This window comes from Lactuca serriola, chromosome 6 (genome assembly GCF_051521515.1).
Source record: "Lactuca serriola cultivar US96UC23 chromosome 6, Lser_US96UC23_V15, whole genome shotgun sequence".
Classification (NCBI taxonomy): domain Eukaryota; kingdom Viridiplantae; phylum Streptophyta; class Magnoliopsida; order Asterales; family Asteraceae; genus Lactuca; species Lactuca serriola.
This window is the reverse complement of record NC_136413.1, coordinates 147,007,955-147,080,043: the sequence shown is the minus strand read 5'-3', so window position 1 is coordinate 147,080,043 and position 72,089 is coordinate 147,007,955. Positions and strand designations below refer to the sequence as shown.

Sequence of the window (72,089 nt, the reverse complement as noted above, 5' to 3'; positions counted from 1 at the left end):
ACAAATAACATGTATGGGTATTTTAGGAAAATACTTACTTGAGCTCGGAAGATTGCATGCATTGCACCCCTTTTTTTATTTATAAATATATATTCGAAAATTCATTTCCTTTCAAAAAAGAATACCAATTCCTCAGTTGGAGTTCAGACACACACGAAAGTGTGCCAGAATCTCTCAAACCAAGGCTTTGATACCGACTTGTAACGTCCCAATATATACTAAGTAAAACCTTTTGTTTTAAGTGTACAAAAATCATCATTCATTCATTCATTCAAAGCCCATTAAAGTTTGAAAATGTATAAAATAGTTATTAAAGCACAATCATAACATAAATGCAAAACGCTGATGGATGTTTTGCGATCATGCCAGGCCTTTCCCCTCCGAACCAGAGGTACCTAAAACCATAAACATAAACTATAATCACAAAGCTTAGTGATTTCCCCAAAATACCACATACCAAACATACATCGGGCCCCGCTCGGTAATAGGCCTATAACATGTAATGGGACCTACCAACACATATAGTAGACCCCGCAAAAACATACATACAAATACTTGTAAGAGTCACAAAAACAAATAGCATAGTACATACAAAATCCAATGGGTCGACATTGGTGCCTTCGACTCGCAAATACTGTTAGGAGACCCAGCTCAATCGATAACAAATAAATCTCACACTTGAGCTGATGGTACGTGAACCTATTTACACTATACATATCCAAAACAACTCTAATTAATAATTAAGGTGATAATCCATAATCAAATTTCCATTACATACTCTCTCTCTCTCTCTCTCTAGGGTAAAAGACCATTTTACCCTTCCAAGACTAGACCCCACCCTAACTTGACCTAATGCTAAAAAATAATCCAAAATACCCTTTGATCATATGTCATGCATACTATAGCTCTATTCCATGCGTAGAGCCTCCCCACAAAAAAAGGGATGGTTACGCTATGCATTGCGTACTCCAAGGCTACGCCCTGCGTAACACAACTGTTGCCAAAGTCCATTTTTAAGTCCTTAATACCTTAATACCAAACCTAATGCATGTGTAGAATGATAAAGTTCCTAACTTTATGCCTTTTCATGGCTAAATAGAGCCCAAACCCAAACCCTAGTTCCAAAACACCATTTAATGACCTCAAACTCTTGCATGAGTTAAAGATAACAATAAATAGACAAAATTGCATGAATGGTCCCTGTGGTTAGGTGGAAAATGCTACTTTGGGCCAAAAAGATTTGGGCTAGCAGTCATGGTCCAAAGGCTTACATTTTCTTGCCACTTTGGTCCAAAACCTTAACTGTCGTCACTTTTCCCCTGTTACCATCCATTTGACTTGTCAAAGGGAGCATATTTTCGTCTTTCCTTGTTTTACTCACTTTATTTAATTAATAAAACCCTCCTATAAGATCGATGATACTATGGTGTTCAAGCTTTTATCCCCTCGTTCCCATCTTCTTCACAAGCCCTAACACAGTCACTATTCATGCTTTCATCTGAAGATATTGACAATGGTGTTGTGTTTTTGTGGTAATATGGCTAGTGTTCGCACTTCATGGACCAACAAAAACCCAGGTCGACATTTCTGGGGATGCCCTATTGAGGTAAGCAAATGGATTTTGTATTTTCATCATTATCCTCCTATTACATGTTAAAATCTGTGTTAGTTTTTTTTGAAGGGATCCAAGTGTCGCTTTATTGGGTGTATGATGGTCCAATGTGTGAACGTTCAAAAGCCATCATACCTGGATTGTTGAGGACAATCAACAAATTGAAGGCTCAAACCACAAGACTCAAAATTTACCTGTTATGCAGTTGGATTTTCTTTGTGTTTGTTCTAGTTTACAAGTAGTTTGGAATGTAATAGTTTGGGTAGGGTAGTATTTTGTTGAAGATGTAAGCAGTAAGCAATGTAATCTTTTGGTAAGTTGCATGAATGTGGAATTTGTTTAAGATGTAAGCAATGTAAGACATGTTTTGCAACAAAATGTCAATGGAAATTATATTTGGTATTTATATGTTGACCATTATATTTTGTGTATGATTTAAACATTGTAAAATATGCAATTAACATCAAGTTAAACATACCATAAACCATAACATCAAATTCCTGGTAAGATGTTCCCACAAATAAAAATACATACTAGACATGTCTACATACTATCAAGTACCAAAAAGGACATCAATGTATCTTCCACATCAAAATACATCAACTACGTAACATATAATAAACATAAGAAATTGACATTTAAACCCCAAAATACATCAAAGTAGCTTCAAACCCCATTAGTTTCCTACTTGGCCCTTGCAAGTTCTAGCATTACCCCCTTTATTTTTGCACTTGCTGCAAGTTACACCGATAAACTTCCTTTTCAACTTCTCACTCCCACTAGCAGCATGAGTTTAACTCCCACTAGCCCCATGAGTTTGACTCCACCTAGCACCATTACCGTTCTCTCCTTTCTCCTGGCTTCTTTCCCCCTCAGATTGCCTTCTCTTTTTCTTGGGCCTCCTAGCTGATTATGGTGCAGAGGAGGGGTGATTTTAATTGGACATTCACTTATAGGCCACATTGCTATCCCTTTAATAGGCTCTACCTTATGGATATAAGCTGCTTTCCAAGTTTCTAGCCAGTGCACCCTGTGGACATAAGTGTGTAACTCTCCAATCTTCTCACCATTATATGCTTTTTCATTTAGGACTACTATGACATGCTTACAAGGGAGGCCAGTTAATTCCTGCTTCTTGTAGGCTGTACACCCTTTCAGCCATGTCAATAACCTGTTGATCCTCCATGGCCCTTTCACTTGGTACTTGTCTTACCCATTCCACCTAGTTGTGTACTAAGATGCCAAAATGAGATTTTTGTCCATAATCTTTGTTGTAGAAGGGGTTAGTGGCCCTACACACTTATTTTGCACCTTGATTACATTGCCGATTATTTTCATCATGTATTCCCTGATGTACTCCAAGCAAGTTATTAGTGGCTTGTCCCTTCCTTCAATCAATTTGATGTTGAAAACTTCACAAAGATTATCCAAAAGCATATCTGATATTGCTCTCCCTGAAATGTTGTCAAAAGAAAAGAAAATAGTAAGCAAACCAGTGTACTAACAAAGTAATACACCACAGGGGAAATCTGGAAATTACCTGTGAAGTGGCTTATTGCCCAATGTTGTGGGGGGATCTGCTTCAACCACTCAATGTGTCTCATTGGGACCCTCCGGTCCCAAAACTTGGGTGGACCCTCCGGTCCTAACTCGGTAAGCTCAGAATAATACACAACATATATCAAAAAGACATAATGCGGGATATCACAATACTCAATATAAGCACATAAGACCCTTCGGTCACACAAAGGTTACCACTCTAGGTAAAGTATAATGAGAAGACTCACCTCGGATGATGAACATCTCTTATAGATGTTGTTGTTGTACACTGGCCTCTAACAATGGAACAAGATCCACAATTACCTAATTAAGATCTATGCCTAAACCCTCACTCTTTAGGTGTCTAAAGGTAGTCAACTAACTAGCCCGTCAATAACCTAAAACTCATTGGGCCCACCAAATCTCAATAATGAATGGACTCTCTCGAGACCCAACTCTCAAGTCCAAGTGACAAACCTAATTCAAGGGACCAAGGCACACACACACACACACACATATATATATATATATATATATATATATATATATATATATATATATATATTCCTCTGGTCCAAAACTCTAGTGCAACAAGCCCAAACTCCAGGCCTAACACACAAGCCCCAAAATGAGACTTAGCCCAAAAGTCCACAGTGAGGTTACGTAGTGCATACCTCCCTTGATACTCTCAGCGTACTCACGAATCCAGATTGGCCATCGGGGACACTTGGTCAGTATGCGGGGCGTACTGGAATTACGCTCAACGTACGTCCCCGATTCACTCTTTCTACTAATTTGCTCTTAATCAGTTAAGACCTTGACTCATATCACAAATTTGGACTCCCTAATAGCTCTTACTCCATAAAGTCAGTGACTTAAAGACTTTGCATGGCTGATAAGGTCACAAACACACAATACTCTCACTTTTCTTAGCTCAAAATGCTCATATATCATGCATGGTTTGATTCCAATGTCTAAGTCTTGATGTTTATGACACTACACCACTAAATACACTCTAAGGGGTTGATTATATTTTTTGGAGCTCAATATCTCATAAAGTCTCCAACTGTTGGGACAAAAACCCTAAAATACTCTACTATGATGCAATAATCAAAAGAGTGAGAAATCTTGAAGCTTTATACCTCTATATGAAGCTCCCAACACATATATGCTTAGATCCAAGGGCATGGACTCTCACTCCTTCTTCTCCAAAGCTTCTTCTTCACTCCAAGAACACACAAAACCACCCTAAGGCTCTCAAATGCACTCACAAGCTCTATGAACGAAGGTTTACGGTTTAAGAGGGTTGTTGACTGATAATGGTGACGAGGAATGAGGTTATCATATCCTTTATATAATGACACACCCAAAACTAAGGTTTTAACTCTGGGCCTAGTACGGCCAGCGTACTAGGTGGCTCCTCTTAAAAATCACGCACATGAGTACGCTAAGCGTACACACACGTACGCCCAACGTACTTAGCTGCCACCTTTCTCAAATGAGGGACTTATCCTTCCAAAACTTTAAACATCCAAATCTTCCTCGATGTAACTCCGTTTCCAATTGACCTCATATCCATAGAAAGGTGACGAGATACCCTTCACTTCTAAGAACTCGTCGCAACCCCAAGGCTTCCTCATGCCCGGGTTGCAGCCCACGAACCCTAATCACGGACGATCCGAAACAGGATGTTACAGGATCTCCATGTTCTCTTCATATTATCATATATGCCTCAGACCATACCTGTGATCAGCACATGGGAACAACTGAGTAATGGCAGCCTGTAAACCCTGTAAAGGAAATAAAACATAGTTAGTATATTACATCCAAGTATAGCACATTTAAACTACCAATTACATACCTTTTTTCTGCCACTTATAAATGTGAAGTTTTAGTTTGCGTATAGGTCCATGTCATCTCCTAAAGACTCAAGAAACCATTTCCATCTTTGAGTGTTCTCAGACTTAACAATGTCAGAAGCTATGGGGTATATTCCATTATTGGAGTCTACCCCAATTGTAGTTAAAATCTATCCTGGGAAAGGGCCCTTCATAAATGCCCCCATCGAAACCAATAAAATCCCTCAAGGAAGCTCTAAACCCCTTCTTCATGATAGGTTTTGAGCATTCTAACACTCCTATGGTGTACATGCAATCCTATAAACCTTAGATCTATGTTTTCTCTATTATACATGCAAATATTCAATATTCCAAGGTTTTATCCTAACTAGCATAATATTAAGCAACTATACTACAAAAGCTAGTTAGATGACATACCTTTTGATTGAGCTTGAAGTCTTGAATTTTAAGAGCTTAGCCCCAATAGCGTGGAAGCTTCAAGTGGAATCACGAATCACCAAAAACACCTTGGAAAACTTGAGAGAATAGTTAGCACGCTAGAAATTGGCCCACTCTTGTTTACACACACACACTAGTGCCACTTCCTGTGTCAAAGACCTCTTTATATAGTATGGAGGGTTAGGGTTTCATCCATGTAAAGCCTAATACCCATGACCTTTTATTTCCATAGGATCCATGAGTTAAAACTCCATGGACATGCAAGCTTAGCCCAACCTAAATGAACTTGGCCCATACTATATATAAGAGTCCATATTTAATTAGTTCCTTTTGATCACTAAATTAATTCTTGATCAATACTAATTAAATAATATGATTCTATATTAATATATTAGAACTTATAATATATTAATATAAATTATAAACATACTATTCTCAAAAGACTATCCATATAAATTGTTCTGGTGAAGTGCAACCCAAATGGACCATGCCAAATCGGGTCAAGTACATACCAATTATAGTTATGAACTTAGACACTAATCCAATAGTCTCCCAGTTGGATAAGTCTAAAACTATTATTGTGTATGACTCCAAAACCCAATTAGCAATCGTAGCTCTTAAAGCTGTTGTCGAACTCTGACCTCAGTCAATGACTTGTCCATTAGATAAGGGATTATATATTCCTCCATTATGGATATCATATGGAATGAGACATGGATTATAATCATTCTCTCTGTCCACTTGTTGTTTCCCAATTTCCGATTTATTACGACCAACTAATTGAACAAATCAAAACAGTCCAGGCTTGGCCAAGCACTTCGGGATGTCATCGCTAAATCATCGAAGGGCCCACATATATCACTTTTATCCCTACAAGGGTAAAAGGAATGGATAAACTTCGACTCATATGCTTTTTCTACTACTTGTTGAATCATACACAAAGGCACATTTTATAGCACCGAGTTACCAATGCATTTTCATACAATCAATGTATAACCAACTCATAGGCAACAACTCATATCTCTAGGTTTGAAGAATATAAAATATTATCGTCTCATGATCACTCGTGATAAATCCATGAAGTGAGTCAAATGAGCGTGGGTTTAATCCAATACTCAGAACTTATGAGCACTCATGAATGTTGTATCAACTCTTTAATGTCCAATACCTTGGATATCTACAAACCAACTTCATTACAGTCTTGCCTTAATACCTACTTCCAACGTATTATCGAATGTGTATGGTTTGAATAACTTAGTCATTCAGGAAGAACGACCTAATTATTCTGGAAGTCAAAACATGCAAAGTGAAACAAAAGAATAATCGAATCCAATATGGTCTCAGAACTTATGAATATAAATAGAACACCTTTTATTTATCACCATATTGATTACACATTATTCATTGTATAATGTTTCAAATTTATCAACTTAATACTTGAATTAAAACTATAGTTGTCCCATGCTCCAAGCATGTACACTATGTTTTGCTAAACACTAGTCATGCCATACACCAAGTACGCACACTATGTTTGTCTATGATCTTTACTTTGTGGGATAGATCGATTGAACATAATTACCATGATTCTCATTTCACAATCCAAAATCCTTACCACAATTGCAAGAATTCCAAATTCCCGCCATTTAAAAAAATTTGTTAGATTCTAAACTTATATGCATTAATCCTCTCGTAATGACTATGCACAAAGTCACAAAGACTTGTCAACAGACATTACAGAATATTCCAATGGAGATCATTCCATGGAAACGAAGTCTCAAATTCAAAGTACAATGCTTTGAACATCCTTATTGCATTAAATTTCCTAATCTTACACATATCTAATGAATAACTTCCACCTATAGGAACATTTCCACATTCCCATTTTGACTATCACTTCTGAACAAGAATTACCTATTTTCAGAATATGTCAATATGGTCCTCTCCAAAAATTTACCCCATACTTCCAACTGTCCCTAAGCAACCAATCTTTGGTAAACCTTAGATTGTCCTCGACAATTGCTTAATCACTTTAGTCATATCCAGTTCTAGTACTTTTTCCCTCTTAACGCCATAGGCATTTGGAAGAATTTAGAAAAGATGAATATTATAGCACATGCAATCGATCCTATATCCGAAGCATATAGGACGCGATTCATGATGTCTTACATAAAGACATGATACTAGACCAGTCTTTTGCTATAACATTTCTATTTCTATTTACCATGTTCTCATAATTCAGATTATGAAAAGGGATGTTGTAATCATAATTGAATTTTAGAACGCAAGTAATGTCCCCATATATAGAATTTCATTATGTTGAACCATTCCAACATAACATTCATATATATACTTGACTAAATTTGATTAAAATCTCACGATCTAAGCTTTTAGATTTGAAATGAAGTATAATTTCCTCTTACTTAATTATAGCAAAACAACTTTTCCCAATTGAAACTTTGTTTTCTATAATTAACATTGCTAACTTGCAACACTTATTATAATTATCATGCTCCCACTAACATGATGATTTATTAGCATAACACTTATGCTCCCACTAGCTTTGACATGTACTCAGAAATCAGTTGGACTTCTAGAAATCAATACTTTATTGACTTTCTTACCAAAGTTCAGATTTCTGATACGAAATTCTTTGATAAAATTTTATCAAAATCGTACACCTTTCCTTAGCTATCACACATGTGTGTCTAAACAATTTCAGAACTATGAAAAGGGATGTCGTAATCATAGTCTTAATTGTTTAGTCCTTTGCCATTCCTCACAAGTCCATGTTAGTGTGTCGGTTAACCACACACGCTCCACTAATGACTTTGAGAATGCAAATATCACAATTGCTATCTACCTAAAATCTACTTAGTTAAAGCGTTTCCTCACCATCATTTTCATGAATCGGAGAGAAACCTTATGAAACTTAGATTTTATGGTGTATATGTTCCTATCCATGTGAATCTGTCAAAACCATAATCACAAGACAAGGTTAGTGCCAAATCCAAACTCATATGGATTGAACTTATGGAGTCTTAACTTCTTGCCATCTAGCAGCACAAGGGCCTGCCATTGCTTCCAAGTTGTTATGCAACCAACTAAGAACAATCAGAACTCATATGCGAAGCCAAATTTAACTGGAATGGGCACAAAAATAGGAATATGTCACCACGATAGGTTATAAACCTCAAGCCGTGTGCTAGTGATAAACTATAGGTTTTATTCTTGATTAGATCTTTGAACCTTTTTCAAGATCTTTAAGACTCCCACTGTCCTCTTGACGTATAAGACTCTTTTGCCAAATATTCAAGAGATCGTGCAGATTATTTATCATGACAAACACTTCACACAATTGGCCTAAGTTGGTCTTTGTTTTATCCAAAACATCACAACTTACCAATTTCAAATGAACAAGAGCAGGACACATTTTACTCTTACATTTGACAAGTGTTAATAAAACTTCTTTAAGATGTATCACTCAAATTACAATCTTGGAGTATGACTCTAAGACTTGTGTTGGTACGAAGTATGACTCATCTTCTTGATTTAACCATTTTAACAATTCATAACTCCCCTTCTTAGCCATAAGAACGCACTAAGATGTCCTTAGAGGATGAATTGTGATATGGTCTCACAATCATTAAGATGATCTCAAAACCATGATACTAAAGTACTCTCCCATCTGTTCAAATTTGAGAAACTTTTATCTTTCTGCCTAATTTGATTCTTCTCGTTCGTTCTGCCATACATTAAAACTTTTCCAATGTTTTAGAATTATAATTAAACTTGTAAGTATAACTATATTTACTAAACTTTAGTAAATCATGACGAATGGTCTTATCGATCTTTTGTGGTGGACTTGACCAGTGCACAAGAATGTGTACTCGATCCCTTAGACCTTCACTTGACTCACATATACATGTGAACGAGGAATTTGTCTTAATTTTCCAAAGCTGAAAGTTCTCATTCATCATACTATACAGCTTGCATGATTCCAAGTTTTGGTCCAATTGAAAGCTTCGGTGATGAGAATCTTTCCATATTTGGTAAATTTAGACACTACCACAAATGAAAGAATCAATTTCATATTTCCATTATTGCTAGAAACATGTAAACATCAATTTTCTATGAATGTCATTGCCAGGAGATAAAATAAAACAAATTTTTTTATTTATTTATAAGATGCGGAAAAATCTTTTTCCTTACAATGAAACTTTAAATGGAAATATGCTATTACATATTTCCTAGCAATCTATCATAACTCTCTAAGTAGTAGCTCAAGAATACGATCTTCGAACCATGCGATTGAAATCCATCTTCGCGATCAGATTCGGCATACTCTTTCTTTAAGTTCCCTTCCATTTGCTTGATCCTGCCATACATCAAAATCTATTAAGAATTTTCAAATAGGAACTTAATTGAGTTAGATAATAGACTTACCTGAAGCAGAGTCAAACTTTTTGATTCTTCCTTCTCTCAGATCTTTCAGGTAGTTAAGGCAGCTTCGCAACCAATGCCCCTTCCTTTGGCAACAGAAACATATGGACCCTTTGGGAATGGCAAATAGGACTATCTCAGACATAGCCTTTGTCTTTACCATTTGGTCAATCGAGTTGACTATGGCCGATCCCTTTCCATTGGGAAGAAAAAACTTATCTAGATATCCAATGTTACCAATTGTCAATGTCCATGGTAGTTTGGGAAGTTGATCTTTTAATCAAATTTGCTTTACCAGTGTTCCAAATCATTGTTGATTTAGCAGCACCAAGCAAATAGATAAGATCATTAAGGGTCATGTCATAGCCTGTTTCATAGTAGTCCAAAGGAAACTCACTATATGACTGAGAAAGTGATTGAACAACCAACTTTCTCAACACTTTAACACCCAACTCTCCCGGCTTGTCAATATGTGACTTCATCTCCAAGATGTCAGCACACATAGACCTTGCTTGCCAATAGGGCTTGAGTGACCTTAAACTATTCAAGAACTTGTGGGATAGGGAGAATAATTGGAGGAGGTGGAGGAAGAGAAGTATGATTTCCATTATCCAACCACGAAACATCATATTCATTAGGAAAGCTTGTTCCAAGAGATTTGGGAAGATCATAGTTGTCTGAACCAGAAACCTATAATGAAATAACACCCAAAATGAAATATTAAGGCTAGGACCCAACACAATATTTTATAACTAGGAAGAGGGATGTCGTAATCCAAGCTATAGAATATTTGAAGGTAGGCGAATGACGATTCACCAATTTCCACCATGAAAAATGAAATAATATATTAGGTTTTAATTGGATTTGAAACTCCTAGATCTTTTGAGATTCATTGAACTTTTCAATGACATGTTTCAATCTCGATTGTGCCCTCTCAAGTTTTGTGACTGGGATGTCGAGGATTAAAAAAAGTGTGAATAACCATGCAAATATATTTGGTACCCTTAATATTTATCACCTAATCGATGTGTCGGTTAACCACATGCGCTCCACCGATCCTATGATAAACATTAAGTTACCCTTTTCCTACCTTGTTAAATCAAAGTTAGCGTGCCGGTTAACCACAAGCGCTCCACTAACGACTTAAGCAAAGTGCAAAGTGTAATCTCATGGGTTAGTACCAAATTCACATTTTCCTAAAGTAACTATGATTGGGAATTTATAAAAGGTTTAGTTACTTTATATTTATCATTATACTTATAATGTAGGGATAATTATAGTCTTTGTCCTACTCGTTCGGCTAACGACCCTCCACCAGTCAAGAAAGCAGTAGGTGAGAGTGGACACCCATTAAATTGTCATTTTATAGGTAGTAACCTTATACCCCCTTATAGACTGGCTTCGTCAATGAGGTCGACTAACAGTAAGACTGACTTGATCTTATACATATATATATATATATATATATATATATATATATATATATATATACATACATACATATATATATATATATATATATATATATATATATATATATATATATAAAACTTATAATACTATAAAGTATAAGGGTTGAATTTTAACTTTTAAAACTCTAGGGTTTGGAATTAAAGTGTGTGTGAAACTTTACAAATTCCAAAACTTGAGGGCAAGTTTTGAACTATTCAAAAGCTTTTCAATTCCATAACTTAAGTGTTTAAAGTATTTTTAATGAAAAACTCTTCAAGTTCCATAACTTGAGGACAAGTTATGGAAGACTTTAAAACATTTAAAAATGAGACTCTCCATTTTTCATAACTTATGGAGATCTTATGAGTTTTAATACTCATAAATGTGACTTTTCATATAACTTGAGGACAAGTTACAAAAATACATATTATGAACAAGTTTTAGATTAATTTGGATTGAAAACATATTATCATATAAGTTTTCTATTAATCTAAATCAACTCATAAAAACAAGATAATTCAAATCAAATACTTTTCATGTAATTAGCCTAACCATTAAACTAATACAAAGCATGAATCTACTGACAATTATCTATGAAATTGGATTATCATGAACATTACCACATCAAAAACAAGTTTACAAGTTCAAAAACAGCTTAGGGTAATGTTCCTAGTCCAATTCCAGCCAAAAACCTCGAAAATATGTTGTGTGGGGGTCCAAATGATTTTATGCATGGACTCGGTGAGTCCATCAGTGGACTCGGCGAGTCCACTGTCAAGAACAACATAAAATCTAATTTTTTAGCATTTTCAGTAATTTACATCAAGTATAATTAAAAACAAGCCTAGGCTCTGATACCATTGATGGGTTTTGAGCATTCTAACACTCCTATGGTGTACATACGGCCCTATAAACCTTGGATCTATGTTTTCTCTATTATACATGTAAATATTCAATATTCCAAGGTTTTATCCTAACTAGCATAATATGAAGCAACTATACTACAAAAGCCTAGTTAGATGACATACCTTTTAATTGAGCTTGAAGTCTTGAATATTAAGAGCCTAGCCCTAATAGTGTGGAAGCCTCAAGTGGAATAACTAATCATCAAAAACACATTGGAAAACTTGAGAGAATAGTAAGCACACTAGAAATTGGCCCACTCTTGTTTACACACACACTAGTGCCATTTCTTGTGCCAAAGACCTCTTTATATAGTATGGAGGATTAGGGTTTCATCCATGTAAAGCCTAATACCCATGACCTTTCATTTCCATAGGATCCATGAGTTAAAACTCCATGGACTATCCATGCAAGCTTAGCCCAACCTAAATGAACTTGGCCCATACTATATATAAGAGTCCAAATTTAATTAGTTCCTTTTTATCACTAAATTAATTCTTGATCAGTACTAATTAAATAATATGATTCCATATTAATATATTAGAACTTATTATATATTAATATAAATCATAAACATACTATTCTTAGAAGACTATCCATATAAATTGTTCCGGTGAAGTGAAACCCAAATAGACCATGCCAAATCGGGTCAAGTACATACCCATTATAGTTATGGACTTACACACTATTCCAACACTTCATTCCACCCAGACACACATAAATTATTTTAAACCTTCTTAACATAGCATTGGAGTTGGGTTCACACACAAATTCTAACTTCACAGTTGTATATGGATTGGTAGACTGTAACTCCAAGATGTAATCTCTGAGAACCTCATACTGTTTTTTGTAATCTCCCTGCACTTTTTTTGCATTAGATTAGCCCAGAAAATATGATGTATAGAGAAACCCACTAAATACTCCTTTTGCAGTTTCTCTTTTAAAGCTTTCACTGGGATTGTTAGGTTTGACTCAACTTGATCCTTTACTTGCTTACCAATGATTTTTTCAGTTGCAGATCTAACTTTTCTTTAGTGCAAGCATCTGTGTTCATGGTTGTATGTTTTAATCATCCAACTACCATCTTTAGTTGACCAAGAACCTTGTATCACCCAAGGACATGGGGTAAGTTCACCAAAATCACCCTCATTAAAGGCTACAGTCCCTTTCCATAAAGTCCTTCACCTTGTTTTGTCGTTTTTTTTTGAAGAATATATTCCTCCTGGTTTCCAATCCATGCAATTGTATATTTTCCTTTAACTACTTTTTACTTTTATATTTTTGTCCTATCCTAAAAGTTATTTATGTATCTCTCCTTAAGAGAACCTTGTCTCCTTTCCCAATTCTTTTAATAAACCTCTCCTTTTCATTACCATATCAGAACCCTTTTTCCATTGAATCCCATTAGTCATTATCAATTACATCAAAACTCACGTAAAAATCCTTCATATCCACCTCTACATCAGGAATTATGTTCTCTTCATCTACCCAAAAGTCATTGTCACAAACTATCCTCCTCCCCATCACTTCTTTCATCACTTTCCTTTTCACTCTCATCAGTCTCCTCTAACATACATCTCATAACCCTCATATCTACATCATATTCAACTCTAGCATCCATCTCACAATCCCTCATATCTATATTATCACTAACTTCTTTAAATGTCTCCTCCCCTTCCTTTTCTTCATTGACTCCCTTATCAAATTCAGAATTAGACTGGGTTCTTGATCCTCAATTAATGACAATCGAAATGGAATCGACTAACTATGTAATTAGGACTATAAATGTGAGTATGATCGACACTTTTATCTATATGGTGGTAATTGGGAAATATGTAAAAGGGTTTTATTAATTAAATAAAGGGAGTAAAATAGGGAATGATGAAAATACCCTCCCTTTGGAAAGCCAAATGGATGGTAACGGGGGAAAAGTGATGACAGCTAAGGTTTGGGACCAAAGTGGCAACAAAATGTAAACCTTTGGACAATGAGTGCTAGCCCAAACCTTTTTGGCCCAAAGTGGCAATTTCCACCTAACCACATGGACCATTCTTGCAATTTTTTCCAATAAATATTTCAGTTTTATGACTCATGATCCTTAGAAACAACATAAAGTGACAATATTAAGCTTTGGAGTACCTTTACTCACAAGAACCAAACCATATGACCAAAAGCTTGAAAACCAATAGTCTAACCTAGATCTAAACCATAAAACCATAAAGGTGAGAACTTTATACGTCCATAAGTTTGCAAAAGAGATGAAAGCTCTGGTTGAGCCATACTAATCCTCAATGATAGACTTATACTTCTTTAATCACCAAGAGCACATAAAAGAGGCTCACACAAGGTAACCAAGGATTAGGGTTTTGAAATACTGTTTGGGGAGAGTGGAAGTTGGGCATGAAGCAACCTCAAGGGAATTAAGGTGTTTAAATAAGGTCTCAACCCTAAAAATTTGGTTTTGGAAATAGCGCATCTATGCATTGCATATATGGTGTTACGCAGCACGTAGAGCATGAAACTCTCGCATGTGTTTAATGAGATACGCCCCGCGTACTCCTTACTTATGCCCAACGTAAGGACCAATTTTGCAAGAATTTAATACTTTACGCTAAAAATGAAAATACCTGAAAAATGGATGTTACATTTTTGGGATGTGCTTTTATGCTCAAGTATGGGTAATTATCCTTGGAGTTTTGAATACTCAAGGACTTAAGATTGCTTCTTGTAGCTTTGGATTGTAATGTCGTACTTCCTTGAACCCGGATTAGAAGACTGTTGAAGATTTAATGATCACTTCTACATTTTTGTCACGCTTGAGGTATTGTTTGTGAAGTTTCTCTTTCGGAAGTAGAAGTTGGGTCATTCATTCCAATATTTGAGGGGAAAATTTTGGGGTGCAAAGCTCTCTATCGGATGTTGACTTTGAACGCTTTCCCTTATTCGATATGGAAGCCTTATTATATAGAAGGCCTTGTGGGTTGAGCTTGCCTATAAATACTTGTTTAGTATTCATTATAGGTTGAGAGATCTCCCATTGTATAGATGAGTAGTTTAGTCTAGAGAGAGAGAGAGAGAGAGAGAGTATTGTAGTCAAGCATGTACATGCTTCTACAAAATTTTTACTGCCCCATTATCTATACAACTTGTGCTTAAACGTTAAGTTGTATCTATAACACCCCAAAATCAACGTAATTTTCTTTCAGAACCAAACCACAACCATAGATGTTTACAAAACTTAGTTTCCAAAAGTCAAAATCGCAAATCAGAGCATCCCAAAATCAAATCTCATAAAAACTGAAGGATGTGCATGATCAAGCCTTTGCCTTGCCTCGATCATCTGAAGTACCTAAAACATAAAACGTAAACTATAAGCCAAATGTTAGTGAGTTCCAAAAAATACAACACACAACCAACAAAGATACAAAATGCATACTGGGTCCACAGTCTCCTCACTAGATTACTGTGGCCCACAACCTCCCAGTTGGATTGCCACTTTGACCCACAATCTCCCGACTGGATTGCCACTCTATCCCACAATCTCCCAATTGGATTACCACTAGCCAACAATATGCCTATTGGATTGCTCGGGTTTGTTGGCTGATATCACAAAATAGTACATCCTCAATCCACCTATACTATGTCAACATATGTAATAGATAAACATATAACCAACAAAAAGATAATCATGCAGATCTAATAGATCACTACAACATAGCAACATCCTATATACCAAGATACATAACCGAATGGGTCGAAATTGGTGCCTTCGCCCTATAAGTATAGTGAGGAAACTCACTTCACATTTTGAAAAGATAGCAGAAAAGAACGTTGCTCCAAATGTCGACTCTACAGGTCACCTAAACAACAAATAGCGACCTGAACTCAAACTATGGCTTAAAATACCCAAAATTCCCCCAGGCCAAACTTGGTTAAACCCCAGGTCAAATGTCAAAGTTAGAAAGTCAAAAAGTCAAGGAAATTCAAACTGATTTAGTATGCCCCACGTACTCAGTTACTACACTGGGCGTAGTCGTCGCACATCCAAACCACGAGACTCTAACCCAGTACTCGCAGCGTACCCCTTGGTACAACCAACGTACTTTGTTTGAACCTAATCCTTCTTATTAAGTGCTTATTCCTTAAGGACTTTTCATCCAAATTCAGATCTAGACCCAAAATATCATTGTAAGTCATAAAGTTTCCACCTTTATGACTTTCCATGGCTAGAAAAGGTCCAAAAGCAAGAAACCCTAACTTATTATTCCATTAAGACATCATAACTCTTGCATGGAAGGGGTAGAAGGATCAATATCACATTTTTTTATGGTTCTTAGCACCTCAAAATGTCTGAAAGGGTAACCTTTCTGGTTATAGTCGACCATACTCATGAACACCAAGATTATGGGACCAAATATGAACACAAAATCAAGGCTAGCAAGATCTAAGCAAATAACTCACCAAGTTTCAGACTTTATACCTTCAAAGGATACTTAAGGGTGAAACACTTCTGGATCCAAGATGCCTTGAGCCTCCAAGATGATTCCACTTCCTTTTTCTTCCTTCAATAACACCAAAAATGCACTCTCAAAGCTCAAAAAGGCTCACACAAAAGATTAGGGTTTTCTAGGGACGAATTGGGGGATGGAGGCTGATGAGGGAAAATGTTTTGAGAAGATAATGATGCTTAAATTGTAACGAACCGAAACTCAGAACCATCAATAAAAAATGTTTTTCAAACCATAAAATATTAAGAGTAAACCAGATAACATCCCAAAAGTACATCAAAGTCAATAAGCAGACAAATCATGGTGTGTGCTATGCGATCATCCCAAGCCCGTCCCCTTCGATCCGGAGGAACTTGAAACATAAATTGAAACCATAAGCACAAAACTTAATGAGTAACCAAAAATACCACATACCATATATATCAAACATACATCGGGCCCTGCCCGAAATTCATCAGGACCTCGCCCGGTATTCATCGGGCCCCGACCGATATAGATTAAGTTAGTATCATGTGAAAGGGGCCCACCAAAAACACTTATCAGGCCCCACTTGGCATCGGGCCTCGCCTAATGTACATACAAACACATACAACATATGCAAGAGCCAGAGAGCTAGCATACAAATAACAATAACCCATGGGCCGACATTGGTGCCTTCGACCCACCAAACACTGGGAGGAGACTCACCTCAAACTGCTGAAAAATCAAAAAAATGCCCGAACTACTGATCCGGGAAATCTCAGTATTAAATATTTTCAAATAATACCCTAATTAATAATTAGGTCATAAACCATAACCAAGACTTTAATTCATAATTCTCGACTGCAAGGATTAAAGACATTTTACCCTTCCTTAAATGGCCCAAACTAAGTAGAGCTGAAAGCTCTAAAATGGACCAAGTCCATAAGATATTCAATGCCCAAAATCCTATAGCCCCAAAGTGACCCAAAATCAAAGGAGGCACAACGCTTGGCGTATGCCTCGCGTACCCAACACATACGCCCCACGTACGTACGTTGACCCGAAAGCAGGATGCTGACCCAATATGCGCAGCGTACTGAGGAGTACGCCCGTCGTACTGGCCGGAGTCCCTAAAGCTAGCCTAGGGTCTTAATCCCTTAAGACCTTAACGTCAAAACCTCGTATCTACTACTAAATAAGGTCTTGAACCATCAAGTTGACAACTTTACTAACTTGTATGGCTAAAAAAGACCCAATACTAAACCCTTGGTGCAAAACTACATAAAAAGGCCAACAACTCAAGCATGGGTGAACCTCAAGCCCAAAGATGATTTTTATCATCTCATACACTCCTAAATGCCCAAATGGACAACTCAAATGGTGTAGAGTAGTCCATACTCCATAAGACCAAGGTTTTGGGACAAAAAGTGCAGAAACATGGACATAACGAGATCGAGAACAAAGAACTCCAAGGTGTGAACTTGATACCTCCTAAAGATGCACAAGAAGGTGTAGAATCCGGATCCAAGGACTGTAATGCACCACTCTATCTTCAAGGAACTTCCTTCACCACTAAAACCCATCCAAAAGCACCAAAAATCACTATAATGCTCAAGAACACTCAAAAGAGGGCTAGGGTTTCGTAGGATATCTTCTAGGGTACGGAGGCTGATGAAGGGAAAGGTCTTTGGTCCATAATGATGTTTAAATATGGTCCAAACCCTAAAAAATTAGTGTTTGCACTCTAGCCACTTACGCCCAACGTCCGTGCCCAACTCCCAAAAATTACGAAAATGTCATTTGGGTCCAAGTTATAAATTAATTTAAATCCAAGGTCTAAAATGAAATAAATTCTCATACAAAGGGTTTAAAATGAAAATACCTCAATATCGGGATGTACATACATAGGGTCCAAACCATAAAAATTAGGATTTGCTCATTTGTTACGTACGCCCAACGTACTCACATGAGGCGCGACATTCATTAATGAGCCATGAGGACCAATTTGCAAGAAATTTTCACTTTGATTCAAAAATAAAAATTTACCTGAACAATGGGTGTTACAGTATCTTTTCGATTATGCATGTTCTTAATTCCACAATTGTCATCTCCATGAGATCTAACACTAACATTCAACCGATTTGGATTTGGACTTCTGTGTCGCACATTGTGATATTGAAACTTCGAAAAATCATTACTCCCTTATATGAAGTTAGATTTGGACGTTTTCTATATGCATGCTCTCGGCTTTAAAAGTCAAAGATGATCACTAGATTTGAGTTTTCTTCCATGATCATCCGATAAACTTCAATTGAATGTTTTTTTTATTTCAAAATTCAACTAACAATAAGTTAAAACTTTAATTTTAATATTATGCTTCTAACTAAATTTGAAAAAATAAATCAATTATTTTTATTCAAATTAAGTTTAAAAAGTAATTTATTTATGAGGAATTTAACTTAAACATTATAATTTCTAGCCTCGAATTGAGGATATTACAATGTTGAGGATAAATGATTTTATGGGTTAAGTGGAATATTTGTTTGGGTTGTGGTCAAGCTTCTATATTGAAGTGGAAATCAGACTTTTAATTGATTCTAATGGGTTTTGCTCGCCCATTAATAAGGTTATTCACGACCTTTTGACTGGTTTTTGGGACAATTGTGCCAATATTATATGTGTTTTGAGTAAGATTGTTGGTTCCATTGAATTCTTGAGATAAATGCAAAATGGTTTTTCTACTAGAGTTAGGTATGCCATTTGTATTGATGATTCTTGTTTTCAAAATAGATCTATGAGGGTTTATACCCTTGAAGTTGATAAAGATTATTTGGTTAGTGATAGGATTGATCATGGTTATTAATGTTCAAATTGACGACGTTATCCTAGAGGAGGGGTAGATGAATTTTAATTTATTGGTTTTCTTCAATGCATTCTCATGTTTAACCAAACCGATAAGAGGAAAGTTGGGTTTAAGAGCTTGATGATGAAGGAGTTTATTCGGTTGGAAGTGCTCAAAATTTTATTGATACATGCATGTTGAATCAGATGGAACACCGACTCGTTGGAACAAGTTGATGCCAATAAAGATTAACGTTTAGAGTTGGCGAAATATTGTTGATAGCTTACCAATGAATGTTAATCTTTATGATAAAGGTATTGAATTAACTATCGACGGAAAGAGACATATTTCATATTTCTGTCAATTTCTAATACCATTAGACAATAAACTTTTCAATATTATAAAATGTGAATTGTTATTTGTTAATTATGAAATATACAATAAAATAATTAACACTTTCGAATAAATATACAAGTAGTCCACGTGGAGAATATAGGTACGAAACTATATTTTGCTCTTGAGATTCCATGGCATATGAAATATTACAATTATTCTAAAACAAAAAAGAAATCTTTCTAAAATTGAAAAAGGAATGTTTTTAATAAATCAATCATTGAAGTAGCTTATAAAAACCATCTTTTATCCTTTTCAATATTGTTTTGGTCAAAAGTGTATGTTTGGAATCATTGTATGTTAAGGGTGCTAAACTGATAAATTAAAATAAGTATACTTTTAGCAATCTTTCATAACCAATAATTCATCACTAAAGAAAATCGAATACCAATACCCAGTCTAACGTGTTACATCAAAAGTATAATAGCATATTTATACAGTAAATTTATATATTTTTATTAATTTATAATTTTAACATGTGTTTCATTATCGATTTGTATGATAAAATAGTTCTTTTACGAGTATATGCATCAATATATTGGTAAATTTTAGTAACAAATTAAAAATGACAATATTAATTGATGAAAGAAGTTTATAGACTATTAAGGTTAGTGAATGTAAAATCTTACACCATCCATTTCAATCGAAAATAATGGTGTATATGGTTTATCAAAGATCATAAATTCAGTCATTGCTAATATCTTTTTGATGAACATGGTCCTTGTTGTTAGAAAAACGGGATATAGATAAACTTGGATCAATGAGAGTTGTGAAACACTTTCAGATTAAAACATTTCAAAGGTACACTCAAAAAATCTCTAATCGGATGAAACTCGCTGTTTTCTAAATTGAGAATAAAGAAGATGTTATGAAATCTGTACTTAAAATGAATTGGAAATTTGATCATATAACGAAAACTAACTTTTTGTCTTAAAATTGTCATATGGTAGTTACAGGAAAACAACTTCCTGTCCAAAAACGGTCATATTACCTGTCACAAACTAACATAAAACTAAGCTATAAATGGATCACAAAACCGAGTGTTTTTACAAAAAATACAAATTTCTGAGACATTTTTTATATAGCAGCTCGACCCCGGTCAGGGGATCTGCCCCTTGGACCCCGCTCCCAGGGCGTTGCCCCCGGACCCCCGTCAGTTCAGGGGCTTCGCCCGTAAATAGCAATATACTTTCAAGAATGACAAAATCAAACAAAGTTGTACTATTAATGATATTAATCAAATAATATTAATGATATAAAATCACCAACACTTGTGGTTAATGATATTAACCCCATTACACTTAAATAATATTAATGATATAAAATAACCAACACTTGTGGTTTCTAAAATTTGTATAAATTGTCATTTTTGCTAACACCGTTAGTTTTTGCTCGTTAGTATGATGATAATTTGGTATTTTCAGATAGTAAAGAGTAGAGACTAAGTTTGTAATTATGAGTAAACCACATTGACCATTTACGTAATTTTGTCTATATTTTATGAATATGAGTATGTGGCTTTTTCATCATTTTACTTTTTAAAATTTAACTTTGAATCCTTTACTTTCAACTTTGTACAATATTATTTTCACATTTTCATCTTCTAAAACTTTGTGTTTATCATCCACAATATATATAATTTAATTTCCCTAATAATTTTCGTTCGTTAACTTAAAAAACTAATTTTCGTGTGCTTATTTTTATATACGTGTCGGTATAGATTGAAGGCGGTTAACGTTTCCACGCAAATTTAGAACTTCCGTTTGTTATTTTTTTTTTAAACTTACCTGTTTTTTATGCTCGTTTCGATTTAAATTTGAGTTTGTTTCTATTTCGACGTAATTTTTTTTTATGTTCGTGTTCTTAAAAAAACTCCGACACGAGCATAAAAAAACATTTATTTAAAAAAAAAAATAACGAACAGAAATTCTAAATTTACGTGAAAAAGTTGACCGCCTTCAGTTTATACCGACATATATAAAAAAAATAAGCACGTAAAAAATTAATTTTTTTTCTTTAAGTTAACGAACGAAAGTTATTAGAGACAATTAAATTATATATACTACAGAGAATAAACACGAAAGTTTAGAAGATTGAGTGGTGAAAATAATATTTTGCAAAGTTCAAAGTAAAAAGGTCAAAATGAAATTTTAAAAAATAAAAGTGTGGAAAAACCACAAACTCATACAAATAAAATATAGACAAAATAACATAATTATATAAATGGTCTCTATGGTTTACTAATGCTCACAAACTTAGTCCTTACAATCTAAAAAGACCAAATTATCCTTACACTAACGAACAAAAACTAATCATGTTAGCAGAAAAAACTCATTCACACAAGTTTTAGCAACTACATTGATAATATTCGTAAAAAAAAATAACAATTATTGAGTTTGTAAGCTTTATTAACCAAATCGACCATTTATATAATCTTATTGTTTTTCGATAATCTTTTGCAAATGACATAGCCATGTAATTAAAAGTACCTCTACACCTTTCAAATGCTGAAAGATCAGTTGACATGTCACGTATCTTTTATATTTTTTTATATTTCTTTTTCTTTATAGTGTTCACATATATAATTAGTTTAAAAAACACCATCAAAACAAATGGTTATAACCGTGAGTAAAAGGGTTAACTAAATTTATTTGTAAAGCTTCTTGAATCGTTACATATGGAAAAGTGATAAAGATTAGGTACCTATTCATTTAATACGTGTTTCCTTATTCACCGCGAATTCAATTGCTCGAGTCCTTTTGTTCCATGAATCGCTACTTCCATAGTCAATGAGATTTTGAACGGAAAAAAAATCCACACGATCACAAAAACGTTTTCAAAGAAATCGGAATTTCAAGTTATTGTAATTCCCAAAAAAAAACCGATTTCAATTCAGAAAGTTAGAAAAAATCACAGAGACTTACAACACGATTTCAAATCACACAGAGTTAAAAAACAATTTCAAAAGGAAAAAATCATAGAAATCGTGATTCCTAGAAAAACGATAAAGTATAGCTACAGCTTCCCAAAAAATTTCAATTCACAGGTGAATGTCCATGTTACTTTTGTTTTATTTGTGATAACACTTTTCACAAATCACCAATGATTTCACTTTCAATTATTAATTTTGCATATGTTTTCTAGTTTGATTGTCTATCAATAAAATTTTTATTTTATATGTTCTATTATCATTCATGTTGCTTTTGTTTGATCAAATTTAGTAGAATTTATTGTTTTTGATATAATGAAAAAGTTAGGCCATCTCGAAAAAGTTACTGGAATGGTATTAATAGGGTTAAGTTCTCATTGTCTTTTACTTGTGGTTTTGTGCAGGCTATGATGTTTGAAACCGAAGCAGCTGATCAGGCTATACAACCATATATAAATAAAAATGTTGACACAAATGATTTTGTGGAAGAAACATATGAATTTGAAAAACTTAATAATTTCGGAGTGAACATTGACTTTGACGAAGATGATGTTAGTGATGAAAGGAAACTAGGGAAGGTTTTTGATACACATGATGATGCCTATACATTTTATAATTATTATTCTTTTTTGCATGGCTTTATTATACGTAGAGATGACACAATTAAAAATCCTAAAACAAATGAGCATTTTCGGCAAATACATATATGCAACAAAGAAGGTTTCAAACGGATGGACAAAAATGCTTCAAATGAAAATGAGAAAAAAACGTCGTAGAGATGTTAGAACCGGATGTCAAGAAAAGCTTCGAGTAACAAGACAGGAGGATGGGAATTGGTTGGTGGACTCATTTAATGACACACACAATCATGACTTGACAATGACATCTACAAAGGTGATGAAGCATCGATCTCATAGAAATTTCCACATTTCAATAGAAGGTAAATATCTTATATATGGTGCAATTTGGTCAAGCAAGATTGAAACATTCTCAAATTAAAAAGGTTGTTAATACAATGAAAACCTCAAATGCAGCTGATGTAACTTCAAAACAATGTGTTGATGTCTTATGCCTTAACTAAGCATCGAAAACAACATAGAGAAAAGGAGTTCTATGGACTTATAAAAAAATTTCAAGATAAAACATTAGTTGACAGTGACAAGTATTTTGTCGTGGATTTGTCTGATGATGGCTATCCTAGAAATATCTTTTAGGCTGATGGTAGATCAAGAGATGCCTATATAAAATACAGAGATGTTGTTGTGTTTGATATCACTTATATGACTAACAAATTCAAGATGCCTTTTGCTCCCTTTACTGGGGTGAATCATCATGGGCAGTCTATAATTTTTGGTGGAGTATTGCTTGAAAACGAAAAGAAAGTGACATTTGAATGGTTATTTGAACATTTCCTCAAATGTATGTTTGGCAAGTCTCCGAAGGCAATTATTATTGACAAAGACAAAGCTATGGGCAATGCAATAAAAAAAGTGTTTTCAAAGACTCGACATCACTTTTGTTCATGGCATATCAGGAAGCATGAAACTGAGCACCTTCGATCGTATGTTTCCCGTTACAGTGTTTTTCAAGAAACACACAAAAAATGGGCAAATACTGACACCATTGAACAATTTGAAGCAACATGGGAAGATATGCATATTAAGTAAGAACTTAAAAGCAATTATTGCATTAGTGACATGTATAACCAACGTATACATTGGGCTAAACCCTTCTTGAGGGATATTTTCTTTGCTAGTATGACCACAACCGAACGCAGTGAGAGTATCAATTTATATTTTTATGGATTTGTTAACTCGAGGACCATGTTTAATGAACTCGTTGTACAATACAACAAAGCAGTTGAGTCACGAAGGGTTGCCGAAGAAGATAAGGACTTTATGACTATGAACTAGATGCCATTTCTTTTTCAGTGTATTCAATTGAAGCAAAAGTGATACTTTCAAAAAAGAACAGACCGAAGCTTTAACCAATTTGACTCACAAGACTCTAACAAAAACTAAAGAAGACAACACATATAGAGTTGGGCAATTGGACGTTGATAAAAAAATGTTGGCATATTGTTACCTATCATTCTTTAAATCAACTCAACGTCACATGTTCTTGTTCTATGTATGAGACAAATGGGATTTTATGCAAGCATAAAGGACCTCAAATGGTTAATTCTATAATTTCTTAGTTTATACATCACGGCTATATATAATTAATATCTGATAGCCAGTGGAATGTGTGACTTCCGCCTTACTTCAGGTTCCTTGTTTGGTTCTGGGCTTAGGGCAAATTCACACATTTAACTATCCGTTAGATATTAGATTATATATAGCATGTATAAACTCAGTGATTATATAAGGAACTATTGTGGTTACCATTTTTACTAAAGGAAATATATGATTTCCTTAAGGAATGTTTTCTTCAAATATAAAAGAACTATTACATTTAACTCCGTAAGCACCTAATGAATATGTCAGGGTTATACATAATAAAGATCTAACAAACAGTGGGATGTATGACTTCCACCTTATTTCCTGTTCTTTATTTGGTTGTAGGCTTAGGGCAGATTCACACAATTGATTATTTGTTTACTCTGGATTGTATATAACTTGTATCCATTAAGTACTCATAGAAGGAATTGTAAGAGTCGTTTTCACTTATCTTTCATCACATTAGAAAATATAGGATTTTCTGGAGGAACAAGCAAACTTTTCTAAAAGAACTTAGAGTATACTTTTTATAACAAAAATGCTTATGAACTCACCAACATAAATGCTGATCTACTCTTTCAAAATAACTTGTACTCTCAGGAAACTAGTAGACAGGTACACGCTCAGGGATTCAAAAGATGGAGTATAGTAGCTTCATGTCTTGTTTTGTTAATTGCTTTTGGAGTAAATCTTTTGTGAATCGAATACATGTAAACACTTTATTATTAATGAAATGGTTGTTTGTTTCTTTGATTTCTATGATACATGTGTTGTGATACTGAGCATGACGTCCTCCGCCCCCGAACGTTTTCGTCATTCCGGTTTGGGGTGTGACATTTATGAAAAAACGAAAGTACGAGGGTATTTTGTGAAAAAAAAACAAAATTATGAGGGTATTTTATGAAAAAACGGAAGTACGATGGTATTTTGTGAAAAAACAAAAGTATGGGGTATTTTGTTAAAAAAACGGAAGTACGATGGTATTTTGTGAAAAATGAAAGTATGAGGGTATTTTGTGAAAAAACGGAAGTATAATGGTAATTTGTGGAAAAACGAAATTATGAGGATATTTTGTAAAAAAAAATAGAAGTACAATGGTATTTTGTGCAAAAACGAACGTATGAGGGTATTTTGTGAAAAAAAAAACAAAAAAAAAAACAAAAGTGTGATGGTATTTTGTGGAAAAACGAAAGTATGAGAGTATTTTGTGAAAAAAAAAAAAGCAGAAGTACGATAGTATTGTGTGAAAAAATGAAATTACTGTAACACCGTAAATTTTCAAACAATTTTTCATTTTTAAATTACAAAAATTCTCATAATACATTTCACAAAAATCTCAATAATAAATTAACAAAACACAATTCTATAATAGTCAGATTAATAATCCAGTATTCCTCCAAAAGATAACTCTTTATCTCGTGTGTACAATCGAACCGTTGCCTTCCCGTGATTCTAAGAAGCACTTGAAACACATAGCACACAACACGGTAAACACGAAGCTTAGTGAGTTCCCCAAAATATCACACACAACTCATTAGCCACTCGAGGCTATAACTCAATATGACCCTCTAGTCAATGTGTCTCAATGGGACCCTCCTGTCCCATAGCTCGTTGGACTCACTGGTCTGGTCATAGCTCGTTGGACCCACTGGTCCGGTCATAAATCATTGGACCCACTGGTCCGATCATAGCTCGTTGGACCCACTGGTCCGGTCATAGCTCGTTGGACCCACTGGTCCAATCATAGCTCGTTGGACCCACTAGTCCGATCATAGCTTGTTGGACCCACTAGTCCGGTCTATATAACACATAGCATACATATAACACAATGCACATAAATCTCACACATAGTGAGAAGACTCACATTGGGTGGCGAACAGATCCTATAAATGTTGTTGCTATACTCCGGCTCCTATCACTAAGCCAAACCCACAATTAACCCCATTAGGATCTAAGACCAGCCTTCTCATATTATGTTTAAACATGGTCCATAAATAACTCAAGTCTATTGGGCCCACCAAGGCCCAACCATGGCCTAATTTTCCAAATTGGGCCCAAACCCTCATATGGGCCTTACCCTAAAGCCCTTCTAAATATTCTAGTCCACATGACTGCTCTTGGAAGACCCATCAATGGCCCAAATATTAAAGCCCAATCACAAGGCCCAAGTAAAAATTAGGGTTTTCACATAAAATGACGATTAGGGTTAAGTATTTCTCACTTAACCCATTAAGTCCATTATTCCACTAATATATCATATAATAGAATTGTCATGGGTTTTATCTTCAGTCCACTAGTCCAAACGCGGGTCCTAATAGGCCTAAATAAACAAACGCAAAATTAGGGTTTTCTAAACCCTAATTAGGGTTTCTAGCCCAAGCACGAGCCCACCCGGTCCAATATTAAGTAATTGGGCTAATTACGGTTCCACTAGGTCAACACCACCCACTGCCACCTCGGGCAGTGGTGGTCGGCGGTAGCTCCCAACGGCAGCCACCATTTCCAATGGTGGTGGCTTGAAATCTTGACTCAAAATCACATGTCTCACTTTACACATAATGCACACACACAGCCACCCTCCACAACGGCTGGTGGCGGCAGAAGACGGTGGCAGGGGGCGACAGCCACCTTGGTTGGCTACCATGGTGGTTGCTAACGATTTCCGGCAGCTCATACACACCCACACTCGACTGGACGCATTCCTTCGCCACTATAAGCTGACTAAAGACCAAATAAACATACTCCTGAATGAACCTTTTAAATGATTTTACATGTTTTTATGGGGGGGGATACAAGTTAAACATGCCAGTTATCATATCAATCACATGTGATTGATAACCCGCATGCACAAGGATTTATTACACTGTTAACTGTTTAACCAAGTATGATACTGTAAATTGTTTTCTAAAAACGTCTATATTTGTTCAAAGCTTTCCTTAAATTGACTCTCGTGTTGAATGTTTTACCAAAGTTAAAAATAAAAACGTGGTTATGAAAGGTTTTCAAAGTATTTTTAAAGATTTTCAAACTTATTTTATAAAGGAATACCAAGTCGTGATTCTCTTAATGTATAAAGGTTTTCCAAAGTTTTCTTCCATGTTTTAATACTCCTACTTGGTTAAGATACTATTGCTTCACTTCTGTTTAGTTAATACCTCCACTTCGTGATACACTTATACTTGGTAACGTCTCCACTTCATGATACACTTATACTTGAGAACGCCTCCACTTCGTGATACACTTATACTTGATAACGCCTCCACTTCGTGATACGCTTATACTTGATAATGCCTCCACTTCGTGATACGCTTATACTTGTTAACACTTAAACATAGTTAGATGTATGCATGTGCTTGTATAAATGCATATAAATAATGTTTGAAGGACTTAGGAAGGCTTGTTCGCCCTATTTCCTTTTCTTCGTTGAGATGTGGTCTGGTGGGATCGGATGTCCGTGCGAAGGTCGTTTGATCATTAGTTATATATTATGTATACAAGCATAGACATATAGGTTTACATTAGTCAGTTCAGTTTTGAGTCTCTATCATTAGTCCAGTATTTTACATCAAATCTCACTACACGAGATACATCTTCAGTACACGGCCTTCTCCGTTGTCTAGTTGGTAACCAGAGTCTCTTGTAGGAGAGCGGACATTATATGTATAGATCTATACGGGATTGACACCCCCGCACCCTGACTGCTAGCTACAGTCCACGGCCTACCAAGCCAAGGGGTGACAAATGTCATATTCATACCGACGGTTGCAGGGCGTCAAGTTCCCTAGTGTCTATCAGTATGGTTACGAGTATCTTGGGGTTACCTTATAATTCATGGCTTTAAGGTAACAGGTTTTATACACTGTATTCACTGTGTTCACTGTATTCACTGTATCCACGGTATTCACTGTGTTCACTGTATTCACTGTATCCACGGTATTCACTGTATTCATTGTGTTCACTGTATCCACGGTATTCACTGTATTCACTGTGTTCACTGTATTCACTGTTTTAAACCGTGCTAGCTGTATCTTTCATTTGATACTGTCTAGGGTCTGTATTCACTGTCTTAGACCGTGCTAGCTGTATCTTTCATTTTATACTGTCTAGGGTCTGTATTCACTGTTTTAGACCGTGCTAGCTGTGTCTTTCATTTGATATTGTCTAGGGTCTGTATTCACTATTTTAGACCGTGCTAGTTGTATCTTTCATTTGATATTGTCTAGGGTCTGTATTCACTGTCTTAGACCGTGCTAGCTGTATCTTTCATTTGATACTGTCTAGGGTCTGTATACACTGTTTTAGACCTTACTAGATGTATCTTTCATTTGATACCGTCTGGGGTCTGTGTCTCCTTTTGTTAGACTGAGCCAGGCGTTTCGTTCAGTCGATACTCTCCTGGAGTCTATGATTCTTTTGCCTTAGTCAGCAATCCTCACTGCTGAGGCATATGTTATTTTCCCTGATATTCTCCTACTTTCTTTAAAATCAAATCCCGTATTTTGATAATGATAGTGTTTAAGGGAAAACAACTTTTTACCACATGACTTTGACCAGTCTTGGTAAAAGACTGCTTTTTAATAAGAAAATATAGGATTTTCTGGAAAGGACTCTATTTCACTGTATGCTTGAAAACTACTACTTATATAAAGTTATTTGTAATAAATGACACTAAATACTTATGAACTCACTAGCATTTGTAAAAATGTTGATACTTGCTTTTCAAATAACTTGTATTCTCAGGTCAGCTATAGACAGGTACATCTCAGGCGCTTTTGTTGAAGACAATTTAGTACCAAGCTGCACTTATAATATTACTTGTATTACTTTGATGTTCTATGTAATGTAAACCATGTAAAACTATTACTATTAATGCAATGGTTGTTGTACTTTGATTACTATACTGCATATGTTGTGATACTTGACATGACGTCATCCACCCCAGAACGTTTCCGCCGTTCCGGTTTTGGGGTGTGACACAAGCTGCTGAGAAACTCCTCATGATGCCAGTCATCTACCTCCTGAATATCGTCACATTCATTTGGTAGCTGACTCCCATCATTGGGAGTTCCACAAAGCACGAAGCAAGCAGCATTCGAGCATCGAATACACACGTAAAACCCACTCTAGGTGATAACTCCAATTGCTCTCCTCGCGGGTATCTAACTACCCTATCGAAAGGCTCCATAATTGCTCATCTAGGTATCTCTCCTAGATTACTCCTCTACTCAAATCCCTCTCTAAAAGGATTCCTGCTGGATACTCTCACTCAACATAGGCTCGAAAATGCATCAAAGTTAACAGCAACTCCAAAGCTAAGGCATCACAAATCATGCCACTCTAGTCCTAAAATATGAAATACCTAGCCTATCTCTAGCATGCATAATATCTCATAACATATCTCATAAATAACTCATACTACAAAGTAAGGGTATTTTGGGAAATCACCGTTCGGGCTATGGATGATTGTACACATTGCACTTCCTCGTTTTTCTCTTAGAATCTCTTACTCATTTTTAGAAATATTGTTTCTTTTGTAAAAATTTCTGAAATCCTCAGTTTGAGTCACGACATACCTGAAGGCGTATCTGAATCCCTCAAACCAAGGCTTTAATACCTACGTGTAACACCGTAAAATTTCAAACAAATTTACATTTTTAAATTACAAAAATTCTCATAATACATTTCACAAAAATCCTAATAATCAATTAACAAAACACAATTCCATAATAGTCAGATTAATAATCTAGGATTCCTCCAAAAGATAACTCTTTATCTCGTGTGTACAATCAAACTGTCGCCTTCCCGTGATTCTAAGAAGTACCTGAAACACATAACACACAACACGGTAAGCACGAAGCTTAGTGAGTTCCCTAAAATACCACATACAGCTCATTAGCCACTCAAGGCTATAACTCAATATGACCCGCTGGTCAATGTGTCTCAGTGGGACCCTCCAGTCCCATAGCTCGTTGGACTCACTGGTCCGGTCATAGCTCGTTGGACCCACTGGTCCGGTCATGAATCGTTGGACTCACTGGTCCGATTGGACCCACTCATGAATCATTGGACCCACTGGTCCGATCATAGCTCATTGGACCCATTGGTCTGGTCATAGCTCGTTGGACCCACTGGTCCGGTCATAGCTCGTTGGACCTACTGGTCCAATCATAGCTCGTTGGACCCACTGGTCCGATCATAGCTTGTTGGACCCACTGGGCCGTTCTATATAACACATAGCATACATATAACACAATGCACATAAATCTCACACATAGTGAGAAGACTCACATTGGGTGGCGAACAGATCCTATAAATGTTGCTGCTACACTCCGGCTCCTATCACTAAGCCAAACCCACAATTAACCCCATTAGGATCTAAGACCAACCTTCTCATAGTATGTTTAAACATGGTCCATAAATAACTCAAGTCCATTGGGCCCACTAAGGCCCAACCATGGCTCAATTTTCCAAATTGGGCCCAAACCCTCATATGGGCCTTACCCTAAAGCCCCTCTAAATATTCTAGTCCACATGACTGCTCTTGGATGACCCATCAATGGCCCAAATATTAAAACCCAATAGGAAATCCCAATCATAAGGCCCAAGTAAAAGTTAGAGTTTTCACATAAAATGAAGATTAGGGTTAATTATTTCTCACTTAACCCATTAAGTCCATTACTCCACTAATATATCATATAATAAAATTTTCATGGGTTTTATCTTTAGTCCACTAGTCCAAACGCGGGTCCCAATAGGCCCAAATAAACAAACCTAAAATTAGGGTTTTCTAAACCCTAATTAGGATTTCTAGCCTAAGCACGAGCCAACCCGGTCCAATATTAAGTAATTGGGCTAATTACGGTTCCACTAGGTCAGCACCACTCACAGCCACCTCGGGCAATGGTGGTCGGCGGCGGCTCCCGGCGGCATCCACCATTTCTAACGGTGGTGACTTGAAATCTTGACTCAAAATCACATGTCTCACTTTACACATAATGCACACACATAGCCACCCTCCACAATGGCTGGTGGCGGCAGAAGACGGTGGCAGGGGGCAGCGACCACCATGGTTGGCTACCATGGTGGTTGCTAACGATTTCCGACAAGTCATACACACCCACACTCGACTAGACGCATTCCTTCGCCACTATAAGCTGAGTAAAGACCAAATAAACGTAGTGACACAAACACTTGCTGCCACCTACCTCGCGGTGGCTGATGGCAGCCAAAAAGCTCAACGACAGGTGAAACGTCCGGAGCTACGACGACGACGGGACTCGAGAAATGAAGAGAGAAGCGAAGGGAGTCATTACAGGTGGAAATAGATTCAATGACGACCACGAACACACCAACCACCATGGTCTCCTGCGACGGCGGCGTACAAATTTGGCTCCAAGCTTCAGGATCCTCACTACGCCCTCCGACAACAACGTATGCTCAGGCGGTGCTCATCGTCGAGGCAGCAGTCGGCCTTGCCTGATCGGAACAGTGAACGGAGGGGTGTGGCGGTTGCTAAACATCATGTACATGGCGGCTTTATAATTAGGGCTAGGGTTTGATACTAAATGCACATGAGGAAGGGGTGCCAGGTCTAAATCCCGTGCCTCTATTCAACATTTTCTCTTTTTACAATACTTGCCCCTCCCCCACAAGATCTTTTAAAAACAGATCCAAAAGTTACCGTTTAGACCTTTCATAACAAATTCCTTTCAACCTAAGTACATAATTTACCAATTAAACCCTGCCTTCTGGAATCCCTTTCAAATCAAGTCCAAAACTTACTCTTTTGAACCCCCCAAAATCCAAAATTATATCATTCGGTTCCCCACACCAACACTCCGCTAAATATTATTTGTTTTAGGGATATTATTCATTAATAAATCTTTATCTACATATTTATTCAAGAATCGGGATGTTACAACTCTCCAACCGTTCAACCCAATAGGGATATCTCAACCAACTACATGTACACACCACGAAGTTCACTTTACTTCAAGCTATGCTACAACCGATCTGCAGTCACATATCAATTCCGACCTTTTTCGCCTAACACTCACTAACTCTACAGATGCTGCGATCCTTCTCGAACCAATCGAAACGACCGTCCCAGGTTTAGAACATCAGATGCAACCCAAAGCCACTACAACTGACAACCATCAGTAATCTGAAATCTCAACTCATCTATCCTTTACACAGATAGGGCCAGACTCAACTTGAGAGTCCTGTTCAACAGCAGAGTTGGAATCACTCATCTCCAATCAAATACTCGACTCACGATGAGTCAAAATTGAAAATACGTGGATTAAAACTAAATTATGATGTTATTATGGGTGAAAAATAAAAATATTATGCTATTGTGGGTGAAAAATGAAATTACGATGCTATTATGGGTTAAAAACGAAATTATGATGCTATTGCGGGTTAAAAACGAAAATATGATAAGTACATTGCAATTTTCGAATAAATAAGAAAAGTAGGTTGCTATTTCATATCAATCCCCCAAAAACAATATTATTTTCTATACACCATCTGTCAATATATACATTTCATCTAAAAACTATAAAAATGTGTCCTAACTAATTCATGATTACATCATTTAATATAATCTTCAGCTTCATTGGTTTCTACGTACAACCCATGATCTTTCAATGGTAATCATATGCACAAAATGAATTGGTATAAAGAATAAAGAATGGTTGTACAAAAGCTACAATATGATCAACATTCCAAACCCTTAGTGTAATTTTCATTTTTTTTATCCATTCAACCTAATGTGAAAGCCCAAAAGCAAAAACACTTGATAAAGGTACTAACATTTATGGATTTCAAAAAAAGGGTTAAAGAATACGGGCATGTATCTAACCGTGTAAATGATATTCAAGTGATCCCAAAGTCAGGAACTCATAAACTTGGAGGCGTTGATCTGCATCTGCACAATAAACTATCAACTTCACAAGATTTGGGTGATGTAACAGGGTAAGCATAAGAACCACCACCAAAAATAACAACAAATCATTCAACATTTAGGCATGCTATAATAAATAACAAGAACAAAACATTCAATGCCAAGAGCTTTTCTCTTATGATTTGATGTGAAGCAACTTTTTTGGGTTTGACCAAAAGCTGACCTGCACTCACATTACAAACATATAAATTAAAAACTGCATCATTCATTATTTATTTATTATGCACTCACATTAAAAACATATAAATTAAAAATTGAATCATTAATTATTTATTTATTAAATTGTTAGGAAAAACAAGTGTTCACATGATAACAAAAAATGAAAGACTGAAGGCTTGTGGTTCGAATTCGTTAGGAGAATAATCAAGCAAATTAACATTATGAGGTTTTTGGTATGAAGGTGTACATGATATATAATAAATTTATTCAAAGGGTAGAAGGCACTTTAAAACAAAATGATGGGCTAATTGTAGCTTCAAGTATATAATTGGGTCAAAAGAACTTATTAGTCCTGTTCTTTATGGCTGATGCCCAATGATAAATGAACACCTGTTGGAGTTAAAAAAAAATGTGAACAACACATGTCATGTAACCACCAACCAGATACCGGATTCTTTGAGTAAAATTAACACAACTCAAAATCCAAGAAGGAATTATATAAACCCAACATGGGTAAAAGTGTAAATTTGTACCCTTGTAGATCACTGGACTCTTGGCTACTAAAATTGACATTTATGTGAACAAAACTTTCCTCGGGCATTTAAACAAACACATGATGTACATTATCAAATAATTTATATCTGAAAAGAATAAAACACATAATTACCAAAGAATTAACTTGGTATCGTTCACAAACTTCAATGTAATGTAATTACTATAAATCTAGTTTAATTTTACCTAAGGCATATTAAGAACAAAAGGCACACAAAGAACAAATTGAAGAAGAGGAAATAGAGAAGCGTCATCCTGTGACCTGATTAGCCAGAAAAAAAAATCAAAGATGATATAAGAACATACCTCGATTCTAAATAGGATTCGAAAATCAGTGCATAAACTAAATCAACGAAAATCGCATACAATCACGAAATCAAGGAAAATCGAAAATTCATGCAGATAAGAACTGAAGCCAAAATCACGCAATCTCTGGTGTAAATCGATAGTGAATCAGAAAAAATCAAACGATGGAACCTTCAATGGTGAATCAAAAAAAATCAAACGATGGAACCTAGTGTTATCAGGAAGGATTCGACACTTCTGATGTTTTAAATAATGAAGTATTGACGTATGAATTTGAAACAAAAGTCACATATACAAATAACCAAACGACGTCGTTTTAAGCATTAGGTATGTAAGCCTATATACCCTTAAGGGTATATTCACTTTTCCCTATATATATATATATATATATATATATATATATATATATATATATATATATATATATATATATAGACCTGGCAATGGGGCGGGTTTGGAGCGAATCGACCTTGATCCAAACCCTTTTAACAAATTTCAAAATCTGATCCAAACCCGCTCCTTAACCCGCAGGGTTTTGACTAATCAAACCCATATCCTTATCCACCGAATCAACAGATATCCAAACCCGCCCCGTAACCCGTACGTTTTTTGCATAATAAAACACATTTTACTTAAATCATAAAATCACATTTATTAAATAAAACTAAGTTTTGATTTAGAAAACACATTATGTACTCGATAACTTTCTATTGGAACTAAAATCATTATTTTAGTTACTTCCGATTGGTTTTTGACCGTTGATTGCATTGATAGAGAATAGAAATTACAAACTTTCTTCCGGTTGATAAATAACCTTATTGATTTATAAATGAAATTGGTGATTACATAATGAAATATAAATGAAATGAAATCATGAATCTTGAGAGAAGAGTAGAAGACTGGAAGTCTAGAAGTTGAGTCATTGACTCCTATGTAACAATAATTTAGTCTTTGACCTTTATCTTTGGATTTCTGATTGGAATTTAATGTAAACGTTAGGCAAATATAAAATATAAATTTATATATTAAAAATTTTATATGGGACGGGTTATAAACGGAGCGGATCGGTGTTGATCCATACCCGAACCTTTTAATAAAAGAGTTAGCGGGTACGGGTCGTTAACGGGTAAACGGATCAAAAACTATGCTCCAAACTCATATAATTGTTAAGGGTTTGGATCGGATCAGGGTCAAAACCCGCTCCATTGCCAGGCCTATATATATATATACATATATATATATATATATATATATATATATATATATATATATATATAGAGAGAGAGAGAGACAGAGAGAGTTAGGTTCAAAAGTTTTTACTATTTATTGTTTGCGTGTAGGATTGATTATGGACCAATCATTTTAGTTATTTTAAGAAAGTAATTAATGCATATTAAATGTTGAAGTTCTAATTAATGGTCATTATATCTTTAATATCTAATATGCATTAATTACTTTCTTAAAATAACTAAAATGATTGGTCCAGAATCAATCCTACATGCACACAATAGATAGTTAGAACAATATAACCTAACCCTATATATATATATATATATATATATATATATATATATATATATATATATATATAGATATATAGATAGATAGATAGATAGATAGATAGATAGATATAGAGTAGATAATATTGTATCTTAGGTTATTTTCTATATGGGTGGTATGTCGTATGCCTGTCTCTATTCCAGATATCCTCGTGTTGTACCATCCTCTTGCACTAGGTCTTGATCTAAGGCTTTAGTATTCAGGAAGTCGATCTATACTACTGATCCGAAGATCCTCTAATCGTTGGCCCCGCCCTAATCTTCTAACTAGGCGTACTAAACTATTGATCCATAAATCCTCAAGAGTTTAGATTGTCAAGTACGACATCCAGGTTTAGGCGTGCGTCATTCATACCATAATAAAACTTAGTTGCGCATTTTAGGTCTAGTTGTGGTATGACTGCAGTACTAGAGGATTCGTTTTTAACCTAAAATCTTAAGTTGTGATTTGAATGGATAGTTTTTATGATACACAAGTGTATTTACAAGAGTTTATATAACTCTTTATCAGATTATTGTTTGATTAGGGTATTTTATTAATTCTATGTTTTTCTACCTCAAGACTACAAGGATAGACCAAGTAGGAAAAGTCGTAGGGCATGACCATTTTGGCATATAGCTATTCTGAAATCCAGCAACCCAAACGACAAATTTTTCCAGCCTAGGCACCTCTCCCATAGCAGTCTATCCATACGCTAATTAATAATAATACTTTTTATTAGGGTTAACTAATTCAACATTTTATGCCCTAGGTTATAGTCGTAGTTCCTAACGAATTACAAGTTCGCTATAACCTGTAGCTCTGATACCAAGCTGCCACACCCCCGGCTGGCGGCGGAAACGTTAGGCGGTGCGAACGTGGGGAAATTAGACCGAGGCATATATATATATATATATATATATATATATATATATATATATATATATATATAAAGAACATAACTCAAGGTTTATCGCAAAACATATCTTTTATTTATTTTAAATTATTGTAGGGTTACATTGTTTTGAAAATACAAACACACTTCCTAAACTTGACTAAAGACAATAAACATGCGATGCTTAAACTCCATCAGCTTCCTTGTAGACTTCCTACTTCTTGACACGACTATCCTCCTCCTATTTGACCCGACTATTCTCTTTCCCACTCATCTCCCTGAGAATACATGTAATTTTTAAAATGTCAACATCATGTTTGTGAGTGCACATGTTCTTATAGTTTTTGGATTTTATTTGGTTGTATTAGTTTAAGAATCCTTTTTCTTTCGAAAAAAACTTTTCCTAAATTATTTTAATCCCTAGCTTACTATATTTTAGGATTCTAACGATCATATCTTATTATCTTTTAGGATATATTTTATTAATCATAATTTAATATCTTTATAGGATAACTAACGATCCTAACGTATTTTATATACCATTCCAAGGCATCCCAATCGTAGTCTGAACTCTAAGGTGACCGAATGTATTACCATGAGCCCCCATAATCGATGTTGTTTGACTAAAAATTGTGCCCCAACTCGACACTTCATCTGACGTCGAATAGTGAATAATAAGACGGCTATCATGTCAGGATTGTAGATAGCAATCGCAGATGGGGTTGTCAGACCCTGTATAGATCTATACATATCATTCTAACTCTTGCAAGATTAAAAATTATAGGTATTTGGGGAATGCCGAATTTAATCAAGGCCTTTGAATGAATTAACAGCTCACGAACGCATTGACCTTAGGTATTTATCTTTTATCTTTTATCTTTTATCTTATTAAAAATACTTCCTAAGGATTTCCTATAACTATCACAATATAAATCTTTTATATTATATTTGATAATTATAACCTTTGATCTCATAATTATTTTGTACATATAAGTATTCATATATACCCTAATTATGGTTATTTGAAAACAGGTTATTTGGGCAGAATAACAACTAAGTATGGTGCATATCCCTAAATTTGACTAGCGTGACTTCTAGCTACTATGTTATCCCAGGAAATTGGCCATTATAACATCTAGTTATTATCTCTTCCTAGACAATCGGACATCATATCTCTTATGTATAATACCATAGTTTATAACTAAGCATAGTATCTATAGCTACATTATCATAAGGCTAGTCCCGGTTTAGGGCATGCGCCACATGGACAATGGAACAGGGCCCAAAATCTGAAGGGGCCTAATTTTTTTTTTTAATAGTATATCGGTTCAGCACTTCAGCCCCAAGCAATCCATCCAACATCATCGGAATTTTGGATTCGGAAATCAACGTCAAAGATAATTAGCGAAGACAGCAGCAATCAATCGTTCATTCAATACATTATCGATTCATCTTGTTCGTTTTCGTTAAAAAAAGTCGATTGAATCAATCAACAAATACAAATCAGTGGAATCAGGGCAGGGAAACGGAAGGGTAGCATCAACGACATCGACACATCGTGCAACAATCAACGATTATCTTTCAAATCGTCCATCCTCCATTCAATACAACAGATTCTAGGTGAGGGTCGATTAGAGTCTTAGACAATTAGACGATGATCCATTTATGATTTATCATGTATTCCTGTTATCACTTTATCAATGACAATGATTCTTCATTCTTGATTTTTGGTCCTATTAATGTAACAGATTATGAGAAATTAAGGATTGAGGAATAAGGAATTAAGGATTATGAGTTTGTAAATTATAATTGTCAAGTCAATTGCATACTTGAATCAGTTGAATGTATTATCAATTTTTGAGATTCATGTTATGTTTAATTGTGTAATTGTTTAATTGTTTATCTTTAACTGATTATTTTTTCAGATTCTTGAATGTTATTCATGAATTTTTTATTGTATATCACTATGTCGTATTGTCATTATGTCATATTATCATATTGAAATCTGACTGAATGATTCACAATGTTGAATGAAATCAATGAATCATTTTGAAATAGATAATTAGAAACAGAAATTAAATCATGAGATTATGTTTATTGTATAATTGTTTATTAGAAATTTGGAATTCAGAAACCATAGTGTTTAAAGAATCAAATTATGTTTATTGTTTCTAAATTGTAGAGATGAAGTCTAAACAACCATCCGGTAGTCAAAAACGTAAAAAAAGAAAACTAGATGAAGAAAAGAGAAAGGTTGACGCTGGTGCTCTAGATAAGTTTATCCACAGACAACCTATTGAAGAGCATGTTGAAGAGCACAATGAAGAGCACAATGAAGAGCACATTGAAGAGCATGTTGAAGAGCATATTGAAGAGCAAGAGCATATAGAAGTAGAAGAGGCAGAAGAGCAAGAGCCCGTTAAAGAGCTTGTTGATATATATGATCCAAGAAGGTGGGAAAAACTTAATTCTGAGGAGATTAAACTTTTGGTCTAGAAAGGCCCTAAAAGAGATAATAGTATTATGTATGGTCCCTACGATAAATTTGGTAGACGTTTTTCTGCAGCTTTATATACAAGAACTTTACCAAATTTGGAGAAGTGTGATAGAGAATGGCTAGTATATTCAAAAGAGCTAGACAGGGTATTTTGTTTCTGTTGTAAAGTGTTTAGAAAAGGTATTTCAAAAGGTAAGTTAGATGGTGAAGGTTATGCAGATTGGCACCATGTTACTACTAGGGTTAAAGAACACGAAAGTTCATTGGATCATCTTACAAATAGGAATAAATGGTTTGATATGCGTAAAAGATTGAACTTGAATGAAACAATTGATAAAGTTCAATACGAGCAATTCAAGAAAGAAAGAGATTACTGGAAACAAGTCCTTTTGAGAATCATTGCAGTAGTGAAGTTTCTTGCTAAACATAATTTAGCATTCCGTGGATCCAATGAAAAGTTGTATCAAAAAGGTAACTATACATTGAAATTTCTGTTCTAATCCCACCAAATACATTTTTGTTAATTATTATGACTGATTTCACTTCTTATTTGTTAATTGTATTTCATAGGTAACGGAAATTTTTTAGGTGTCATTGAAATGTTGGAAGAGTTTGACCCGGTTATCAAAGAGCATGTGCGGCAGATCACAAGTGATGGGCTTCATGTGCATTATCTTGGCCACTTAATCCAAAACGAACTAATATCTTTGCTATCTCAAGAAATTAAAAAAGAAGTTATCAAGAAGATAAAGGAAGCAAAGTACTACTCAATTATACTTGATTGTACTCCTGATTCAAGTCACCAGGAACAGATGACTATAATAGTGAGGTATTTAACTTTATCATATAATTCGTTACTGTCGAGGAGTCCTTTTTAGGTTTTTTGAATGTTGATGATACCTCTGGAAAAGGACTATTTGATATTACACTTGAGGAGTTAAAGTCTCTTGGTCTTGAAATTGATGATATGCATGGTCAAGGCTATGATAATGGAGCAAATATCAAAGGAAAACACCAAGGAGTGCAAAAGAGAATTTTAGATATAAATCCTAGAGCATTTTACACTCCTTGTGGTTGTCATTCTCTTAATCTAACATTATGTGATATGGCTAACAAGTGTGTTAAAGGAAAGAACTTTTTTGGATTCATCCAACGCATTTATACTATCTTTGCAAATTCTACTAAGAGGTGGGAAATTTTGAAAGATAATGTTAAAGCTTGGAGTCTTAAGTCATTGTGTCAAACTCGTTGGGAAAGTCGGGTTGAGAGTATAAAGGCTATTAAACTTCAACTTGTGGATGTACGGAAAGCTTTACTTGAAGTTGGAGAAAAAGATAATGATGTTGCAATTGCAAGTGAAGCAACTTCACTAGCAGAAAAAGAACTTTGTGACTTTGAATTTTTGGTATCAACTGTTATTTGGTCTGAAGTACTAAACCATGTGAATATTGTGAGTAAGAAGTTACAATCAAAGGATATACATCTTGATAATGCTATTACAGAAATAAACAAATTGATTGGGTACTTCAAGGATTATAGAGAAACTGGCTTTTCAAAAGCGATTGTTAAAGCTAAGGAGATTGCTATTGAAATGGGTATTGATCCAATATTTCCTCAAAAGCGTTTGATTGAAAGGAAAAAAAGGTTTGATGAGAGTTCAACTACCGAAGAAGTTTCATTTACACCTGAAGAGAATTTTAGAGTCAATTATTTCTTATTCATTGTTGATCAAGCTATTTCTTCTCTTGAGACAAGATTTGAACAATTCAAAGAGTATGACAAAGTATTTGGTTTTTTATTTCCACATAATTTGAGGGGAAGTGAAGATAAAGATCTTAAGTCGTATTGTCATCGTCTTGAAAAAGCACTCAAGTTTGAAGAAAGATCAGATATTGATGCCGAGGAACTTTATATGGAGTTGAAATTATTTGAGACATTGGAAACCAATGAGTTTAGAAACCCTATAGATGTTTCGAAGTTTTTGAAAGAAGTTGATTATTTCCCAAATGCAAGCATTGCATATAGAATATTGTTGACTATTCCAGTAACAGTTGCATCTGCAGAAAGGAGTTTTTCAAAATTGAAGTTTGTGAAATGTTACTTACGCTCCACAATGACACAAGAAAGACTTAGCGGTTTGGAAATGATATCTATCGAGAACGAAATCTTAGAAAGTATAGACTATGAAGAGTTGATCAACCAATTTGCAATTAAAAATGCTAGGAGAGCTTCACGGATCGTCGGTTAGCTATTAGGATATGTAATTACTCATTAAAATACTATGATTTTGCTTTGTTTATTGCTATAAATTTATCGTCATTTTAATAAAAAAAATTAGTTTATGTAATTTAATTCGTTACACGTTAAGGCCTAAGGTCCTTTTTTATCCATCTCGTCCTGGGCATTTAAATCCTCGAAACCGGCCCTGCATAAGGCTTTAAGCTTTATAAAATTATTTGATATTTGTTACGATAAATATATTATGATAAAACCATTTGATAAGCATGTATTCCCCCTCCTTCCATAAAACATTTAAAATAGTGAAAATAAGGGTCGTGTACTCACCCTAGTTGTAACGCCCGCAGATTCGGGCTAGTCAATTTAGAAACAATGAGCATTAATAATAACTTTTTTGATAGAAGATTATTTAGAGTAAATAACCTTAACCAAGTTACAACATATGTCTCAGGGGTTCCGTACACATAAAGAACGCCGAAATCCGAGTTATAATGAAGAAGTTATGACATTTCGAAGTTTCGCAACAAAACCGACATGACGTTGTGTGACGTAAAAATTGATTTTACGATAAAGTGCTTTTTAGCCTTAGTGATCCAAATGAAAGTCGTAGTATACATTAAACTGAGAGCATGCACCAAAAGGAAGTCCAATTCTGACTTCATATGAGGAAGTTATGAATTTTCTAAGATTTGGCATAGTAGTTTGCAGCCCGGAGTTCGAATTATTGATCGAGCAATTTTTAGTCGATACAAACTAAACGAGAATCAAAAATCTCGTCAATAAGAGCTCAACGATAAAAAAGACAGACGAAAACGGGCGTCGGACGACAAAGTTATGAATTTTTAACGTACTTTTCCTGTCCCGGCCTATTAAAAATATAATTTTAAAAATAAATTCAAAATTAGCTGACGGATCTAAACGAAAGTTGTAGAGTACGTCTCTACCTACACGTGGATATAAAGAACGTCGAAAGCGTAGCTCATATGCAAAAGTTATCAATTTTAGAAGTCGAGTGAAGGAATAGCGAAGTTGTCCGAGGGGAACGCCCCGCGTAAAGGGAAGGAACGCGCATCGTTCGGATGCTAGGACCAAAGTTAGCCACGTCGCTCCTGCCAAAGGGTGACCACCAGGTTTTCGAGCTCAGGGGTAGAAATAAATACGGACTTAAAATAGTGGAGACTGAACTCTCTACGGAGATAATAGAAGATATGAACCGCTCAATCGATACGATAGAAGAGGAGCTCCGAAGGTTCCCCTCTTCACACGCATTTGTACGGACCTCGGATACCGCCCCACTACTACGCTCTGCATACGAGGGTATGCCCTGCGTACTGAGGAAAGCCTAGCGTACCTCCGTAGAAATGACCTGCGTAGACCGAGGCTTCGACCTATATAAGGAGGTGCAAGGTCAGCCTTATTTCTCACACCTTCCACTCTTTCTCTCTTTCTCTCTACTCTCTCTCTCTCTTTCTATCTATCTATCTATCTCTCTCTCTCTCTCAACCTCCTAAATACCCCCAAACCTAGGAAAATTCCCTAGCACTAGACTAATGCCCCAGAGTGCTAGAAGGCTCCTAGAAAAAGAGTTTTCGGTTCAGAAACTCTGCCCCCGCAAAGCCCGATTTTCAAGCAAACCACCCGGTTTCGTTAAAGGGAATCATATTTTTAAGAAGCGGAGCATTGTCCAACTTGGAATCACCAGCTTATCAAGTGAGTGCATAGTCCCTTTCATGAATATGATTTCAGTAAAAGTATTAAATAATATGTTTATGTGTGGAACATTTAATACTGGCTGAAATATGTGTTAAGAGCATATCTGGTAAATATATGATGATTTAGGATACATAGTAGACCTAAAAAATTAAGAGGGACATTGGGTAGTACCTCCTTGTGAGTACAAGTGAGATATGCACGGAAGGAATAACCATAAAACGTGTCCTTGATCTAAGAGTATGGATTAGACTTAGTCAGTTGTCCTTAGTCCAAGAGTATGGACAGGACATAGTTATTTGATATTAGATTTGGAAGTACGGATCAGACATACCCGATCTGGGAGTATGGATTAGGTAAAGAGGCAAATTTTAGATCCGGGAGTATGGATTAGACATACCCGATCCGGGAGTATGGATTAGGTAAAAAGGCAAATTTTAGATTCGGGAGTATGAATCAGACATACCTGATCCGGGAGTATGGATTAGGTAAAGAGGCAAATTTTAGATCCGGGAGTATGGATTACGTAAAGAGGAAAATTTTAGATCCAGGAGTATGGATCAGACATACCTGATCCGGGAGTATGGAGTAGGTAAAGAGGCAAGTTTTAGATCCGGGAGTATGGATCAGACATACCCGTTCTGGGAGTATGGATTAGGTAAAGAGGCAGATTTTAGATCCGGAAGTACGAATCAGACATACCCGGTCCGGGAGTATGAATTAGGTAAAGATGCAAATTTTAGATCTAGGAGTATGGATCAGACATACCCGATCCGAGAGTATGGATTAAGTAAATATGTAAATTTCAGATATGGGAGTATGGATTAAGTAAATAGGTAAATTTTTGATCTGGGAGTATGGATCAGGTAAAGAGGTAAATTCTAGATCCGAAAGTATGGATTAGGTAAAGAGGTAAATTTTAGATCCGGGAGTATGGATTAGGTGAAGAGGTTAATTTTAGAGTATAGATCGTGTCATTGTGAGGATCAACGGGGTGGGGTAAAGTTGCTTTTATATATGGTGAAATTGTATATATTGTGAGTTCTAAAATATATATGATATAAAATTATCGGATTGAAAACCCTATGTACTCACTAGGTTTTCCAACCTGAACCACTTAGTTTATTTGTATCACAGGTGTCGATATGAAGCTACACTACACTGAGAGATTAAAGGAGATGTAAATCACTAGTGTAATTGAATGTAAGGTCTGTTTATGCTTATGTTTCTGTAATGACGATGACATCCCAAAGTTTTAATATAAACTAAATACATTTCTTCAGAAATGATTTGATAATATATTTATCATATTTTTCTGCGAACAAATTCCGCAACATTTTTCTTTAAAAGGATACCTTGATTTCCAAATAAAGCATAAAAAATCAGTCTTTTCTGGCCGTGAAATTGGGGATGTCACAGTTGTTATCAGAGCATTAGTTTAAGCGAACTAGGAATTTGTAGGATTTGTAGACTTAAACTTAGAATGCCAAGCAATGATCATGAGATGAGTGTCTACCATATTTTAGACACGATCGCTATTTTATTTTAGGAAAGATGCCTAAAATGATTTTATGTGCTAAATGCTTTATGTTTGCCTTATATGCCTATTATTTGTTCGGATCTATGGTGTATTGCCGACCGGATCTGGAAGCCTTACGTGTTTAGGATTCTAAGCGTTCAACTACTATATTAGAACTAGCATGTAACATTTCGGAGTGATAAGAAGGATTTAAACGTCTATCATAAATAAAGGTCTAAATTCACCTACTTTGGTGTATAGATCGAAATGGTGAGAACCCGAAGTAGACTCAGAAACGCAAATAGGAACAGGAATCAGTAGCCTCATCCCCAAGGGATTGAGCAGGTGCCGATAGTAGAAGTTGCACCCGAGCCAGTCATGATGGTTGAAATACAAGCCATGATTCGGGCTATGATGGTCAACCAAAGGGAAGAGATGAGACAACTGTTTCTGAATAATAGGGATGAACCTTCGATGCTTGTTGAACAAACCAAACTGAATGATGGACATTCGGAAGAACGAAACTACAGTAGGACTGTTAGTCAAGTTGAACCACCTGTGGTTAAGAGGAACAACCAAGATGAAGGAGTCGAGAGGAACGGATGCATGTATAAGGACTTCACAACATGCAAGCCATCTAATTTCACTGGGAAAGAAGATCCAGTTGGATTTATGATTTGGATATCGGAGATGGAATTAGCCTTCATGACATGTGGTTACAAGGGCAGGCTACAAACCACATTTGTAGTTCGTCAGTTCAATGGTGGCGCTATTCGCTGGTGGAACACTTTGGGGAAGACCATGAGCCCCTACAACTAACTTGGGCAGAGTTCTTAGCGTACTTCAAGCGCAAGTACTGCTCGGCCTAACATCTACTTGAGTTAGAGAATCAATTCCTAACATTGAAGAAGGGAAGCATGTTCGTCGATGAATGCACCAATAAATTCACTGACCAAATGGAGTTTTTGTTGTGCATCGTCCTAGACGAGCTGAAAAAAGTCGAAAGGTACGCAAAGGGACTTCCATGCGAGTATGTGGTGCCAGTACGTCAGGAACCTACTATGGAGGAAACTATCTGGGTTGCTAAGTCTGTTGAAGAAATGATCAAAGGCAAAACCGCCAACAAGGTTGAAGTTGGCGAGAAGAGGTAGTTTGAGGGGTCTTCAAGATCCGAAAAGAGAAATATGTCCCCAAAGTCTGACCCCGACAACAAAACGTAAGGGGATAACAATGAAGAAAAGTGGTGTGACAAGTGTAAAAGGAAACACATTGGGAGATGCTCTAAAGAGGTGACATGTTTCAAATGCAGAAAGACTAGACACTATGCCGGTGAATGCACGGCCGAGAGAGAATTCTGCTTTAAGTGTGGTGAAGAGGGACACTTCAAGAAAGACTGCCCAAACAGGGAAGGAGCTACGAAACCAAACGTTCCACAAAAGCCAAAGGCGAGAGCATTCCACATGATCCTCGATGAAGTAGGTGACAACGCAAGGGATTAGGAGTAAGGTACTATATATCCAAGGAATCAAGATATAAAGTAGCCATGTGGATAGTATCATGTAGTGTAGCCTATTAGAGGCATAGTATAGATTCAAATTCAACACCAATGTAATCATTTCAAGAAATGATATAAAGCTTGGTTATGTTATCCGATGTGTTAAATAATTATGTGAAATTCTTGTATGATAACTTGGAAAACTGCGAGACAATACTTAGGACGAGTATAAGTAGGTGTGAATGGTAGTAGAGGCCTATACTACCGGAAGAACATGACTCTCACTTGGATCAAGGAAGGCCATAAGGTTACCAAGAAGCTAGTAATTGATTCTGTTTTGTTCAAGTATGTAGTTACCATCGTTTCAGTAATAACTAAGAAGATGATTATTATTCTGACCCTAGAGGTCATATCATATCGAGTCCGAATAAGATGAGTGGGTTATGTGGTTTAGGGAACCAAGATCGATGTAGTATCTGACTTAAACCAGACGATTGAAGTAAAAAATAATCGAAGCGATCAATAGAAGTATTGCGATCGTTGTTAAAGTAAGAAGCTTGTAACTATAAGTGTTGCATGCTAGAATGTGATTATATCACATTCGAACAGGAAGGAAGGTATATTCTGTTATGGAATTTGACCCTAAGAGACCTGAGTCTAAGCATTGCATCATACGATGAGAGGTCATTAGAAGATGACCCATTGGTCTGTTATGGTAATCGAAGGAAAGAACTTATCTTAAGTTTGTTAGAAAGAAGAAGGAGTCTCCAATAGGGACCAAGACTATGACTACAAAGGTTCTGATTAGAAGTCCAACATGAGGTAGAGAGCGGGTGCAAGATCAAGCACCGCCTGCAGTCAAGAAGTCCAAGAGCTAGATACACATTCGAAGGAACATAGAAGTTACAGTTATTACCTAGGATGAAGAGATAACGTACGGAGTCATTATACAAGCCTTGTTTTGTTGATGATTCCTGGACGTAATCATCCTAAGGGGGAGATAATTGTAACGCCCGCAGATTCGGGCTAGTCAATTTAGAGACAATGATCATTAATAATAACTTTTTGATAGAAGATTATTTAGAGTAAATAACCTTAACCAAGTTATAGCATATGTCTCAAGGGTTCCGAACATATAAAGAATGCCGAAATCCGAGTTATAACGAAGAAGTTATGACTTGTCGAAGTTTCACGACAAAACCCGACACGACACTATCTGACGTAAAAAGTGACTTTACGATAAAGTGTTTTTTAGCCTAAGACATCTAAACGAAAGTCGTAGTATACATTAAAACTAGAGCGTGCATAAAAAGAACGTCCCAAATTTGACTTTGTATGAGGAAGTTATGAATTTTCTAAGATTTGGCATAGCAGTGTGCTGCCCGGAGTTCGAATTTTTGATCGAGTGATTTTTAGCCGACACAACCTAAACGAGATTCGAATATCTCGTCAATAGGAGCTCAACGATAAAAAAGATAGACGAAAATGGACGTCGGACGAACTTTAGAATTCGAAAACAGGGCTTGTATGAGAATGTTACGAATTTTAGAAGTTGAGAGAAAGAATTGCAAAGCTGTTCAAGGCGAGCACCCTGCATAGAGGGAAGGAACGCGTAGTATTCGGATGCTAAAACCGGAGTTATCCATGTCTCTCCAGCCGAAGGGTGACACGCACTCGTACGGACCTTGGATACCACCTCGCTCCTATGCGTTGTGTATGAGGGTACACCTTGAGTACCAAGGAACACCAAGCATACCTCCGCAGAAACGCCCCGCGTAGACCGAGGCTTCGGTCTATATAAGGACGTGTGAGGCCAGCCTTATTTCTCACACCTTCCACTCTTTCTTTCTCTCTCTATTCTCTCTCTAAACCTCCCAAGCACCCCAAGCCTAGGAAACTTCCCTAGCACTAGAAGAATGCCCCAGAGCGCCAGAGGCTCCAAGAAAAAGAGTTTTTCGGTTTGGAAACTCTGCCCCCATAGAGCCCGGTTTTCAAGAAAACCACCCAATTTCGTTAAAGGGAATCATATTTTTAAGAAGCGGAGCGTTGTCCAACTTGTAATCACAGCCTTATCAAGTGAGTGTATAGTCCCTTTCATGAACATTATTTTAGTACAAGTATTAAATTATATGTTTATATGTGGAACATTTGATACTGCCTAAAATACATGTTAAGAGCATATATGGTAATATATGATGATTTAGGATACAAGGTAGACCTAAATAAATTAAGAGGGACATTGGGTAGTATCTCCTTGTGAGTATGAGTGAGATATGCACAGAGGGAATAACCATAAAACTTGTCATTGATCTGAGAGTATGGATTAGACTTAGTCAGTTGTCCTTAGTATGAGAGTATGGATAGGACATAGTTATTTGATATTAGATCCGGGAGTATGGATCAGACACACCCAATCTGGGAGTATGGATTAGGTAAAGAGGCAAATTTTAGACCCGGGAGTATGGATCTGACATACCCGATCCGGGAGTATGAATTAGGTAAAGAGGAAAATTTTAGATCCGGGAGTAGGGATCAGACATACCCGATCTGGGAGTATGGATTAGGTAAAGAGGCAAATTTTAGATTTGTAACGACCTAAAAATATAGGGTAAAAAAATTTAATTTTAATTATAGTCAAAACACATATATCTTTGATTCCAAGTATTCCAAACATTGCTAATTAAAAACATTTATCAGAGTTCATCCCAAAATCACATAATGCGGAAAACACAAGTGTGTGCGTTACGATCAAGTTGAGCCCATCTTTTCCAAAAAAAAATGATACCTAAAACCATAAAAAAACTATAAGCACGAAGCTTAGTGAGTTCCCAAAGCATACCCCACATAATGATGGGTTTTGAGCATTCTAACACTCCTATGGTGTACATGCAACCCTAGAAACCTTGGATCTATGTTTTCTCTAAGATACATGCAAATAATAAGTTTCCAACGTTTACATCCTAACTAGCATGTTATGGGGTACTTGAATCATAAAACACTAGTAGAATTACATACCTTTTAGTTTTTTAGTAGTGGTTGATTGCTTGGATTTTGAGATCCTAGCACCAATAATGTGGATGCCTCAAATGGAAGTCACAAATCACCACAAACTTTGGAAACCTTTAGAGAGAGTATGAACACTTGTAGAAATTGGGCACCTTTTCTCACACACACACACTAGTGCCATTACAAGTACCAAGGACACCTTTATATAGTGTGGTGGATTAGGGTTACATTCATGTAAACCCTAATACCCATGACCTTTCATTTCCATGAGATCCATGGGTTAAAGCTCCATGGACTTTCCATGCAAGCCTAGACCATTCTAAATAAGCAATAGCCCACATTATATAAATACAACAATCCATATTTAATTAGTCACCTTTTTATCACCAAATTATTTCTAAATTAATTCTAGATCAATACAAATTAAATAATATGATTTCATATTAATATATTAGAATTTATAATATATTAATAAATCATAACTTATACTATTCTCAAAAGATTATCCATATAAATTGTTCGGGTGAAGTGCAACCCAAATGGACCATGCCGGGTCGGGTCAAGTACATCTTAAATATAGTTATGGACTTAGACACCTTATCCAACAGTCTCCCACTTGGATAAGTCTAATAACTATAGTTACAAGCATAACTTCAGGAATCGATCGACAATCGTAGCTCTTTAAACTCTGTTGAACTATGAAGCGCCATTTTAGATAAGGGATCATATAATCCTCTTTTCTAGATATCATCCAGACAAATACATGGAACAATGACGTACTTAATGTCCAACAGGTTGTTACCCGATTTCCGATTTGTTTGACATAGAACTTAATTGAACACATCAATTTAGTTCTGACCGGGCCCGGTACAAAGGCCAAAACAAAATCACTGAGGGGCCCAGATATCGCTTCTAATCCAAGAAGGAACAGATAAACTTCGACTCATATGCTTGTTCTACTACTTGTTGAATCATACACAAAGGTACGTTTTATGACTTCAAGTTACTAATGCATTTTCGTACAATCAATGCATAATAAACTCATAGGCAACAACTCATATCTCTAGGTTTGAAGACTTATATGATATTACCATATCACGATCACTCGAGATAAATTCCATGAAGTGATATAGGTGAGAGTGGGTTGAATCCAATAATCAGAACTTATGAGCACTCATGAGTCTTGTAGTAACTCTTTGCTATGTCCAACATCTTAGACATCTACAACCAACTTCATGACAGTCTTGATTCATATCTACTTCCAACATATGACCGACTGTGGAGAATTTGAATAATATAAAATACCATAACATAATTATTCTGGAAGTCGAAACATGCAAAATGAAATGATAGTAAACGATTGACCGAAGATAGCAACGCTTTACATATAAATAAACAACAACTTTTATTTATCATCAAATGTCAATTACACGTTACAAATTTCAAAAAAAATATCTAATCTGTAAAACTAATATCGTCCTTTAGCCCGATGTGCCTCGCATGCTGCAAATGCCTAACCCTAGTCAGTCCCTTCATGAGGGGATCTGATAGGTTTTCCTCTGACGATATCCTCTTTACTACGAGGAGTCCTTCTTCTATCTTATGTCTTATGAAGTGATATTTTTTGTCAATGTGTTTGGATCTGCCATGATCTCTCGACTCCTTGGCTAAGGCAACCGCACTATTGTTGTGACAGAAAATCTCTATAGGCTCCTTTATAGCTGGCAACACTCCAAGGTCTCCAATGAAGTTCCTCAACCATATCGCCTCCTTCGCTGCTTCACTCGCTACTATATACTTTGATTCACACGTCAAATCAGCTACTGTCTCCTGCTTGGAACTTTTCCAAGTAGTCACTCCTCCATTCATGGTAAAGACCCAGCATGACTAAGAGCGGAAATTATCCCTATCAATCTGAAAGCTAGCATCACTATACCCCACAACTCTCAAGTCATCACTCCCACCAAGGGTAAGAATCTAATCCTTTATCCTTCGCACATACTTGAGAATTTTCTTTACCGCTGTCTGGTGAGCCTTGCCAGGATTCCCCTGATATTTGCTGACCATGCTCAAAGCCAAGGCCACATCAGGGCGAGTACAAGTCATAGCATACATGATCGAGCCAACAACGAAAGCATATGGTAATCAACTCATCTCAGCTATCTCATCCATTGAACTTGGGCTCTAAGCCTTGCTCAGTTTGGCATTATGTTGGATCGGTAAGTCACATTTCTTGGAATTCTGCATGTTGAACCTTTTCAACACTTTGTCCACATAGGTGCTTTGACTAAGTCCAATTAGTCTTTTACTCCTTTCTCTTAATATCCTTATCCCTAGGATATAGAAAGCTTCTCCAAGGTCCTTCATAGCAAAACACTTCCCAAGCCAGGATTTAACCTCCTAAAAAGTTAGGATGTCATTTCCCATGAGTAGTATATCATCCACATACAATACCAAAAAGCTAACTATACTCCCACTAGCTCTGACATACACACAGTACTCATTTTCGCTTCTCGAAAATCCAAACACTTTGACCATGTCTTCAAAACAAAGGTTCTAGCTACGAGATGCCTGTTTCAATCCATAAATGGATTTCTCAAGCTTGCACACTCTATCAGGGTACTCTGCACTGACAAAACCCTCTGGCTGACTCATGTAAACATCCATTTGCCATATTTCATAATCATGAAATGTATCAGTGGCTAGCATAACCCTAATAGACTTAATCTTTGCCACTAGTGAGAAGGTTTCATCATAATCAACTGCCTGAGTTTGAGTGAAGCCCTTCGCAACCAGTCGTGCCTTATAAGTGTGCACTTTTCCATCCATGTCGGTCTTCTTCTTGAAGATCCATTTGCACCTGACCGTCTTACGACCCGATACATTGTCAACCAAGTTCCAAACTTGATTGTCATACATGGACTAAATCTCGTTGTCTATATCCTTTTTCCATTTAGCAGAATCAGGGCCTGTCATGGCTTCCCTATAGCTGTTAGGTTCATCCATATTTACCAGTGTGCTATCACTAATAAATGTATCACCTTCTTGCAGTAATATGGAAACCATAGTAATGCTCAGGTGCATTCCTAACTCTCATGGAACGCCTTAGAGGTACAGACTCGTCAAACGGGTCAACAGGAGTTTCCTCCTCAGGTTGACTGCTAGGATTTGAGGTTCCTTCACCACTTTACTCTTGAATTTCTTCAAGGTCAATTTTCCTCCCACTGTTTCCTTGGCTTATGAACTCTCTCTCTCTCTCTCTCTCTCTCTCGCGCGCGCGCGCGCGAAAGATTCTTCTCCTTGCCACAAAGACCACATTATCACTAGGTCTATAGAAGAGGTAACCAAAGGATTTATGTGGGTAAGCGATGAAAATACACCTCTCACTTCAAGGTTCGAGCTTATCATGAGTCTCGCGCCTCACGAAAGCCTCGCAACCCCAAATCTTGATGTGGTCCAAATTGGGAACTTTACCAGTCCACATCTCGTGAGGTGTTTTTGGCAACCTTTTTGGTAGGGACTAGATTAAGAATATGGGCGGCAGTCTCTAAGGCATACCCCCAAAATGAGATTGGTAGCGAATCTCGTCTCATCATGGAACGAACCATGTCCAACAAGTTTCGATTACGCCTCTCGACCACACCGTTAAGTTGTGGTGTTTTGGGAGGTGTCAATTGTGAGACAATCCCACATTCCTTAAGATAGTCAAGGAACTTCGTAATAAGATACTCACCCCCTCGATCGAATCGAAGCATCTTAATGTTCCTGCCCAGCTGATTATACACTTCCTGTTTAAACTCCTTGAACTTTTCAAAGGTTTCTGACTTATGCTTGATTAAGTATACATATCCATATCTACTATAATCATCAGTAAAAGTCACATAGAAGAGGTTAGCATCCCTTTTGGCGGTCCTGAAGGGTCCACACACATCAGTATGTATGAGATCCAACAACCCCTCACCCCTAGCACAAGTACCAGTGAAGGTTGACTTTGTCATTTTCCCAAGCAAACAAGATTCACAACTATCATCTGACTTTAGGTCAAATGACTCCAAGACTCCATCCTTTTGGAGTTGGCCTATGCGTTTCTTGCTCATATGTCCAAGACGACAATTCCATAATGATGCTTTATCCAAGTTAGTGGAAGAATCAATACACAACACATTATTTCCTAGGTTATCAACAACAGGCACAGTTTCATACACATCATCACAAGGTAATGCTTTAAAATAAAGAACATTATTAAAGAACGCATTAATACCACCACATTCATTATCAAACGAAAAGGTAAACCCTTTTTTGTACAAACCATGAAAGGAAATAATATTTCTCGCCATTTCAGATGAGTAACAACACTTATTCAAATGTAACACTAACCCACTACTTAGCAACAAATAATAAACTCCAATCTTGGTGATATGTGAAGCTTTCCTATTCCCCTTGATTAAGCTTATCTTCCCATGCTCCACATTCTCACTTCTTCTTAGTCCCTGCAAGTCAGAACATATATGAATACCACAACATGTATCATGAACCCAAGAATTTGAATGGGGTGAGTTATTAGACAATATATTGTAAATATCTGCATGGTTGGGTTTTACTTTCCCATCCTTAACATCTTGCTGGTACTTTTGGCAGTATCGCTTCTAGTGCCACTTTTCATGTCAATAGAAGCATTCAGCCTCTTTAGCGTTCGCAGAAGGGGTGACAGAACCTTTCTTGGTTCCACTTGAAGAGGAGCCATCAAGGGACTTTCCCTTGGTACCCTTGGAAGGGCTCTTCCTTTTCTTCCCTTTACCTTGCCCGATTGCCAAGACAAGGGCCACGGTAGGAGTAGGAGTGGTAACAACCAATTTACCCTTAACACCATTTTCAGCGGTCTTCAAGAGTCCTTGAAGTTTGCTGAGTGTAACTTTCTCCTTGTTCATGTGGTATGTCATTCGGAATTGATCATAACACGAAGATAAGGAGTGCAAAATGATGTCAATTGCCAACTTCTCGGGGAAGTTCACATTCAATTTCAGCAAACGGTCCACATACCTTTGCATTTTCTGCATGTGGCCCATGATGGGTTCACCATCCTTCATTTGGGTTGTTATCATGGAGGAGATGATTTCATACGTCTCTTGACGAGCACTCTGATGGTAGCGGTCCATCAAGTCCTGATGCATCTCAAAAGGGTAATAGTCCTCATAGGACTTTTGGAGCTCAGTTGTCATTGTGGCCAACATGATACATGCCACTTTGGTGGCATCTCTCTCATGAGTCCGGTATTCAGCAATATCCTCAAGAGTGGCAGACGACTCATCAAGTTCCTTAAGCTCCTTGTTGATGACATATTCCTTGTCCACATACTGAGTAACCATCCTGATGCTCCTGGTCCAATCCATAAAGTTGGATCCATCGAAGATGAATCTCCCACAAAGGTTCATGAGAGAGAAGGAGTCGGTAGGGTTTGGGCCAAATGCAGCATTGTTGGAAGACATCTGAAAAGAAAGAAGGACAAGTTTAGATTAAATATAAAGATATTCCTTAATAAGACACACAAATGTAATATTAAGGCTAGGACCCAACACAATATTTTATAACTTAGAAGAGGGATGTCGTAATCCAAGCTATAAAATACTTGAAGGTAGGTGAATGACGATTCACCAATTTCCACCATGAAAAAAAAATGTATTATTAGTTTTTTAAATTTTTTTGAAACTCCTAGATTCTTTGAGATTCACTGAACTTTTCAATGGCATGTTTCAATCTCGAGTGTGCCCTTCAAGTTCTGTGACTGGGATGCCGAGGATCATAGAACAAGGTGTGAATTAACCATACAATACTCTTAATGTTTATCACTCAACCGATGTGACGGTTAACCACACGCGCTCCACCGATCTATGATAAACCTTAAACAACCCTTTGCCTACCTAGTTAAGTTCATGTTAGTGTGCCAGTTAACCACACACGCTCCACTAACGACTTAACCAAAGTGCAAATTGTAATTTAATGGGTTAGCACCATATTCACATTTTCCTAAAGTAATTAAGATTGGGAATTTATAAAAACATTTAGTTACTTTACAATCATCATACTTTTAATGAGGATTAAACTCATTGTCCTACCCGTTCGGCTAACGACCCTCCACCAGTCAAGGAAGCGGTGGGTAAGAGTGGATACCCATTAAGCTTCCATTTTATAGGCAACAACCTTATACCCCCTTATAGACAGGCTTCGTGAATGAGGCCTACTAACGGTAAAACGACTTGTTCTTATACATACATACATAATATATATATATATATATATATATATATATATATATATATATATATATATATATATATATATATTATTAACTTATAATATTATAAAGTGTAAGGGTTGAATTTTAACCTTTAAAATTCTATGGGTTAGAACTAAAGTTTTTTAAGTGACTTTACATGTTCCAAAACTTGATGGCAAGTTTTGTAACTTTCAAAACTTTTCAACTTCATAACTTATGAATTAATGATTTATTAAAATGAAGACTCTTCATTTTCATGTAAGTTACGTGTTTCTCTAATGGACTTTAAAAGAGTGACTTTTGGTAATCCATAACTTGAGGACAAATTATGGATTTCATTAAAACACATCAAGATCAAGAATTAAACAAACAAAATATTTGCAAATAATTCGTATGATCTTCTAAACTCATAAGTGTATGAACATCCATATCAACAATTTCAAGAATCAGAAATAAACCATACAAAACTTGAAATTTTGATAATAGCCATTGTAAATGGATTAGCATAACCATTACACCATATAAAACAAGTTTTACAAGACCAAAACAGTTTATGGTAATGTTTCTAGTCCATTTCCAGCAGCAAAACTCAAAAAATCCATTCAGGGCCTCCTACTCGTCGAGTGCATGAACCTACTCGACGAGTAGGATGATTTTACACATGAACTCGTCGAGTCCCCCCATGGACTCGGCGAGTTCACTCAACAGAATGCAGTATTATCGATTTTCTTAACAAGTTTGCATCAAGTATCAAGAAAACAAGCCTAGGATATGATACCACTAATAGGTTTTGAGCACTCTAACACTCCTATGTTGTACATGCAACCCTAGGAACCTTGGATCTATGTTTTCTCTAAGATACATGCAAATAATAACTTTCCAAGGTTTACATCCTAACTAGCATGTTATGGGATACTTGAATCATAAAACACTAGTAGAATTACGTACCTTTTAGTAGTGGTTGATTGCTTGGAGTTTGATAGCCTAGCACCAATAATGTGGATGCCTCAAATGAAAGTCACAAATCACCACAAGCTTTGGAAACCTTTAGAGAGAGTATGAACACTTGTAAAAATCGGCCACCTTTGCTCACACACACACACACACTAGTGCCATTTCAAGTGCCAAGGACTCCTTTATACAGTGTGGTGAATTAGGGTTACATTCATGTAAACCCTAATACCCATGACCTTTTATTTCCATGAGATCAATGGGTTAAAGCTCCATGGACTATCCGTGGACTTTCCATGCAAGCCTAGCCCATTCTAAATAAGCAATAGCCCACACTATATAAATACAAGAGTCCATATTTAATTAGTCACCTTTAATCGCCAAATTAATTCTAAATTAATTCTAGATCAATAGTAATTAAATAATATGGTTTCATATTATTATATTAGAACTTATAATATATTAATAAATCATAACTTATAATATATTAATAATCATCACAACTAAATAAATGGGCCGGCCTTGGTGCCTTCAACCCGTTGGTATGTTGAGGAGACTCACCTCACACTGCTGAAGTCCCGCGGATAAAACTCTAGCTACTGGTTGATAGGTTCCCGGACTGTCAACAACAAAATGACACCCAATTAATAATTGGGTTCCAATAAATAACCATAAGTCCATGCTTAGGGTAAAAAAGACTATTTTACCCTTAACCTAACGTGGTCCAAACACACACTCTGAAGGCCCAAAAACAATCAATGAACCAAGGCCCAATCTTTCAAATTAGGCCCAAACCTCTACATGGACTTATCATGAGGCCCAAACCATTTATTCTAGTCCAAAAAATTGGCATTCCGATGGTCCAATATCTCATAATCATCAAGGTCCAATTATAGCCCAATTTTCCAAATTGGGCTCAAGCCTTTCCAATAGCCCTTATCCTAAAGCCCAATAATTTCCTTAGTCCACAAACTTGTTCCCATTTGGCCTATGAAAGCCACAGCAACCCAGTCCAAGAAATGGCCTGTGGCAACCCGATATTTCAAGTCAATGTAATGACCTAAAAGTCAAGTATTGTAACTTATTTTTGAAATAATAAGAATAGCGTCAAAAATTGAAGTGTTCAAAAATCTCAATTAGGATAAATAAAGTGATAGATACCGTAACAAGGTTTTTAGAAATATAAAGAACGCTAAAAACCGAGTTATAACAAAGAGGTTATGACCAATTGACGATCTGCAACAAAACCGGTAAGACACTGTTAAACATAAAATGCGAAATTTCAATAAAATACTCTTTAGCCTTAGGTATCTAAATGAAAGTCGTAGATACCACTAAACCGTAAATGTATATAAAAAGGATGTCCAAATCTGACTTCGTATGAGGAAGTTATGATTTTTCTAAGTTTCAGATTTAGTAATAGACAGCTAAAAACTCGAAATAGAGATCGAGTGACTTTTAGCCGGCACAACCTAAACGAGAATCAAAGATCTCAAAAATAGTAGTACAATGGTAAAAAGACAGACGAAAATGGACATCGGATGAAGATGTTATAGATTTTTAACGGACTTTTCCAGTCTCGGCCTGTTAAAAATTATAATATTAAAAATAAAGTCCAAATTAGACGACAGTGTCAAAATGAGAGTTGTAGATCATAATCTCACCTACGCGTGGATATAAATAACGTCAAAAATGGAACTCGTATGCGAGAGTTATGAATTTATGAAATTCGGGGCACAAAATTCGACATATCTCAGAGTTCACGTCGTGAGTACAGTGTTCACGATGTGAACAGTATGATTGACCCTTCGAGAGCAAGTAGACAGATGACGCATGCCATGAGCTCTTCAGGACCAGACTCACGACATGATTCATGCATACTCACGATGTGAGAGTCGAAAATTCACCCTATATATAGAAATTGAGGCCTTCCGGCTTTTGTTGCTCATTTCCATCCTCTCTCATATACTTTCTCACTTTTCAGCACCTCTAAACCACCCTGAAGCCCCGGTAACACCTCTAACACACGACGCAAGTCCCGACGTCCCAAAGTTCCCGAGAAAACCTTCTTTCCAGTCCAAATGTTGTCCGCAAGAAGCCTGGTTCTTCACCAGAAACTCAGGGTGACATCAAGAAAGCACGTTCCTAGAAACGAAACACTATCCAAATCACCAGTTATCAAGTGAGTTCAAACCCCTAAACTTATCTTTTATTGATTTCAAATGCTTTAACAGAGTGATACAAGTAGAAAACATTATAGTTATATAATCAATCACATGTGATTTATAACTATCAAACCAAGGATGTTATTTTTTATACTTCATGTTGTGTTATCAAACAAACTGTTTTAAATCACTTTATAAACTAACATCAGGTCATCAAAATTTAGTCAAATAGTTAAACTCTTTAAATGTTATAATTAACTCTTTTAACCTTATAATTGCCAAATCATGTTTATATACGTATAAATATATAAATAAGATTTGAATGGATAAGGACTAATGAATTACCTTAATTCCTTTTCCTTGTTTGGATGTGGGATTAAGGTGATGCTATTTGTCCGAAGGTCGTTGTGGCCTTTCGCCCTAAATCACTTTATAAACTAACATCTAGTCCTCGCTGTGGCCTTTCGCCCTAAACCACCAGCTCTCCCCCACTAGGGGTCCTAATCCGCACTGACTGCTGCGCGCAGTCAATCACTGCCCCATTGGGGCTCAGCCAGTCCATACCAATAATGACATTGTTCCCCCGCAAAGGTATGGGAACCAAGTCAACCAGATAACGTTCCTCGAATAGCCTCAAAACACAATCTCGGTAGACCTCTGACGCTCGTACCGACCGGTTGTCCGCAATCTCGACCTCTATAGGGCAATTCAACATGCCTGAAGACTCAGGAAACTGCTTGCTAAGCGCAAGAGAGACAAATGATCGGGTTGCACCCGAATCAAACAACACCTGAACTGGGAAACCGTTCACATGGAACGATCCCGTCACCACATCGGGTGCAGCGCGGGCCTCCTCGGCTGTCAACTGAAATGGTCGATTCCGAACCACTGGAGCCTCCGACTCGACCTTCCGGCCATCCACAACCCGTGTTGTCGTTGGAGTCGGCGCCACTGTCGGCGCCGCTGCTGCTTTCAATCTAGGGCAATTGGCCTTTTTATGGCCCCTTGGATTGCAATAAAAGCAAATCGGGTCTGATGTCTGAATCGCAGGAGTAGGGGTAGTACAATCTCTGCTAAAATGCCCAACCTTGCCACACTTATAGCAGCCTGATCCCGGCCCAATGCGACAAGCCCCCTCATGTGTCCGACCACATTTCCCACAGCGGTCCCGTCCTAACTGGCCTTTCGGCCTACCATCGGGTCCCTTGGGCTTCTTCCGTGAAGCCCCCGTCGTCTGCCCCTCCTCTACCTTTATCTTCCATGATGTGCTCCAGATCAATCTCCCTCTCCCTATCCCTGGTAATCATGGAATCCAGGGTAGGGCAAGCTGAAATATTGACATGCTCCTGGATGTCATCTCGTAGCATGTCATGGTAGCGGGTCCTCTTCATGTCCACATCACCCGCATACTGGGGCACCAAAAAAGCCCTCTCCCAGAACTTGGCGGTGATCTCCGCCACAGTCTCCGTAGTCTATCACATAACCAAGAACTCCCTGTCCAGCTGCTGAAGATCCATGGTTGGTGTGAACTCGGCCCTGAATCGGGCCATAAAATCTAACCACGTCATAGCCTTAATGGTTGGGGCTCCCAACGTGTCACCACTCAACTCCCACCAATCTCTGGCTCGGTCCCTAAAACATCCTGCAGTGAAACGGACCTTCGACCCTTTCGGGCAGAAGCTAGTCAGCTGCGCAGACTCGATGTTTGCGATCCATCTCCTAGTAGCAATGGAGTCCTTTGCCCCATGGAAATCCGGCGCACTACTCCCTCTGAAGTCCTTAAAGGACAGTGTGCGCGTGCTCGTCTGGCGAGACGCCAGATCACTCCTGAACGATCGGAGGCGATCCTCGATCAGCTTAAGGATCCCCTCCTTGATCGACCCGAAGATAACCGGTGTCGCATCAAGGATACCTCTCATGATCTTGGACTCGATGAACTCGTGTAATCCATCATCCACATGTTCGGATCCTGCACCCGAGCCCAATCCTGACCCGAATCCTAAACCTCCCGGTCCATGTCGCGTGACTACCATTCTGAAAATATGCATACTATTGCCAGGGTCACATACACTTTCCAAGTTTCCTGGTTCCATCTAGGCCCTCCTTGACTAAAGTATTGGTCCTCTGCTTTCAGTAGTACGGGCCCATACTACCTTCCACATCTACCCGTACTTTCCTCAAGGATTGCTTCGACTTCACCAAGTCCCTTTTTCCAATACCCTTTTCACTGATCTCATCCTAGGCTTCCCTAGGGCACTCTTCGACCTACTCTCCGCCATCAGCTCCTCTAGGAGTCCCCACCAGTTCCCCCGAACTAGCCTGCGGATACTGTTACATATCCGTTCCTTAGTTAGTTGAAGTTAGTCAGAACCCCCATAGCACAAAGTAAGCAGCATTCGAGCATTGAGTAACCAAACTAGGCATAACCTACACAGGCCATCCTACTGCTGACTAATCAGTCCTAGCATACGGCTCATACAACAGGAACATAACGCATCCTTCCTAGATCCTTAGTCCTAAATAGCATGAAATTCTCAGAAGCTAATATCAGGCACACAAGGCATCTTCCTACATCCTTAGCCCTATTCTAGCATGCAGTTCTACGAATCAAACCATAGATCATAACATGATAAGTATGGGTATCTTGGGGAAAACTTACTTGAGCCCGGTCGGTCGCACGCATCACACACTTCGTCTTTAAATTTCTCAATTTAGATTTTAGAAAACCATTTTCTTGTAAAAATATTTTAGTCCCTTGGTTTGAGTCCAAACACCCCCGAGGGTGCGTCCGAATCCCTAAAACCAGGGCTCTGATACCAACTTGTAACGACCCAAATTTCAAGCCCGAAAATTTCATTTTAAATTAACAATTCCATGAACATTTTTACCAAATATTGTCTAATAAACAGAATGTCACAAAATCATATTGTTGTCTCCCAAACCATAATGTCAAAAGTAATAAAAAAATCAGAGTACAGTCCCAAAAACTCCTTGCGGAAAACCATGTGTGCATGTGATGCACTGCTACACCGCCGGCTCCTTCCTCTTCGACGAAGAGGTACCTGAAACCAAAACCAAAACTGTAAGCACAAAGCTTAGTGAGATCCCCCATCATACCACATAACATACAATATCGTCGGTATCTTTCAACCGCTAACCTACATCAGTATCTTTCAACCGGTATCCGACATCGGTATCTTTCAACCCGTAACAAACATCGGTATCTTTCAATCGGCATCTTTCAACCGGTATCCGACATCGGTATCTTTCAACTGGTAACTGGGGACTCTTTCACCCTTACCACTAGCATACAATCTACAAATATAAACATACAGTCAGGCATATCCGGGTACTGACCTACCCTTGGGTCCTACGGACCACTGTTAGGGAAACTAATCCCTACTATACACATAACATATCATCTAGATAAATCTCATAACCTACACATAACCAGACCAAGATAATTATCACAAAGACCATTATCTTCTAAATACCCCTTTTTGGTGGGCCGACATTGTGGCCTTAGACCCACCCCTACTGGAAGGTAACTCGCCTCAATGTCGTGCAGTGTTTGAATTCTCCTTGGCACACAAGTCGACTCCCTTCAACTCCTCGATCCCTACATGACGACCTTCAGGTCAACACACAGCAAGTACAACCCTAAACAGGTTCAGCCCAAGTCCAGACAAAGTCAACTTCAAGTTGACCCAACTCACCGAGTTGGTCCGTCAACTCGCCGAGTCCCTCACCCTTTACTCGTCCTCATCCATGACCCCACTCATCGAGTTGGGCCGTCAACTCGACGAGTTCTTCCCTTATATGACAATCACATGAAAACTCATCCGACTCGCCGAGTTGATGAACAACTCGTCGAGTTCACCTTCATCTAATGAACAAGTTCTGTCCTCTACTCGCCGAGTTGATGAACAACTCATCGAGTTCATCTTCATCATTAAGAAGATTGCCTTGGACTCGTCGAGTCTGTTCTAGCACTCGCTGAGTCCCATGAACTCCAGGTCTAAAATCACGTCCAATGCATTGGGTAACTCTTTCTGTCCGGTTACAAACCTTCTAACACTCAACTGGGTTCCTTTGACTCTCAACAGATATGGGGTTCAAAGCCTCAGACTCGTCGAGTCCAAGAACGGACTCACCGAGTTGGTCACGTCCACACTCTAAATCTTTGATTTCTGATGTACAACCTTTGATCGAAAGATAGATCCAAGCTTCTATAATCGATCTAGCACGTAAAGTTACAAACTTTACATGTTTGCATGGGACATTGAGCTCAAAAAGACATAAAACAAGCTCTTAAGATGTGTGGGGCCTTTCACGGATGCAAAATCCACTCAAATCTGCCTAGTGACCCCTTAAATGATGTGATTCAAAAGCTTTAACCCCCAACCATGTTTGCAAACATGGTTGGCCACCAAAAATGGCTTATAAAAGCCCTAAATATCCCCAAAGAGGGATCTAACAAATGAATGAGCAAGGTTACAACTTTTTACCTTCAATGAGCTGTAGAAAGTGCACAATTTTGGGTTCCCTTGGTCTCTACATGCTACCTCAAGCTTTTCTCCTTCCTTCTTAAGACCATAAGCACCAAAATCCACCAATAAGGCTTAGATTGCTTCAATGACGGCTAGGGTTTCAATGAGAGGTGTTTTGGGAGCATAAGGGACGTCTTGGACGACATAACATTGTTTAAATAGGGTGCAAACCCATGGATTAGGGTTTTGTCCAGACAGCGTCTACTCGCCGAGTCCAGGACCCGACTCGTCGAGTCCATCACTTAAATCCTGCGTCCCGTCCCGCTTCTACTCGGCGAGTTGGTCGTTTAACTCGCCGAGTCCAAGGCAAAAAATGCAAAATACTTAGAAAGAAATACGTACCAAGAACCAGGTGCTACATATACGGGACTAACGATTTCGCACCCTAAATGTTAGCTACAATCCCCGGGGTGACAAAAGTCAACATCGGTACTGACGTCTAGTATGGTTATAAGAACTCGCACGCTGAGACAATGACTCACGCACGTAGTAATATGCTTCTCAAATGAACTTAAGGAGTAGAATCTTTATGGTTATTTTTTTTATATAACTCGTTTGTATTAAGTAATCCTAATAAGGTATTATTAACACGTTTAGAATCTAGAGTGAGCACATGCTCAACTAGTTTTATTTGATAATAAAATTATAAGTTGTTCAAGCTAAGTATGATATATTTACTTAAACTTTTCGGTCTCGGTTCATATTAGACTACAACTCAACTCATGGAAAATATAGGATTTTTCGAGACAAACATCATCATTTTACTAGTGATCAGCGATTTACAAATTTACTTTCTGGAAATAAATAAGGTTATCTATTCAAAGCTTCATTCTTTAAGTAAAAAAAACTTATACAATTTTTGTCTTAAGGTTCTAACACTACATTCCATTCAACTAATAAGAAAATATATGATTTTCTGGAGAAACACCGTAACACTTTCAAAGAATAAAGAATGTACCCCTTTTTAACAGAAAAATGCTTATGAACTCACCCACTTAAATGTTGATACACTTTCAAAATCGCTTGTATTCTCAGGGTAAACAATAGATAGGTACATGCACAAATTCTGTGAAGACGGAGCATAGTAGCGTTAAGTCTTTGTTTTGTTATTTACTTTTGGAGTCAATCATGTGTAATTTGAATACATTGTAAATACTTTAATATTAATGAAATGGATGTTGTTGCTTGTTTTACTATTTTATATTTGTTGTGATACTGTACATGGCGTCCTCCGCCCCCGAACGTTTCCGCCGTTCTGGTTTGGGGGTGTGACAGATTGCTATCAGAGCTTTGTTTATAGTGAATTTAGTACATCAACCTATAAAAGATATGCAACTATAAACACATTGGGATTAAAATACTCTGACCAAGAGTTTATACTTTTAAATAATAAAATATTTAACTAAAGTATACATACAAGCATTCATACTAGGATAAGTGTCATACTAGAACAGAACAAAAGTATTATGGTTGTTGGACAGCACAATGAGGCTTGGGGACATATAATCAGATCTGGGAGTGATATAGCCTGATCAACTATATTTTTTCAAGAAGTGATTAGCTTGTGCCTAGGAATGGTTGTGGTGTTGCAGCAAGTCTAAAAACTTACCAACACTACTATAATGAAAACTTTAGAACAGAACATAAACTTAAAATACTATAGGAGTATTTTTGTGTTACTATAATTAGGTATTTGAGAACTAAAGGTCTTTACTAGTAGGTCAAAAGTTGTTGAGTGGATACATTGAGGTTATATGTGACTAAGGTGTCATAGACTTAGAATTTGTGATCCTTGCTTTATTTCTTGTTCCTTGTTTGGTTGTGGATTTGGATTTAGGGTCACTTATTTGAAGGTCTATACTGTTTTGATTACGTATGACTGCTATGCACTAGGCAAGTATTGAAGTAACTAATAAGGATCATTCGATAATTATCTTAAGTAGTACGTCTATTATACGATTCTTACATCCCTTTTCTCGCTTAGATAACATGACTGGATTCCATCTCCCTGGCGACCCGTACTTTCCCGATCAAGGAGTCAGAGAATGGCACGAAGGTGAACCCGAGGATGAGAACCTGGTGGTCCCAGCAGAGGAAGACCCCGAAGAGAGTTCAGATGATGAGGACACGAAGGAAGTCCAGGAAGACTCGGACTCAGAACCGGAGGTCTACAATCTACCCCAAGTTGCGGAAAATCCTAACCCTCGTCCGGCTTTTCAAGGCCCGACGCCTCTGTGGGTGGTGAACTAGGGCAGGTGGAACCACCAGCAGGGACAAGCACCTCCCTACAACGGAGACCGGAGTTACTATAACTTAAATGAGGGGGGCTCAATAGACTGAGTCCTTCATATCTTGGTGCGACGTATTTCTCGCAATGCTGAGCAGGGAAGAGCGAACTTTGACCAAGTCATGGAGACCCGTGCTAACTACAGAGTCAACATAGTTCGTTTTCGTCATCTGACCGATGACCAGGACTTTGGAAGGTCTCGCACTGCGCCCTGCAGGTAGAGCCGAATGCCTGTCGTTCTGAATCTAATGATCTTCGTCAGAACCCAGTGGCACCGTAGAGACGAGTTTGAGAAACGGAACAACAGCTGGCTGAAGCCAGGGCTGAATCAAGTACCAACCCGAACCACTCCCCTCACGAGTAGAGTCTACTCCACTCTGCCCCTTTGGATATAGTTAGGTCTATGTATAGACTCTAGTACTAACTTCCTACTTAAGTTAAGACCTTGGACTTTCAGTCTATTAGGTCTTGGTACTGTCAAAATTTTCTTATTTTGGTTTGATGTAAGACCTACTCCTAGGTTATTTTCCTGAACTTATTACATCTTTAATACCAGTAATATTGTCTAAAATCAATAAATCGAATCACAAAATCTCAATCGAGAGTGATTATTTCTCAAAATTCATAAGTCTATTTTAGGTACACTATATTATGTATCACTATCAAATCTTCTCTAAAGTAGGAAGCATAATGCCTCCAATCAAAGATGACTAAGTCGGATGGCACTCGTCTCGTAGCTATTCTAGAAACTTACTCCTACTCTTTACCAGGACTGCATCATAGGGATGTAGGTCGAATCATCGAGAACAATATAACAAAACGAAGAACTTACATTCACATGAATGATTAGAATACATCTAGAGCCAACCTTAATCACTCACAAAGTTGTTTCTTATCTTATAACAGAATCATGCCTCCGAAGAAACATAACCAAACCGCCGACAAAACACCAATCCTTCAGATAGATTTAGCTACGTTTCAAGCTGCATTCACAACAGCCGTAGAAGCAGTTATGGCTCACCTTAATGCTAACAACACAAAGGTTAGTGGAAATGTTATCGGCAACCACAATCACGGTGATAACCCAGTACAGCAACAAGTGCATGTTTGTAAAGACACTCCAGACCTCCGACCTAATATACTGAAATGAAAGCTCGAGAGTGAGAGAGGGAACAGTTCAACTCAAGGATCGTCGGAAGGGCATCAAGTTGGGGCAGTTAATATCCCCATCAGCCCTGCTATCCCAACATCGACCGCATCGTACCTAGTTATTAGAAAATTTTGTAGAAAAATCATCAAAGGTCCAAATCAGAATCCAAAAATTCTGAGAGTTTGCAAAATGAGTCTACTTTCTCCATAATTTTTTTCATGATTTTTAATGACCTCTAACTTGTGTGAACAAGTCCATAATCACAGACTGGTCCGGATTGATGTTTGAAATGATAGGCAGTTTTGTAAAAATCACCATAAATCGTAGAAAAATCGTGTGGAGATGTGCAAATAGTCATTTTAAAGCTAAGAACTGGAACTACTTGTACCTAAAACAGTTTTGAAAACTAAAATGTTTAAGTTGCCCAAAACAGTCCGTGAATGGAGTCCAACTTTTCTGATGAAAGTTGTTAGAAAAGTTTAGTTATGTTCTTGGTGTTTTAACTTGTATTCCCGCCCCCCCTAAAAACTTAAGAAAATATTAAAATGTAGGGGTATGAACTCACTTTATGTGATGTAAGTGGGTGGATGTTGAAGGAGAGAAGTGTTCAACTCAAGAACACTTGAAGATGCCTAGAAGATATTTGAGAATCAAACACCAAAGTGATGGAATTTGTGTAAGCATTCTATGATATGAGTAAAGGGGAGTGTAATAATCATTGAGAGGATGAATTAAACTTACCAAGAGTGTAAGAAAACTTGATTATCAGCCTTGAATCTCGAATTTGAGGGAGAAAGCTTGAGAGAAAAGGTGTTTGTTCCTTGGGTGGAAATGAGAGAGAAATGAGAGAAATGAAGAGTGAAAGAGGATTTCCCAGCTCTTTGAACATGGGTTTGCTGGGAAATGAGTAAGAAGGTACCATGAGGTGACTAGGAGTGGTGGGAGTACAATGGCTTGTCAAAGGAATGGGCATGGGGTGGTTGTTTGTGTCAATATTATGGCAAGATCCACACTCCACCTCATGATTTCCCTTAATGGATTTTATTCTTAAATAAATATTTTCATAAAAATATGTTTATATTATCAATATTTAGGGTCTTATATGTTAAGATATGATTTTTGGAGAAAATCCCGCGTTAAAATGATGAAACACGGGCTTAAAACGGAGAACTAATCGAAAACCGGGTGAAAAACGCAAAAATCCGAAGTCAGGGCGAGGGACTTCGGTCTCAGCAGCATTAGAGTCGGAAGGAGTCTTAGTCGCTGAAGTGGATCCGAAGGGAAGCTTAGTCGCAGATGAAGAAAAAAGGCGATGCGGTCCAAAGTTAAGAGGTTGCGGTCCGAAGTCAGGAGAACCGGAAGCGAACATCAGATGCGGGCTGCTCCATGCGGCTGCAGTCGGCGGCTGCGGCTTGCTGGCTGCGGCTGCGGCTAGATGACCGCGGATCCTCAAGGAGACTCCGGTTCAAGGAGTGTTTGATCACTATAGGAGGACTCCGACCCTAAGAGGCTATTTTCCAAGATATCTTCTCGTTTCGCATGGTTTTTCACCAAGTTAAGTGTCGGCACGCCCCAATTGATTACGAAAAACCAAAAGAGGTTTTGAGAGAGATTTGGGAGAGATTTGACATACTTGGAGAGATATCTCATACGGAGAGAGATTTGGGAGATATTCCACATTCTTGGAGAGATTTGGGAGAGATTTGACATACTTGGAGAGATTTCTCATACGGAGAGAGATTTGGGAGAGATTCCACATTCTTGGAGAGATTTGGAAGAGATTTGACATACTTGGAGAGATTTCACATTCTTGGAGAGATTAAGCACCTCTAAACCACCCCGAAGCCCGAGTAACACCTCTAACACACGACGCAAGTCCCGACGCCCCAAAGTTCCCGAGAAAACCTTCTTTCCAGTCGAAATGTTGTCCGCACGAAGTCGAGTTCTTCACCAGAAACTCAGGGTGACATCAAGAAAGCACGTTCCTAGAAACGAAACACTATCCAAATCACCAATTATCAAGTGAGTTCAAACCCCTAAACTTATCTTTTATTGATTTTAAATGCTTTAACGGGGGGATACAAGTAGAAAACATTATAGTTATATTATCAATCACATGTGATTTATAACTATCAAACCAAGGATGTTATTTTTTATACTTCATGTTGTGTTATCAAACAAACTGTTTTAAATCACTTTATAAACTAACATCAAGTCATCAAAATTTAGTTAAATAGTTAAACTCTTTAAATGTTATAATAAACTCTTTTAACCTTATAATTGCCAAATCATGTTTATATACGTGTAAATATATAAATAAGATTTGAAGGCTGAGGACTAATGAATTACCTTAATTCCTTTTCCTTGTTTGGATGTGGGATTAAGGTGATGTTATTTGTCCGAAGGTCGTTTCCTTCTTAATTATATATATATATATATATATATATATATATATATATATATATATATATATATATATATGAGTCAATCCATGTTTTTATCGTAAACAGATATAAATAAAGACTTGTATTTTTATTTACTAAAAGATTTTTTCACCATATTACTCGTGAACTCGTTGTTAGCATTACATTTTGTGAGACAATAGCTTTGCGTAGTACCCAAAAAAATTCCCCATTTATAACCAAAGTTTCTTGGAGGGAGAGCGTGATAGTTGTGTATAGATCTATACGGGACTGACGATTCCGCACCCTGACTGTTAGCTGCAGTCCCCGGGGTGACAAATGTTAACATCGGTACTGACGTCTAGTATGGTTATAAGAACTCGCACGCTGAGACAATGACTCATGCACGTAGTAATATGCTTCTCAAATGAACTTAAGGAGTAGAATCTTTATGGTTATTTTTTTTATATAACTTGTTTGTATTAAGTAATCCTAATAAGGTATTATTAACACGTTTAGAATCTAGAGTGAGCACATGTTCAACTAGTTTTATTTGATAATAAAACTGTAAGTTGTTCAAGCTAAGTATGACATATTTACTTACACTTTTCGGTCTCGGTTCATATTAGACTACAACTTAACTCATGGAAAATATAGGATTTTCCGGGACAAACATCATCGTTTTACTAGTGAGCGATTTACAAATTCACTTTCTGGAAATAAGTAAGGTTATCTATTCAAAGCTTCATTCTTTAAGTAAAAGAAATTATACAATTTTTGTCTTAAGGTTCTAACACTACATACCATTCAACTAATAAGAAAATATATGATTTTCTGGAGAAACACCGTAACACTTTCAAAGAATAAAGAAGGTACCCTTTTTTAACACAAAAATGCTTACGAACTCACCAACTTAAATGTTAATACACTTTCAAAATCACTTGTATTCTCAGGGTAAACAGTAGACAGGTACATGCGCAGATTCTGTGAAGACGGAGCATAGTAGCGTTAAGTCTTTGTTTTGTTATTTACTTTTGGAGTCAATCATGAGTAATTTGAATACAATGTAAACACTTTAATATTAATGAAATGGATGTTGTTGCTTGTTTTAGTATTTTACATTTTTTGTGATACTGTATATGACGTCCTCCGCCCCCGAACGTTTCCTCATTCTGGTTTGGGGGTGTGACATGGCCTAACAACAACCCAAACCTAATTAGGGGTTTTCACATAAAATGAAGATTAGGGTTAAGTGTTCCTACTTAACCCATTAAAGAATTAATCCATTAAGTCCACCACTCCATTAGTCCAAACATACAATATGGTCGGGCGTAATTCAACATTCCAAATCCAACGGTCCAAACGCGGGTCCCGACAAATCCAAAATACACATTTGCAAAAGTTAGGGTTTCCAACTAAATTACAAGCCAATTAATCCAAATTAGGTTTTTAGGTTAAGTAGGGTTTCATTAGGTCAATTAAGGTTAATTATGTTGGGCACCACCCACTACCACCTCGGGAAGTGGTGGTCAATGGCAGAACACGGCGACAGCCACCACCTCACGGTGATGGTTATGATTCTAGTGCAATCATGTCCAAGCATCCCAAAAGCAATCCAATCAAACACATATGCACACCGCCACCCAACACGGCAGCAGGTGGCGACAGAAGGCGCCAGCCACCACCTCACAGTGGTGGTGGTGGTGGCGATTTCTTGATTATTCTGGCCAATATCCGATTATACAACATAACATCTCCAAAATAAACATACACATAATATACACACGCACACACACACACAACAACTCATGTGCACAACCACCCAACACGACGGTTGGTGGTAGCAGAAGGCCTAGAGTTGGCGATAGCCACCATGGTTGGCTGCCATGGTGGTTGTTCTCGGTTTTCTGTTCAACGAGCACCCCCCCCCCTCTCAACGTACATCAACAACAAAAATACACACACATACTTGCAACCCCAAGCTAAGGTGTGCGCATCAGTATTCCTATGAGTGATTGTTCACCGAAGTTGCGGGGAAGAACCGCGTGGGCAGCGGCGAACGTGGCTATGGTGCAGCATCGACGATCCGAGAAGAAGTGCTACCGTGAACAAACACAACAACAGCAGAAGAAGAAGAATGTGGCGGTCCTTGCGGTTCACAGCTTCGTTGGCAGCGGAGCAGCAGTGGCACAAGACAACGGTAGCGGTGGCGCTAACGGTCGGCGATAGTGGAATTGGACTCGGTGGTTCACGACACCGACAGCGACAGCGGCGGCTGAGAGTGAAGGAAGGAAGTTAGCGGCTGGAGAAGCTTATTAGGGTTAGGGTTTCTTG

At 37.2% G+C, this 72,089-nt stretch overlaps 1 pseudogene; it reads left to right on the top strand.

The window, feature by feature from the left end:
* Positions 1-39,695: 39,695 nt before the first annotated feature.
* On the top strand, positions 39,696-42,256 carry LOC145060244 (uncharacterized; annotated as a pseudogene).
* Positions 42,257-72,089: the final 29,833 nt, after the last annotated feature.